The sequence below is a fragment of the Typopeltis vanoorti genome, chromosome 9, assembly GCF_054136105.1.
Source record: "Typopeltis vanoorti isolate ZY-2024b chromosome 9, IOZ_Tvanoo_1.0, whole genome shotgun sequence".
NCBI lineage: Eukaryota > Metazoa > Arthropoda > Arachnida > Uropygi > Thelyphonidae > Typopeltis > Typopeltis vanoorti.
In genome coordinates this window covers 130,124,631-130,196,719 of record NC_143557.1, presented here as the reverse complement: position 1 = coordinate 130,196,719, position 72,089 = coordinate 130,124,631, and the positions used below count along the sequence as shown (strand labels likewise).

Genomic DNA, 72,089 nt, shown 5'->3' with positions numbered 1-72,089 from the left:
CGTCTGTTCGTTGATACTCTCTGTACCCAGTTCCGAAATGCATCTTCTAAAAACGCCACCACAACTGTTAATTGGGAGAGCAGAACATAAGTTTTCATACCGGCGCAGCATTGCAACGCCAAGCATCTGGTGGTGTGGTGTAAATCTCGTAGCCATTGGATTCTAAAGAAGGATAAACGCATCCTCTAGAGCAGTGTTTCTGAAACTTCAGATATCTTCTTAAATCTTCAGATCTAATAACTTCAGATGACTTCTTAAATTTTCATTATTACCGAGTACCACCTAATTAATTAATTAAAAAATAAATTCATTAATTGATTAAAAATCAATTTCCATAACTGCCTTCGCCAGTTGTGGAAATGGTTCTGAGTACACCAGAATTGTTCTAAATCCAATTTTTCAAATTCCATCTGAATACGTGCACTGGCTCGCATTTCAATAAGATCGTCTTTTACTAAATTACAATTACTGTCGTTTATTACAATTGTATGAAAATGTGTTACAATTTCAGGTAAAATTGAGATTTTTTCGTTTTCGATAACAGTTTCGTCAAGCAAGAGAAAATTTGGATACTCGACGTATCCAAATTTTTAGTTTTTTAATAAAACCAAATATTTTTTTACTAGATGTTATTATGTTCTTACCATACAAAATGAATATATATTTAATTGATATATATTTAATTATATTTAATTCGTTTAAGTGAGCGAAAATATCTGATAAATAGGCCAATCGAACGACTGCATCTCTGCTTCAAAAGTCTTGAACTAAATTACAATTCTGCTTAGTAAGAAACTGAATTTCAAAAATTTCAAAAACCCTTCTAAGTAAACGTCCCTTGGAGAGCCATCTTATATCAGTGTAAAAAAGAAGCACACTATGGTTAGCACCGATTTCTTCGCAAAAAAGCACCAAAGATGCGATGATTAAGTGCCTTCCTCGAATATAATTGACTATATTTACCGCTGTAGCTAAATATTTTAAGTTCTCTGGCAAAGTTTTTGATGCAAGTGCATGGCGGTGCAACATGCAATGTGTTATTGTAACTTGTGTACTTCTTTTTTGATATAGGCAAAAAAAAACGGAATTTTTGCCTAACATCGCAGTTGCACCATTAAAAACATCAATTCCTTTTACCGTCAGTTCCAGTTGATCACAAAATAAATATTCTTCCAAAATTTTCTCTTTCTTTATGTATTGCACAAATACTGATAACTCACTGCAATTATCAACGTCAGTTGACTCGTCCAATTGAATATACACTTTCAGAGGACTGGTTTTAATATCTTGTACTACTTGCAGTAAAATATCCTGACTGATGTCTTGAATCCGTGATCGAATCACATCGTTTGATAGTGAAATCTGCTGAATTTTCTAATGTGCTTCAGAACCTAATACATTGAAAATTCGCAATTTCCAATGCGCATGGTTTCGCCAATTCTTCAGCTATTGTATGAGGCTTTTTTTCTTTACGTACAGATATGCCACCTGATAGAAACTTCTAGCAAATGTTTCTGAACTACCGCAGAAGCAAATTTTGTAATTGTATCGCTGCTATCGAATCGTGCCTTCTTAGACTTCGATATGTTCAGTGTATGTCCTGCAGCTTTACCACCATGCCGATTGTTCAAATGTTCTAACCACTTTGAAGGTTTAAGATTAAAGTTTGAAAATATTTTGCAACATAAAATGCATTGTGGTCTTTGAGTACCGTTCTCTGTTGCACAAGTAAATCCGTAAGCAGCATAATCGTCTTCCATTTTGATATGGCAAGGATTACTACAAATAATAAATTAATATTTACATATTATTTAACTACGCATTGGCCATGGTTTCTTAAGAAAATTATAAAATAACGTGTAAACAAAAATTAATTTTCGTTCTAACTAAACTTTTCAAAATTCGAGCGAAAAAATTTAATCAGTTGGTCTTTACTTACTGATTACTGCCACTAAAACAAAAAAATAGCCCTTGTTTGTCACTTGATCCACTTTGTTGACCTTTGTACACAACGATGAAAATGGCGAGTATATGCGCAGCAAGTATCTGTGCGTTCAGCTTGGGCGCATGCGTGACCATTTGTGAACAGCAGTACATTCGGGGATATTTTTTGAGTATGGTGGTTTTAAATTTCACGATGCTAGCAGAATGCTGCCTTCGAAATGTGCAATGCAAACGGTGAAGTTTGTTGGAAGTCTGCGGGTGTTTTTCATAGTTCTAGGATCCCTAGTGATGGCGGCTCTTAATGCTGCGACCTATAATAACATTCTAGATTGTAATGCGCTTCCAAATTTATAGCATCAGCTCGTTTATGGCCATTTCCTATATCAACAAAGCAAATTCTTTCACAAAGGAGTTATATGAGTATGCAGGATTGTTAGAGGAAATGATCTGACTGACCTGCAGAGCCCTGATCTAATCTCAATGAAACATTATGGGAGATGAATTGGAACGCCTATTTGAAGCCAGGTCGAATCGTCCGACATCAGTGACTGATCTTACTCATGCTTCTATGTAAGAATAGAAGGAAATTACTCTAACAACGTACCAAAATCTTCTAATCGAAACTCCAGACGATTGAAGGTTGTTATAACAGCAAAGGGCAAACCAATTCCATATTGATTTGTTTCATATTAGAATGAGAGATGGGATGAGTGGGCATCCGTATATTTTTGATCAGATAGTGTATATTGCAAAATAACATCCAAGAGTGACCAGTTTTTTATTGATTAGGATATATTTAAAAATACTACTTCCTTCAAATATATGGGAACACTGATTATCCGTGACAGTAAATTTAGTACAGTACACAACAAAATCTACATGGAATACATCTTATCATTCTCTACATGATTTATATTCTTCAAAATTTTCTTTCAAGTATAAATAACATAAATCCTCCGTAGCTCAGTCGGTATAGCCTTTGGTCGGAAAGACCTGGGTTCGATTCCCGTCGGTGACCTCAGGAACCTTTATCTGGTCTCTTTCGACTAAAGGTGAGTTAGCCGGTATCATACGGACGTAGGGGGTTTTTTCTCCAGGAAACTCGAGAAAAAAACACTTACCTCTTTTATCGTCCCCCAGAACAGACAAACCGGTCCCGTGAATACACATGGATTACAGTCAGAAACATAGCCCTCAGTTAGTGGATGCAGCAAGGAGTGATGACCCGGCTGCAATAATTAAACGTAAGTCCCATCATTAGGATGGGATTCAACCCATCCTAGGATGGATATTTAGAATAGTATTGCTTAAATAAAGTAGAAATATACACGACAATCATTAAACCAATAGGATTAATGATTGTCTTGTTTATATGAAGCAGAAACCTGGAGCACAATAAACCAAAATCAAAGAGCTTTGCAGATTGACGAAACTAAAACTGTTATAAAAGTTTTTGCATTTTAATCAATACGAGATGACAACACGACAGGTGAATAGAGAAGACATAATCAAGAACTATACTAACTCTATAAATACCCAGTACTAACTGAGGAAATCAGAGTTTGCTGATTGCGATGTCTTGGATATGTGGAAAGAAAAAGTGTGGAGAGAATGACTAAACAAGCATGCAAGATGATGCGCCACAGAAACCGACCTAGAGGAAGACCAAAGAGAATCGCCAGTGGATACCATCTGAAATGACAGAATCCTTGATTGGACCGGAAGTATTTGAAAAAAAAAAGGGTAGTGGAAGATAGTACTTGCAAAGAATTTCAGAGGATAAATAATCTGAAAGAAGAAGAATTAGTCCCCTGATAAACAGTTCAACATATAAAAGTGAAATTCAAATAAATGGATCTCTCTCTCAACCACACACACACACACACACACACACACACACACACACCAGATACACTTCATATATGCAAGTAGTCGGTTCGAGGTTTTTAGATTTGATATTTAACACACGTGGAATCAAAAATGTCCATGTAACAATCGTATTTCCCAAGTTCACATAAATTTATCTATCGAAACGATAATATTTTTCCCCCCTATGAGATTCATTGATGTTCTGAGAACGTCCTGACAAAATAAGGAGAGGTAAACATTCTTAGATTCAGAATGCATCAGATGTGTGTAATATGACGATTCTGATAATTAATATAAGCGTATTTATGGCAATTTATTAAATATTAACCACATGACTCTAGATATGTGGTTAACACACGCATTATTTAAAACTGATGTGAATCATTCCGTACTTGATTATTATGAACGAAGGAATTTATTAGATGAAGAAGGGTAATCCGTTGTTTCGGGAGTTATTTACAAAATCTACTCCCAGAAAGAGTAAACAAAGACAAACGTAGAAAATGATTGAAAAATAAAACAAATGCGTTTCTAGATTTAACCTTTATTCTTTATATGATCTTGTTATACACATTTTAGGACCCTAAAATTAAGAAAACTTAGTTGTAAATTTATACTGATTACTAATCAAAAAAGAAAAAAAATGGGAGAAATCTTTTCACACACCACAAATATGGACAGCATATTTAATATGAAAAATTGTAGACTAATAAGAAAAACTAAATGCTTTGAAGAAAACTAAATATATAATTGGAAATTCACAAATTACTTACAGCTGAATAAGCGCATCGAATGTCTATACTTCTGAAATTATATCAAATGTTTCGAAAACGGAATTATCTGTAAAAGAACTGTTTAATACACTTCAGACGATCCGAAACTAAAACAGGAATCACATATAGTCGTAGCTTACTTCCGGAATGTAGTCAATTTCAAAACCATCCGTGTTGTTTTCATAGATGAATTATGTGATCAACAATGAATATGAAATCAGACGAATATAAACGAAAACAAATTAGTCAATACATTTATGTGAAATTAAACCGGTCTGGATAAGTGATAAGTTATTTGTTGTGCTGAAAATTGTGCACAATAGAAATAGAAGCACAATTCATGCTGCCCGAGAATTGGGAACAACACTATTCGTCCAGTTTTCTTGCAGCTAAAACAAATAATTAATCACACCAATATGACCACAGAATTAAAATACATTTCAATATGATACTGAAGTGCAATGCAATGTAATTGTATGCCACTCTTTTGTATATAAATAAAATAAAATAAATTATAGTAATAATCACTATAATAAAATTTGTAATTATTTGAAGTAATTAAAAAATCAAGAAATTTCTCCTAATATGTTATAAAATACAAATTACTAGAAAAATTTAAAGACACCATTAAATATCTGACAATTTTACTATATAATTGGACATTTAAATAAAAAACTGTTGGGTTATAGCATATTTATAATTATTGATGTTTGGTTTTTTGGTTCGCAAAATTGTTGAATAGAATAGAATAAACAATTGGGAAAAAAAAAAAAACTTCTAAGTTAGTTAGTTGCTTCTGCAGATCGCCCGTATCGAAATCCAGGAATACTTATAATATTTTCACAGTTGGTAAGTTTGTCAGTTTCACACTATAGATGGCGTTTTCTTGTTGGTAATTCACCATTTCTATTTTGCGAGCAAACTGTTCAGAGGATGTACCTCATTCCTCAGACAGTAAGGCTAAGGAATTAGAATTTATAGACATTCTCGTATTCCCTCGCTGAAGACAGGCCCTTTCACTGTTCTAGAATACGCAACACTCACCGCATGCTAAAATACATCGGGTATGGACACCATGAAATAAAGCACAAGGTTTGTGATATTTACAACCACAGTGGAAACAAATGTGCATATTTTTTTCTCTCGAGATCAGAAAAACTAGTATAATAGCATTCTTATATTTTTACTAAGCAGGTTACATACCTTTAATTTTATCTACCGACCATTTCAAGATCTGGGATTTTATCATTACCCAATGGAAATATTCTTATGGAAAGCAATGTATCACATTTTTTTATTTTTGAAATTGAATTTTATTATTAACACCGACCTAGAACAAATGAAAATATAATACAATAGATAACAGGAATAAAGAACAGAAAATGGGAAAATATTAGAAAGAACAGTATAATGTGTGTAACCAATGCCATACTCGTATGGTTAGTATAAAAACACAAATGTAGGCGATGCAGTTACTAAAAATTAAATGACAGTACCTATGGAGGGTACACGTACCCTCCATAGATAAAGTCATTTACCCTCCATAGGTACAGCATATAATTGAGACACAATATATAACATTTATCCTACTTTTATATAATATGCATTTAAAATGAAAGTCAACATTATATAGTCTCATGAGACATTGCCTTCCAATCTTTTTCTAAAAGAGTTTTACTTGAAGTTACGGACCTTATTTCATAGGCAAATTTATTGCAGCCGCTTGTTGCAAAGTACTACAAAGATCTGTGCAAAATTTCTTAGTTTGCCTTGGGAACCACCAGCAAGTTTTTCACACATGGTAATTCATAGTCTACAATGTACATGATATTTTATAATGTTATTTCGTACAAGTGGTATACAATTATATAGATAAAGTTTCGGTGATAGTAAAACGTTAAGAATGGCAAACAGGTCAGTAGTTGCATATGCGAAGAAATTATTAATGGTTATTGTTCTGATTATTCTATTTGATATTCAAATAAAGGGAAACAGATTTTTGAAGTAATCTCCACCCCCAATAGGAAATACCATATTGCAGTGAAGAATTTACCCATGAAAAAATATAAGCATTTCAAAAAAGCTGAATTGACAAATTTTTGAAAATAATATATTTTATTAATTAGGAACCTCAATTTGTTTGTTAAAAATGTGATATGAGGGATCCAATTCAGGTTACTGTCAATTCAGAGGTCGAAATACTTCACTGATTTTTTTTTTTACTAAACTACGGTTACAATTTTTATGTACCAATATAATTCGTTTCATGCTGTTATTAATTTTAAGTAATTGTTGCTAAATTTCTGATTTAGTTTCAACATATCATATTTAATCCAGTTTTCTAAATCTGAATAGTCAATGGAATAGTTTCCAAACCTAGTTTTTCTAAATTTTCTAAATGTATATTCATTCCTTGTCATCATCGAACGATATAATTTTGACTAAACGTTCGTGCTCAGATCACTTACATATATTAAAATAGAATGGGTACTACCACTTAACCCTGGGATAATCCGTATGTATGTGATTATTTTTGCTACTGAAGATGTCATAGCTGATATATTGCTTCTTTTAAGTAAGATTTTAACCAATCATTTGTAACGCCTCTGGTGCCTTATATAGACATGTTCAAAATCAATCACGCTGTACACAATTTCTAAATGCTTTAGAAATTTGAAGAAAATCAGCTGTCGTATACATTCTTTTATTTATCCACTGTAATTTTTACCTATCTCCAATAGTTCATTTTTCCATATTTAGCCCAATCTGAACCGTACTGATTAGGCACGTAAAAAGAAATGAAATTCACATGTTAATTTCCATTAACATCTCCAATTAAGAAGATGATAATAATGATAAATTTGGCCAAAAACAAACTTTGTTCTCAAGTGTTTTTGAGGCAACAAGAGATGCAGATAATGTTTCTACACAATCGTTTGTTCCAAGGACAAAGGAGGAAAATGAATAGTTTAATATTATTCTTGTTTCTGTATTCGTTTAATTCAGTAACAATATAATAGACCGTCAAACCTTTGACTGGCAGAGATTTGGGCCTTATCCAAAGCCCTAGGAATCCATTGGATATAGTTGTAAAATGAGAGATGTCCTAAGAGCGTCATCTTCTTCAGTGGAGGCTCAACTTTTCTGATGTTTTACAAATGCTCTTAGTATTTCTCCTAGTGCTCCTATGAATATAGAACCACTTATGACCTTTTTGCTCCAAATTTGTTGATCTTCAAACGTTAGATTTGCATATTTTGGTCAATCCTTCACGTGCTTTTCTTCTAGTCTACTGTCACCTGCTCAATACACCACAGATGTTGTTGCTGTTGAACTACAGTGATGTGTGACATAATGTTTTATACAACTCCCTGAAATTGATAGAGTCCTAATATCTATCCATCCTAATACCTTTTAAAAACACCATATTATCTAAATAAGCTGCAGTATACTGATCTGCAACTAAATCATACCTTTGTTTATGCTGAAAAATCTTCTATTTCTCTGCTCAGAAGGCATGTGCTGTCACTACGCAACAGAGCTGATAAAAGATCTGATAGCTACTGCTCATGAACAAGCTATCAGATCTTTCTGTCGTGTTTGCATCCAATTGAAGTTAATTGTTACTTTTCAATATCCTTCAAATACTGACAATGGGATGCTTATTTTCCCTCTCTTCTGCTGATTTTTCTTTATTTATTCTTATGCTGATTTTTTTTACAATTCAGTACATCACTACTTTTTTTTAATGAGAGTCTTCTCTGTGTTTCACACTTGTAATCAGTCAGTGCTTGCTCTTACTATTCTACTGCTGCTTGACGTGTAAAACTCTTACAGACAAAAACTCTTTCATATGCGAGTCGCTTTAGTCTTTTCTCCGATTCTCGACCTTGATCTGACGTGAAAGTTATACTGCTTAGCATCACTATAGTATTCTTGAAAGGGACAGATACGAAGGTGCTGGGGTCATGGTGTGGTGGGCATTATGCTTAATGGACGAACCGAGCTACAACTACCGGAAAAAGAGATTGGACTGGTGAACTGTATTAACATGAAGCTATCCGCCGTCATGTGCGATTGTTCCGTGGTGCTCTAGATGAAGAATTCATTTTCATGGATGACAATGCCACACTACATCGTACACGAACAGCCGAGATAGTTCTGGACAACAAGGATGTTAATCGAATTGCGTGGCCAGCACGTTAACCAGATCCCGATATCATAGAACACGTTTAGGAAGCAACAACGAGCCGCGTTGCTGTTCAAATATTTCCTTCAGAAAGCAAACAAAGCCTTATCCTTGTTGTGAAGGGGAGTGGGACAGTTTGCCTCAAGAACTCCTGAATCAATTTGTTCTAAGCATGATCGGAGGTTGTGTGAACTGCATCGCAGTTCAGGGTCAACATATCCCATACGGAAATGTTTTTCTGCATAGTTCTCTGTGAGCACTGTACATTAATTCCTTAACTACGTCCTCAGGAAATGTGTAACTTTTGCCTAAAACGTGTTGCAATTTAATTCATACAAAATTTATATAATTTTGAATTATATAATAATAAAATATTAATTATTATATAAAAAATTATATAATTATGAATTATATTATTAGACTATTAATAGTTTTATAATAGACACCTTTGATTTATTTATTTAATGCAATTATTAATTGTTGGTATCATTTGTAGATAACTTGGATTATATGTACAATTAATATGTTATAATTATTAACTTTCTGATTCAATTATTATACAATTCTGAGGGTATTTATTTTATGTTTTAAATATACGCAGATATAATAGTAATAGTAAGTATAATATGTTAGCAGAATATTTGTTATTTTGTATATATATACATGTTTCCAAGCAAATACATATAAACAACTAAAATTACACATGACTCGGGACGGGTGCTGAAACAAAACCAGGAAAACATTATCATCTATAATCTTCCTTAGATAAGCTCTGTAGAATATTTGAGAAAGAAAGCAGAAATTACACCCAAAGAAACAATTAAATCACAACGAATGTACTGTTCGGTAGCTTGTATACTGAATTTTTGTAGAGAAGTGAAATATCTGTATTAAATACAGAATCTACAAAAAATGGTGAAAAAAAACATAAAATACAAAATCACATCCAGGCCAATTCGAATTAGAGATGTCAAAGGTCACATCAAAACTGGAGAAAAAGATATCCTTGATGTATGGAGTAAGTACTAAGAAAAAGTGTTAAACGAAAGAATCAGTGACAGCACAGTAGTAAAAAACACTCAACAGGCATGCTATTAAGAATACATATCCACACTTGAAGCAGAAAAAACCTCCAAAAGTCTGAAATGTGGAGAGGCAGCAGGAGTAGATGATATTCGACCAGAAATGATCAAGAACGGAGGTATAAACGTCTTACAGTGGCTGCACTGCATAGGTCAGAAGGCCTGGATAGAGGGACGAATTCAAGATGATTGGAGTAGAGCTCTCATAGTACCCATATATAAAAAAGGGAAATAAAATTGAATGTGAGAATTCTAGAGGTATTTCTCTACTGAGTTTTCCTAGTAAGATTTATTCAAGTATACTTGAGAAACGGTTGAGAAGGATTGTGGAAGGGAAGCTTGGTGAAGAACAAGGTGGATTCAGACCAAACAGAGGCTGTCAGAATCAGATTTCCACTTTAAGACAAGAATTTGAGAAATCATGGGAACATAACAAAGATCTGTATTTAAGTTTTGTAGATCTGGAAAATGCATATGACAAAGTGCCAAGACAGAAGCTACTCAAAACGCTAGAGTTGTATGGTGTCAGTGTGGCATTATATCAAGTAATACTTATTTTTTATTTGAGTTGTAAGTCAGCAGTTAGAATTGAAGGGAGTACAGGAAGATGCTTTAATATTAAATCTGGTGTCAGACAAGGATGCACATTATCACATCTGTTATTCATTATCTATATTGATCACGTTATGAAGGAAAGTGTATTAAACCTGATATCAAAATTGAAGATGTTAATGTTAGCTCTTTGCTTTATGCAGATGATGTTATACTTCTAAATAAATCCGCTACAAGTTTGCAAGATTCCCTGACTAAATTGAATAACTGTTGTAATAGATGTGGTATGAAGGTCAGCAATAACAAGAGAAAGACAGTGAAAATAGGCAGAATCATTGAAAATGTCAACTGTGTTGTGAATGGAGAACCTGTGGAACAAGTAAAACATTTCAGCTACTTAGGCGCAATTTTTATTAAGATGGTAAATTAAGTATGGAAATATACAGCAGAATTTGCAAAACTGGTGTGATAGAAAGTCAGCTGAATACATTTATATGGAATAAAAGAGAAATTAGTCAGAACACTAAATTAGCTGTATACAAGACAGTGTTCAAACCAGTTTTAAATTATGAATCTGAGAGCTGGGTCAGAAGTAAAACACTTGACCAAAGACTAGAGACCGCAGATATAAGAGTCCTGAGAAAGATTAGAGGCGTAAATAGATGCCATCAATGGTAATATCATATTAAAATGTGATTAGGAAAGAATTTGACATAGTTATCATTCAGCAATGTGTTGTTAGCAGAACTAATCTCAGATGGTATGGACACTTAAACAGAATGGGAGAGGAAAAATTAGGAAAACAAGTTTTCTGTGCCAGGTTAGCAGGAAAAAGATCCAGAGGAAGATCAAGATACATGTGGATTGATACAGTAAAAAGTGCCTTAGAAGATGGAAATATAAGACAGAAATAGATAGATAGAAATAATAGATCTGATAATGTTGGTGTCTGGACAGGTAAGAGAATGATTTGAAGGAAAATTCTAGATAGGAAGTTAGTAGTGATGTCAATTTTTCATGTAGTAGTATATATCTTGTACACCGCTTGAGGGTACATATTAGGAATTTGATGGTGATGAAGAATTAAGTACTTTGCATTTTCTGTGAATTTTATTACTGTACAGAAAAACATCTGTCATTGTATATATAGGTAAATATTCTTCATGATAATAATAAAATATATTATTATTATTATCATTATCCGTGTGGAAATTATAAGGTATAATAAATGTTAAAAAATAAAGTATTGTTAAAACTTAAAATGCTTCGAGATGCAAGTTGAGACATTACTCTACAACCGGGATTAACACGAAGAAAAAATTTAAATACATTGTAAACAAAAATTGTAAATATCTATAATTTATTGTTATTATGCAATTAGAAAAACACACTGTAAAAAATTTACAAACAGTACTGTGGAAAAGTGAAATTAGTGCATTTGCATTCGTATTGTATGTTAGCAGAAAAGAAAATGATAATGTTAATTGTAAATAAAAAACTGTAAATTGAAATTCCTGAAAATATTTTTAAAATATTATTATTATTATTATTATTATTATTATTATTATTATTATTATTATTATTATTATTATAACATGAACTCTTGGATTCAGAGTCGGTGAGAGAGAGAGAGAGACATATATCATTAACAATGTATAACTACTTTTGTACATTATATAATTCTAGTTTATTAATATCTTAATTTTACGATGATAATTCTTTTCATAAAATGGGATGTAATTTTTAAAAAAAATAAAAGTTCTTTTTAAATATTTCAATAATCGAAATAATTTAATAAAATATTTAACAAACGCAAACACTTCTTTTCATTTCGCATATAATAAAGACTTTAATAGTTGATAGGACTATAAATTAAGGGACCACTTCGAGATCAAACATTTCAAAATTACAGAGAATCCAAAACAAATGTCTTAGGATGATCCTGGATGCACCGTGGTTCATCAGAAATTCACAAATTCACCGAGAAACCGGCACTCCATACATCTCCTCCCTTCTTCGTGATCTTGCAGAAAAATTCTTCGTGAAGTCAAGTTCACATTCAAACCCACTAATAGTGCAAGCTGTCAATTACAATGAGACTGATTCCTACAAACACAAAAGACCGAAGGCTATTCTTCTCTCAACCGATCATAGCTAACACTACTGCCCTCAGAGGGCGAGCTTAATTGCTCACAAATTTCCCATTCCCAAATAACTCTCATTACAGATAAAGGGGAATAAGAAAAGCACTTGGGCTTCACCCATCCTGTCAGTAACGTCAATGGTCAATGGTCAAATTAAGGGACTTCTAGGGTAACAAATGGCAATGCTGTAGCCAATGAAGTTTAAACTGAGGATGGCAGTGCTGTACCAATGAAGCTTAACTGAGGTTCGGCTGTTGCTATTACCCCCTGGGATGCAGATTTTCGAGATTTTGAGTTCGCTCTCTTAAGGTTTTTGCCTTAAGGGAGCAATTTGAGTCTTCGGGGAAGGTGTTCTCCGGTGAGGTGCTTTGTCGGTGAATGCTTTTCTTCGGAATTTGAGCGGTTCTGCTCGGTGGTGGTGGTGGTGGTGGTGGTGGTGGTGGGTGGAAGGCCATCATTGAGTGGAGCCAACGCTGAGATGGACGGTCTTTTGGCCACTATTGAGTGGTCTAGGGATCGTCTTAATTTTTAGAGATTGGCTTTACTTACGTATCGTCAATGAAGTTTTAACTGAGGCTCGGCTATTGCCGTTACCCAGCCATGACTAGAGCATTTTAGCTCAACAACACTCCATCCACACAGATTTTCTTCATTCAAATGACAGGATAAAGAGTCATGGACGCAGTCCATCGCCCAGTTCTTTTAAGAAATTAAGCAAATAGGAGTTGAACTTCCACAGGGTAACAGACGGCAATGCTGTCGCCAACGAAGTTTTAACTGAGGCTCGACTGTTGCTGTTACCCCGCCATGACTAGAGCTTATCGCTCAATAACAATCTATCTCTACGTTTTCTTCTACAAATAAACGGGAATATGAAAAGCATTCTTGCTTCACCCATCTAACCGAAAAAAGTCAAAATTAAAAATTAAGCAAATACGAGTATATATTTCGATTTTAAAGCTTGGTGCTTATGGTTATTTCTCAACCGTATGGAGAGTGTTTATAGGTCATTAATTGATGCCAGTTATTGTTTACTATATATATATATATATATATATTTCTTTTCTCAGTTGGGCTTTCCCAGATCACCAATCAATGACACTGTACTCAGACCGAAGCGCAGTGAGCCAACTGCAAGTTCTATCTGCAGTTGTTGACCCATTGTATTCACCGAACGTGATCGTAGGTAGCTACGATCACGTTCGGTGAATCGTAGAATGATACATTAGCAAAAACTGGCATTGCTCGGCATGCACGGGAATGTAAAAATTCAGGAATTCGATGCGATACAAATCTGCGCAAAAAAAAAAAAAAAAAACATTCAGAACTGAATTCAAAAACATTCAGAACCCAATGCATTGAAAAACATTCAGAACCCAATGTATCACTTGGAAAGAAGTCAACGTGCACGTTGACTTTTTTCCAAGTGGTGCATTTTGGCATATCTGGTCGGTTGAATGCTCCGCATAACCTCTCGCCACCAACGAGTTGCGAGTTAGAATTCTGTCCTGGGCATGGATATTTGTGAGCGGAAGATGAAAGTCAGCTTACAGTGTGTAAGACCACAGCCCGTTTTGTTGGATCCCGAAGTGACTTGCAAAGTTCCATGTCTTGCTCCCAAGCGAAGTTTCTGAATTATGCAGAAAATAAATTAAACCATAAAAATATGGAAAAACATCCTTAGCATGTTAATTTATTGATGTATTGCAGGTTTACGACTTTTATGACAGGAATCACTTTTTTTTTCGGTTTTCTTTTTTTTTTCATAAATTTCATCTCTAATGCTATTAATCTTCTTTATTGTACAGATCTCACTTCCCTAACTTTGCACCAGGTAACTCTTAAACACAAGAATTTTCAGATATCTGAAAATTTTAATTTTCGTGTCTTCACATAAACTCTTGCATTCCAGGTAAGTAAAACACACAAAGTGTTCGAAAATTTCGTTATCTATTTAATACTTGTTCCAGTATTTCATATGAATTATTAATTGTTATACTAGACATAGTTTAATTTCAAATGAGATAGACCGACACCGCGGAATTTGATAACTTAAACAAGTTGTTAAATAACTTATTCCGAAATAATTCAACTATAGGTGGTGCTTCTTTATAATTACGACTAATATTAGAATAGTTTAAGATGCATCTTGAGTGAAAATATAAACATATTAATGTTATTTTTATATAGCATTATTTACAATTCACATAAAAATTCATAAATTGCAGTATAACTTTCCTAATAATCAGGATGAACATATTAAGCATAGAGGACAATAATTGTTTGGACACCATAAAATTAATTCAAGTTTATTATTATTAATACTGCTCTACAATTAAACTTCATCTTCCCCCCGTGTGGTGCCGGCATAAGAATAGCTTCATTGCAGCCCATGCATGTCGTACGAGGCGACTAAAATGGGTATCCAGGGAGGGTAATGGATGGCAATACTGTAGCCAATGAAGTAATGAAGTTCTAACTGAGGCTCGGCTATTGTTGTTACCCTCCTGCCATGATCAGAGCTTTATATAGCTCAATAACACCCTTTCCTTATATTGTCCTCTACAGATAACGGGGAATATGAAAAGCATTCTTGCTTCACCTATCTAGCCAAAAAAAAAACTTCATCTTACCAGACTCCAAGCCTTCGTACATAAGTTCAACATTCTTCCTAAAGAGCAGTTTGGGATCCGTCAATGTCAATTCCATAGAACCACACAACAGATACATAGACTAGTCGAATACGTATCAATTGGCATCAATGCACTGGGGCTATTTTCTTTGACATAGCCTGTGCATTTGATAAATTTTGGCATTTCGGATTACTGCATAAACTGATCTCAACTGGAGTATCATTGGAAATGGTTCACCTAATTAAATCATACCTTTTTGACAGGCACATGCAAATCAATATCAACAGTGCAGTTTCGGAACAGAAATATATCTTGGCTGGAGTCCCACAAGGATCCTTACTAGCATCGATTCTCTTTTCCATATACAGTACATGTGTGATATCCCGCAAAATCTATTGACATCTATTATAGCCTTTATGCTGATGATACAGCAATATTAGCCAGATCTCTGCAGCCACATCTTGCAATCAAAAATCTACAAGAAAACCTACTACTGATTGAAAAATGGTTTTCCCAAATGGAGAATGCAGTTAAGTTCCCAGAAAAGCGTAGCCATGCTATTCTCCAGAAGACCGGTGCTTCCTAAAGGAGGACATCTTCCTATTTAAAACAAAAATCCAAATTCAAATACCTTTGTGTACTACTGGACAGAAGGCTAACTTTCAACTGCCATATCAAGCCTCTCTGTGTACAGGCATCAAAAGTCATTGCTCAACTCTATCCTCTAATCAACAGGAACAATAAACCGAACACCAAAATCAAAGTACTTATCTTACTTATCTACAAACTTAACTACTTATCTACAAACTGACGGTTCGTCCTATACTCACTTCCGCTTCTCCGGCTTGCAGCTATACCGCTGATACTAATATTCTCAAATTACAACGTGTGCAAAATAAATGTCTACGAACGATCCTAGACGCTCCATGGTTCATAAGAAATGTGCAACTCCATCGGGACACAGATGTCCCCTATATTTACACTTTCGTGTAAACTATAGCAACAAAGTTCTTTTCAAAAGCATCTGTATACTCCAACAAATTGGTTCAACTAGCTACAAATTACGAAGCAACTTCAAAACATGAAAGACCAAAAGCCATCTTAAACTACAATTCTGATGTTTAATATACAAGCCCGCTCAGGGCGAGCAATTGACTCATAAAATTTTCCACTCACTGTTTACCTATCAGATAGCGGGAATATGAAAAGCATTTTGCTTAACCCTTTATGTCAGAAATGTTAATAGGTAAAAATTTCACTGGCTAACATCAAGGAGACAAATGATCACGCTAAGTTCACAGTTAAATGAAAAAGAAGTTTCTGTTAGTAATTATTTCAATAAGTACTTTCCTAAAGCATAGATAGATAATTAATCCTTGCCCGATATGCCTCTGATGCGCTAGACTAAACTATTACGTTGATTAATAAAATAATTAAATTTGCCTTATGTAATCTTTTACGTTTATTACGGTACAATCAGGGACTTGTTCAGTGAAAATTCTGTTTTTGTAGTGCTTATTCTTTCAGTTGTGAATGTGCTGCAGTGTTGCATTACTAAATACAAAACAGTCAGGTTTTCTGGATATATGTGTAATATTTATGTAATATAAATATTTATATTAATATGAAATATTAATATAAATATGTAATGCAATAATACTAAGAGAGATTCATAAATTTTCGAAAGGATTATAAAATAACATTTTTCTAGCCAGAGTCAGGAATAACTTAACATACAGGAGGACGGATAAAACTAATCTAACATAAGGACTGTTTCCATTCAAGAATGTTATCACAAGACTCACGTGATCACTTGATTGTTTCCGGTTCACCTCTTGGTTTGCTGTATGCTGTTCTCTTATAGATGTACCCATTTGGTTTGTGTAAGTGGTCAGCTTGATCAGTGGAAAGTGACTTTCTTTCCAATCTACGTTTCAATCCCACGGTGACATAAATGCCGTGATTTGGGAGATGAATTTCGTCGCACGGTGGGAGAGTGTGAGACCACCAGCGCTACTTACTCGATGTGTCAAGTAACCGAAAATGTTCCAATGAAGAGTCTCTACAGTGGGATGGGATTGCCGTTATAATAATCTAAACGCTTGCATTCATTCGTTGATAGGATTTTCATAAAAATACACCAAAATAACCTTAATAATCCCTGCCGTTTTCGCCAAAAAAAAAAAAAAAACAGGAGTAGGAACTACTTTACAACATCCTGCATATTCAAAAGATTCAGTTTCTTGTTTGCTTTTATTCCATTCATCTATCTACACAAGAGAAAATCGCTTTATATCGAGATTGATTACAGCCACTCTCCACTCTTTGAACTCACTGACTCTAAGACGAGGTGGAAAGAGAGTTCGGTGCTTTTGTTTAATCTTTAATTAAGCTTTGCATATCACTAGGATTTGATTACAACAACACTGCAGCTGATGAGATGCAATTTGTTTTTCCTCACAGATTAATTCAGCAAGAATTCCAACCATCAATCCAAAAATCCAATGCAATATAATTAATGGTATAGTATACTTCTTTGGAACTAAAGCATCAGTGAATTTATCTGTTTATAAGAATGGGATCCTTTATAATACTCTGTAATTAAATCATTCCTGAAAGGTGTAATTTTGTATTATTGTTTGTAGAAATAATTTGAATAACAGAAATAGGCATTTCCATTGAGTACGTTCGACGTACTGAACAAACCCATGTCAATTATCTCTCTATGTAAAGTAATAGAGGTTTAGATTTACGATTCATCCTATAATAAGAAGGCCATTTTTCTTGATGAGACTAGTTTAACTGCAAAATATATTATTTATTGTAAATTGGTTATTATGCTATGTTATTTTATTTTACAATATATACACTTATTATTATTATTGATATTAACCTGAAGCACATTCAGTTTCAGTTACAGTTTTATACTTCTGAGGGTATTAACAAAATTAACCCGCTTTTTAACATGATTTTTTTCTTTACTGATAACCTTTGTTAACTGGGTCTGCTATCTGAGTATTATAAGGAGGAGGAGGTGGAGGAAGATATTGCCCTCCAGGATACAGAGGATTCGCTACTCCATAGTCTGAAGAAGTCGTAGGATACTGTGAACACACAGGAGATGTAAGAGGAGCTTGTGGCCAAGTAATATTGGTGGTGTGCATTACTGGTGCCGGCTGAGATATTGGGGCAGTGCTCAGGATGATACCTTGGGTTCGCTGACGACGACAGCAACGGATTAATATAAAAATTAATACTGCGACGAAAACAATGCATCCTAAGACAATTCCTATAATAGATCCCGCAGTGAACTCGAAAACAACACCTATAAAAGAAAAGAAAAAAAAAATCATTACGAGTATAGCTAATGTTCTACAGCTACACACACACACACACACACACACACACACACACACACACACACGCGCGCATATTTTATATATACACAATTTACTAGCTGCCCACTAAAAAAGTCTTAAGTATATCACGCTCATTAAATCAAATGCATAAATAAGCATTTTTTTTATAAAAAAAATTGAACAAATACTTACTGTACTGACACCATATCCCATAATGATTTCTTGTGCAGATGCAGATACCGGAGTAACATGTCCCTCCATTCATGCAAGAAGGAGAGCAGTAATCAGCTGAAATAAAAATGAATAATATAAATAGATCACATACAGATGTGTTGATGTGCTGAGAGTATGTGAAGTATTGATGGTAAAAATCATACTTGCAAGTTAGAATGTAAAATATTAAAAGGCATATGTCCCTATTGCGCACGCACACATACACACACACACGCGCGCGCGCGCGCACTGAATGACTAAAATAAAACAAACTGTTACAACATTTAAAAAACAGATTTGTTTGAACTACCAGAGTCTCTCATTCTATAAAAACTTTACGGAAGTCAACAAAAAAAGACTATGCACGTCTCTTTACCTGTCACCTATTTCCTGTTGAATTGGACATTTAGTCCAATTTACAAGAGACGCATCTAAGCCTACGAGAAAATTAAATATATTATGATTGTTATCCTGTATGTATTATGACATACAGGATAAGTTTTTTAACGGCAATGCAAATCAATGCATTTGTTAAGTGTGGTAGCGCTGATTTTAATAGAAAGATTGTATGGAACAATCAGCATTTTTACATATGTTTCATTTTCACAACATCCAATACGCAGAGTTACTTAACATTGACCACAAATATTACTTAAAATAAAGGTGTAGATTTATCAACTAAAGTGTCATCCCAGTGTCATTCATATCGTCCTTGACTGGCGTCGTAACTCTGTCCATAGATGCTTTGTAAAGTTTAGAAATAGATCACTTAGGTGGTGTGACTTTTGTCCTCATATCATGTTCACAAATTCCTTGTCGTATCGTCGGCTACGTTTAGCTGTTGGTATTCACCTTGGTGGGTTCTCTGAATCTGACTCTACGTCAATTGTTCTGATACAAAATCTCAACATGCGGTTTGGAACTTATTTTTCCAGCAGTCTAATGACTTCTGGAAAATGGGTGTCTTTCTAGCAGTCATTAGACTCAGACATTTCCTGATTCAATGAATGTGTTTCCAAGGACTCAACAGTTTTAACGTTTACTTTCATGAAGAAATCTATCAGAACTCGAACATTGCTTGAGATGATATTTGGAATTGTAGGTCCTTACATAGAAACACAAGGTATAATTTTAAGAACGTAACGGTCTAGCCTTGACTTCCAGGGCTGGGCATCGTCTGAACTCCTAATTGAGAGAGAGAGAGAGAGAGAGGGAGGTCCATTCTTTGATAACACTTTACTGGAAATCAGTTAACATGACATCCCTCTACAGCTAACTAAAGATCCTTTTTTTTGTTCATACCTTCCTGTTACCAAAAGACATATACAGGATGATCAAAGTTATAGTATTCCAGTTTAAGGCCTTGTAAAGAGCCATCCAGTCATCCAAATGCTGCGAAACTTCGTAGGGATGCAAAGTGCGTCATGCAGAAACCACATTTGAGAAACAAAAATGAAGTTCGAAAATTAAATACCAGGAGGCACTGTATGGCGTACGGAATGAAGATGTAATAATTATTTTTTGTGTGTAAGAAGGGGAAAAGCGTCACAAGCATAAATAACACATTTTTTTATTCACTTTCATTAAGCATTCATGGGCTGTTCAATGTTCAGTGTTCTGCCTTTCCCGATATGCCACAAATTGCATTCTATGCAGAGTGTGTGGAACGGCTGAACGCAGCTGGTCAGGACTGATGTTGCGTACATTCTGCGTTGTGCTGTTTTTCAGCTCTGGCGAGTTACCAGGATGTTCCCGATAAACCCTGTCTTCCATAAATCCCCAGAGCGAGAAGTCACAGAGGATCAGATCAGGTGATGGCAGTGGAAAACGCATGGCTGATCACTTTGGCTTCGGTGAAATGTTCTCGAAGAACCTTCTGTACGGATCGACTGATGTGTGAAGGGGTCCCATCATGCCTGATAATGACGGAAACCATTCACAGGCGCTGCTTTATCACAACAGAATTGTTGATAATATCCTGACCCCTCTCGGCAGTAACTGAGCAGGTCACAAATTCCATTCGCAGCAACAGCATTGCAATTGTTTTGTAGTTCAACTTCACCAGCCTAGCACGTTGGGGCAAAGTTAGTGCCATCACTGTGGAAGATATTATCAACTGGAATGAATGGAAAAATCCCGTGTCCGTCTTTTTAAGCCCTCCTGACATCTGCCGAGTTGTGTCCTATACAAATTCCAGAATATACGAAATTCCAGGAGGTGTTTACAACGCCTCCTGGTGGTGAATTTTGCAACTACTTATTTATTCTCAGATTATTATTTATTCTCTTAATATTTCATTTCCTGTGTAAATATGCAATGAAACTATTTTTATAATACCCTCTGCTGTACATGGTTTAGAGGAGACGTGATTAGTTCTGTTTTTATTTAAAATAAATTTATTATTAGTAACGAAAATTTGTTATATGTAACTCTTCGTCGATTTCGTTTTCCTTCTGAGAATAGAATGAGCAATTTTACTTCTTTCTGTAGATATGCGAAAGTGAATTCATCCAAAAAAAATGGATGTGTACTTACCAAGTGTCTGTACACTGAAGAAAATGACAGAAAGAAGAAACCTGAACATTGTTAGATGTATGGATGTTTGATTAAGCATCTTGAGCCTCCTGGTGATCTCTGAAGAAGAACTAGAAAAAAATTAAAAAGAAATGTAATCACACCGTCAAACAACTGAACCTTTATATCATAACATTTAACTTTTTGGAACATTAAGTAATATTTCGTTTCTGCAAAGTCAAATCAAATGGTCTCATTTATTAGGATTTACTTAATAGACTTCTGTTTATACAATTGACCTTCTCAGTTAGCGAGTAAAAATCAATACTAGATTGTATTAGGAACATCGCGTAGTGGCCATTATCTGCTGTGTTATGGTGCAAAAATCTCTCCTTTTTCCTGTCTAGATATGCACTAATTTCTGAAGAATGGAACCCAATATATTTTTTTATTTTATTTTTACTCGTAAATCAAAATAGAAACGTTTAGCGTATTAATGAATGTTGAATATAAGCTGATTAATGATCGTGTATTTTCAGGTTTTGATCAATACTGAAACATTTCCTGTGAAAGATTACAATATTTTACACGTTTCTAAAAATGATATCGCTGTTAATGTAGTCAGATTTATTTTGTTGTTCAGAACTTAATTTTACTCGTTGATTAAAGGTGAGTTTTGTTCTTCCTTTGTAAAAACGTTATGGTTAGTTGACGTTGTCAGGTATGAATTAAAATAAAATATTCTTAATGAGTATTTTCATCATTTAATGTATTTAATATTACATTATTCCCCATTAATATTCAATGAGAAATATGTTCAGTGGAACTGTTACCACTTGATATATTCATTGGAAAGTACATATTGCAATATTATAATTCTAATAGAGAAAATATATATTTGATTTGCTATCGTTTTGAGCTACTGGAGAGTTTTATTGTTTGAGATTAGTAAACTCGTGAAAGACAGAAACGAATTTTTCAGTCGAAGAAGGAGTAAAGATAAAACCATTCTGTAGTGTGATCCATCTGAAGACATAGCCACAATAAAATAAAATTTGTTAAGTGAAAACATGCAATGATCAGAAAGTATCCCTGTTTATGACCGTGTGGAGCGCCGCTCAATGATTAAAATTCTACGAAACTTCGCAGGAATACATGGTATGTCATGCGAAAGAGATATCTAAGAAAAATAAAGGTTGTTCCAAAATCTACCTCCAGGAGGCGTTATGTGATGTACTAAATGTAGATGTAGTAATTTTTCTGTGTGTACAAGAAGGAGAAAAGCCACACAAGCATAAATAACACCTTTTTATTCACTTCCATTATGCAACCACAGGCCATACTGTTCAACGTGCTGCCCTTCCCGGTATGCTACAAACTGCATCCTTTGCACACCTTGTTCAATGCAGAGCACATTTCGTCGGGACTGATGTTGCCCACATGCTGCGTTATGCTGTCTTTCAGCGCTGGACAGTTATCAGGATGATCCCGATAAACCCTGTTTTTAAGAAAACCTCAGTTCCAGAAGTCACAGGGGATCAGATCAGATGAATGAGGCGGCCATGAAATGGTAAATGCACGGATGATCACTTCGGCTTCGGTGAAATGTTCTCGAAGAACCTCCTCTATGGATCAATCGATGTGTGCAGGAGCCCCATCTTACACGAAAATGACTGAATCCATGCACACGCGCTGCCTGTAGGTGGCACAAAAAAACTGTTTATAATATCGCGTTACCAGTTAGTCACTGAGCAGGACCCGACTGGGGAATGTCATCAAAAACGAATGGCCCAATGTTAAACTAAGCTGTATACCATAACTGGGGGTGATCGCAAAGGAATTTGTTGAACTGCATGTTGGTTTTGTGTGGCCCATACTCAGGGCCGGTTTTAGACTCCTGCGTGCTAGAGATAACTGGCCGCCCTTGAGGGTAAGGCAACACTTTTTTTTTTTCAAACATGTACAGCAGTGAATAGAACATATGCAAGAATGGTGATAGCCACGTTGACAGAAAATATTTGTACAGAACATCACCATTCTTGTGCACATGTTCTATTCACTGCTGTACATGTTCGAAAAAAAAAAGTGTTGCCTTACCCTAAATGCAGATCACGAATAAATTTACCACATAAACCAGAATATTACTATTAGGATGTTTTTATGGCCGTATAATGAAGCCTAATTGACAAAGGAAAATTCATGAAATATTTTATATACTGTAGGCTATTTAATTTAATTTTATAAAAATATAAAAAGTACAATGCATGTATAAATTATATCAACCAGATGCAAAATGTACAACTTCCCAAACAGATGCAATCATTACATCAGAACATTCTACTTTTTGTTTTTTTATTTGCCAATTCATCAATAACATTTGATAATTCTAATTTCCAGACAAATCTTTTTCTATTGCGAGCAATCCTAAATCACTAAACCTGTCTTGGGTCATTGGTGTTCTTAAATATGTTTTTATAAGTTTGAGTTTCGAAAATCTCCTTTCACCTGATGCTACACTAACGGGTAATGTGAGGAAAATTCTCAAAGCTAAAAATAGATTTGGAAATGATGACATCAAGTTATTTTTTGCAATATACAGGGTGTTCGGGATAAATTTGACATATTTATAATTAATTATATTTTTCCGTAAGTTACATGTATTAACACACACTTCTCTTCATTTAAAAGTTTGGACCCTTCTTCATTCATATACAAGATGTCAGAAAGGATGGATAGCTGGAACCCACCTGAATCATGGAAGAGAATAACTTGTATCATGATGATTCGTGCCCGCCATCAAAATAAGGATATTACGACTGCTGCCCAATGCTCCCTGAATACAGTAAAAACAATCAGGCATGAACTAGAGACTTGCAATGGTGACTACGAGAATGTAGCAAGAAGAAAGATCCCTAGCAGACGATCTGATTGCGTTCGTACAGCAGAGTTCCTCGCAAATCTGCAGGAACAGGTGTTGAAGAACCCTGGCATTGGAATTCGGGCTTTGTTCGTGGAGTTGCTAACTGTAGTCAAGCCCTGGATAACAAGGGTAGCCAATGGTAGGCCGTATGTATGGCAGCAGGATTCGGCCCCTTGCCACACCTCTGGGAAAAGTCAAAAATGGTTGTCTGAAAATTTCTACGACTTCACCAGTCCAAATGTTTGGCCTCCAAACTCCCCAGACCTTAACCCCATGGATTATTTTGTATGGGGCGCAGTTGAAAAAGACACCAATCGCACTTCCAGTAATACAAAAGCCCAGTTAATGGATAAAATTAAAACAGTTTTTGCGGCCCTTCCCAGGGAGACTGTAGCATCAGCTTGTTCGAGGTTCCGAAGCAGAATTGAAGCTGTGATCGATGCTAATGGTGGTTATTTTGAGTAAATCTTGTTGATAGTATTGTAATTAACTCTGCCTGTAATGTTTTTTTGTCAAATCATTAAATTTAATAGATACAAAGAAGATTTTCTTTTTCCTTACGAAACTGTCAAATTTATCCCGAACACCCTGTATGTCAAATGTTTTAATGGGTCAGTTTCTATAATGCCACTTCCACCACTAAAAGTTCTGTACGTTATCAGCTCATTGAAGAGCTCAAAACCATCAATAACTTTAATATATTCACCATCTTTATTAATTTGAAGGAAAACATCTAAATCAACACAAAACAAGATTTTTTAATTTTTTCTTCGGTCATTTCTCTGAATTCACAAAGAAATTTAAATACATTATTACATTCATTCAGAATTTTAAATCTTTCCTTAATGGAATTTAATGCAGTATCAATAATTACTAGATAGAATTATATTCTGAACAAATCTTTTGAATTTTTTATTTCTTCATCAAGTTCATCTGGACTTTCATAATCTAAGTGGCGAACGTTAGTTCTGTACCTTACAACTGGAAATTCGGATACTACGTTTACTTCTTTAGCTGAAACGTCTGTGTCTTTAATAAGTATTAAATGCTTCATCGCATCTAGCTCCCTTAAACATTTAACGAGCTCACCCAAAACATTAAGAGATTAATTTATATTAGAAACCCAAAGAAGATATTTCGAAGTTAGCACCGATATAAGTTTTAACAGTGTTACGTTCCTATTTCATCACCAGTATTTTAAACTTAACTATAGGCTATATCGAATTTATTCCATCGGCCGCACTAGATATTTGGCTGCCTGCGTGTACGCACGTCCTGCCCACCTATTAGAACCGGCCCTGCCCATACTCATCGATTGTTGGTATTCACAGCTCCGTTCAGGTGAAACTTAGCTTCATTCTCACAAAATCAACCACTGTCACGCAGCGACCAGCTGCACTCGTGCAAGGAATGTTGAAGCGAATGTCAGTGGACTTTCAAAGTCCTTCAGCCGCAACTTCTGTGTCAGGGTCATCTTGAATGTGCTGAAATATAGAATGTTTCCAGACGGTTCTGTGAAGTACATCCATGGTTGATACATCACGTGCACTATAGGAATCAACGCTGTTATTCATGGCCTGCTCCACAACTTTATTCACGTGTTGTGAACTGATTGGTTAGCGCCCTCTGCTAGGTCATCTCCCAATGATCCCATTTCCCAACCCAAAACGACTAATCATTCGTCACAGAACACACGGTGATAGTGGACCTCGTCCATCTTTGTTTAGGCGACGAAATTAGTGGAGCAGCAACACTATTGCAACTGTGTAGGTAGTAGAGATTTACGAGCAAAGCAGGTTGGAGCAAGGTTTGTGCCATCACTGTGGATGGTAATATCAACTGGAATCAAACGAAAATCCCGTGTCCATCTTTTTAAACTCTCCTGACACCTGCCAATTTGTGTGATATACAAATTCCAGCAATTAAAGTTTACAACGCTTGCTAGTGGTGAATTTTAGAACTACTTTTTTGTTCTCGGATATTGCTTTCACATGACACACATTATAGTCCTGTAAACGTGGGCAGCATTTGGATCACTGGAGGATTTGGATCACAGCATTTGGATCAATGCCTTAAACAGGGATATTTTAATTTTGATCACCCGGTGCTTCTAACAACAAGTGTACCTTTAGACTGCCGAAATTTTCCTCACACTGGTGTAACTAGTTAATTTTCGCTTAGAATCTGGTATCAGCACTCTTATCTTCCCCATATTCTCCTGGTAACTGTTTATTAAGACGCACAATTAACTGGAGAATGAGAGTTATTAAATATTTCGGTTAATCGAGCTTCATAACCACTTGAGTGGCACCAGGAAATCTCGTAAATTGTTGATAGAATAAATGACACATAAATGAATGATGGGCTAAACGTTACGAATTTTGTACGATTTCATCTTAGAATTTGAGTGCTTTTGTCCATTCTGCAAATGTCGTTAGTGGTTTAAGAGTTTTTAAAATAGAAGGCATAACTAGCTTGCAAAGGATATAATTACAGTAGGAATCTGATACTAAAGTCACAGCTTTTGTGACTATAATAGCCTGAAATCTTTGGCTGTCTTGCTTTCTGTTGACTATTTGTCTTATTTCTTTTTGATGTCAAGTGTTGATCAGATTAACATCTTGTTTCTCTGACTAATTGCGCCATCCATTTAAATAATGGCCAGAACATTCATTTTACAATCTTATCCTTGCCTATTCTATTCAAATGACGATGCTATCTTAGATTAGCTCTGCTCACCCATTCCTTAATGCTAATAATATGAAGTTCTTTCCTAACAGAAACTCATAAATAAATAAATAATCTAAAATGGGAAATTCATTGAACATTTAAAAGTAGCATGTAATGCCACTCTTGAAAGGTTAAAACTGCATGCAATACAGTAAAAAAATAGGCTTATATCTCTACAATCCACATTTTCTAAGGTCCTTGAGATTTCCATTAAAAATCGCTGTCTGAACACTATATCTGAACAACTGTCTGAACATTCTATCGTTTTATTCCCACAATCAGTAAGGTTTTACATCCAACATTTTTAAAGAAGTTTATTTTCATGCAATTAATACAAAGCTGGATAAAGTGCGATATGATAATAATATAGATTAATAATACAAAATTAAAAAAAAATTGTCAGTATAGAATTGCTGAGATGCTTATGCTGCTCTTCGATAAATTCTTCATTCATCACATACTAGGTGGAGATTATTACAATAACTTGCTGTCCCCGAGTAATAGTGACCTCAAGTTATTACAATAACTTGAGGTCACTATTATTGACACTTTACCTATACTGCAATTTAATATACGTCAGGAACAAAGTTATTATTTATTTATTTTTATAATTTTTTCATATAGAAACTTCCGGAAAATACAGACTACCATACAGAATGGTGGGGTATTTGGCATTAGCTGAAGTTCCTCTGTATGAGTGACATCCGGTACTTTTTAAACAAGATCTACTTCAACGATAAATATCCATCGGCCATCGGCCATCGACTTCTTTAAAATTATGTATCGTTTTTTTTTTATTATTTTTACTTAAAAAATATTTTTTTTTATTCATAAACGCGTCATCACGTCAGATCTAGGTTAGATTTCTTTAATAAGCTAGCTAACAACAAAGCTTTTATGCTATTGTTTAAAATAAAAAAAAATCTATATCTTGTATTAGTTTTAACTGGAAACAAATATAATGCTACGGAATAATTGGTGTTTTTTTTTCTTTATCAACATATGTCTATCTCTTTTAAGTAGAGCGTAATTTGCTGTATGTCTAATACCAAACTTTACTGGTAAAAATTAAACGACTAATTTCATTAATCGTTTAATTTTTATTTCTTTTTCTTTGCTTTATTCTTAGATGTTGTATCAATATTTCCCTGTTTTTTGGTGCTAGTGTATAGATAAAAATAGCTATACACTATTATTATTATTATTATTATTATTATTATTATTATTATTATTATTATTATTATTATTATTATTATTATTATTATTATTATTATTATTAACCAACTGGTGTCATCCTCAGATAAGCTTACATTTAAGCTTCGAGGATGAAAGGGAAAAAAATTAATTATCATCCAAGATGTATCATATGTAACCAAATGCATGTAATGTACGTATCACAAGAAAACCAATGTATGTATTCTATGTAAACCAATGTACGTAATGTAAATAACACATGTAAACAAATGTAAGTAATGTATCATATGTAAACAAATGAATGTAATGTATATAATAATTGTAACAAATGTATGTAATCTATATAATAACTGTAACAAATGTATGCAATGTAAAAAAAAAAATATTTTAAAAGTAAATCATGAGTTTACACCGTATGTTTGTGAAAAAAGGACGCATAATATTCAGATTGCATATGTGTAAATATACTGTTGAATAAGCACACCTTTTCAAACTTGAAAAAAAATACTGTTGAATAAGCACACCTTTTCAAACTTGAAAAAAAAATAGTAAACCACAACATGTAATATTATACAACTTCTGTAACTCTGAACAATATAATTTAAATTATTATTATGATTGTTATATAAAAAAAAAAACTGTTATCATCATTACTATTTAAATCTCATTATATGTAGCACAAAGTGCTGAACCTTGTAAAATAATATACTGAATAGATGATCATTGTAATATTTGAAAGAACAATAAAAAAAATAAATAAAAAATTATTATTATTATTATTATTATTAACAACACATCAAATAACAAGACCACAGTCAACAAACTACATAACATATAAGTACAACGGCAAAGCCACCCGAAACATATGTAAATATTTGAAAGAACAATAAAAAAAATAAATAAAAAATTATTATTATTATTATTATTATTAACAACACATCAAATAACAAGACCACAGTCAACAAACTACATAACATATAAGTACAACGGCAAAGCCACCCGAAACTTCTACGTACCTGACATGATAAACAAACTGCCGTTCGACAACAGAAACCTAGGAACATACAGAGAGCTGAAACAGGCACTATATAAATATTATAGCGAGAATGAAAATTAGAGCAATTCCTGTTTCTCTCTCCCCCACCACACATGCACACACACACACACACATAAACCTATGACAACCCCCCCTGTCAAAAACTATCACTACAAGAACACAAAGAAACAAACACACCCTATCTAAATCCAACCCTATTTGCACAAAAAAAAAGAAAAAAAGGAAAAAAAAAGTTAAATTGTAAAAGCAGTCGAAGTCTTCCAAGCACGTACCAACAAACAGTAAAATCAACACCTGCCTTGTTGTGACCAGCATAGGAACACAACCATGAAACCACCACCCTCTGTCATCTATTATCTTCCTCAGATAAGCTCTGCTAAGCTTCGAGGAAGAAAATTACTAACTTGCAAGTATCTGTTATACACACTTATAATGCGTTATAAATAGTGTATATATATAATTACTACAGCAACTATGTATGCAATTCATCTGAGACATAAAAAAAATAATAATAAATAAATAAATAAATAAAATAAATAAATTATTATTATTATTATTATTATTATTATTATTATTATTATTATTATTATTATTATTATTATTATTATTATTATTATTATTATGTATATTCTAAATTCAAAAATTCTGTATAATCCTTATTGTAAATATTATTATTGTATGAAATTTATACTGAGACATAATAAAATGTTTAAAAAATATTATTATTATTATTATTATTAAAACAATAATAGACGAAGAAATAGTCAATCACGAAATAAGAAAAACAAACTGGGAACACCTGACATCAGATTCAGCAGATATCTTATACAACAACATTAAACTCACACTGGAGGAAATATATAAGAAAGCTACAAAGAAAACCCAAATTCGTTCAAAAACAACACAAAATCCTTGAATAACACAAAACTTAATCCTAGAAATACACAGAGAGGACGATTTATGGAAAGAATTAAAGCGATATCCAAATAACACAGCTTTAAAAACTGAATATAAGATAACAAGGAACCGCCTTACAACACAAATAATGCAAAAAGAAACTACTACAAAGACAAACTAACCTCTGCACAAAACAACATGAAACAAACCTGGCATCTGATCAATGAGATGATAGATTTTATTCCCAACACCTCCGCCTCCGAAACCATAAAACACAGCTTCACGAAAGACGCAAAACCTATCCAACAACTAGCAAATGAATTTAACCAATACTTTGCAGACTCCATCCAAGAACTACACAAAAATATTCACCCAATCACAAAACGAGACCCTCCACTTGGACCACAATCAAAACAGGCATTATGGTTCCCAACCATAAAAGAAGCAGAACTTCTCTTTGCAATAAATCAAATCAAACCAAACAAAGGCCCAGGAATAGATGGTATCAGACCTAAAGATATAAAGCAACATGCAGCTAGTTTAAGTCCTATCCTACTAAAACTAATAAATAAAATATTTAAAACAGGACAGATACCAAGTATGCTAAAGACAGCCATAATCACACCCATATACAAACATGGAAAAAGAAATTTAAGCAGCAATTACAGACCCATAGCAACATTACCAATTATCAATCAAATTATGGAGTGGATCATACTGAAGAAACTCACAGCATACACTGAGATCTTTCATATTATCCCCAAAACACAATATGGTTTTCAGAAAAATAAGGGAACAACATTTCTCTTGGAAGACTTTACAGACGTAATTAATACCGCCTTAGGCAAAAACAAAATTGCCATGGTAGTCTTTATTGATCTAACTAAAGCATTCGATACACTTACACATCAAACCTTGTTAGAAAAGTTGAGGCATGTAAGAATAGACGGGCCTCTTCACAGGTGGTTTACAAACTACCTCCAAAATAGAAAGCATATCACACGTATCGGGTCAAACCGAAGCAGAGAGCTTCCAGTAACCTGTGGAGTACCACAGGGAGCTGTATTCTCCCGAACTCTATTCAACATTTACACGTACGATATTAATCAGCTACCACTCCAAGGTAAGATATTCCAATACGCAGACGATACAGCAATAATATCCATCCATAATAACGCAAGCATATCCTAAACAAATATGCAACATGACATAAATGTGATCATAGACTGGCAACCGAAAATCTCCATATACCTAAACTCAGAAAAGACAAAATTAATGATATTCAGAAATCCACTGACTCGACCAGTTGATAACAAATATATAACCATCCAACATCCACTTTCCAACATACAAAACACACAGAACAGCAAAACCACTACAATCACTCAGGTTGAAACAATACGATACCTTGGAGTTTACTTCGATGCAGATATGAACTGGAATAGCCACATAAACCATCTACACAACAAACGCCGAACAATAAGTGGCAAACTCTACAGGTTAAAATACATAGTTCCCATACGCCTAAAAACACTAATATACAAAGCATTATGCCAAAATATACTAAGATACACTATAACAACGTATACTTTCTGCGCACCCTACAAATTAAATAGATTAATTTCGCTACAGTACAAAATGACAAAACTGATCTTTTGGGAACAAAGAGAAAATCACGACCTTATAAACATTGCAATGTCAGAACACAATATACTGACAGCAAAACATTTATGTCACTATACAGCCATGCTAAAACATTATTTCCATGCCAACTACAGGACAGTTAGAAATACATACCGTATAACAACACCTCAGACTACTGATTATATCACATATAAATACAATAATCACTACGTAAAGGCCACGCGAAACTTCTACATCCCAGACATGATAAACAAGTTACCTTTTGAATACAGAAACCTTACAAACTACAATAGCCTGAAAAGAGCTCTAAGGACATACTACGAAGAAGAAAGACGCACCCAAAATACCATACAAACCTAATGAAACACAATATATTCACTCAGGCTTCCAGTTCTGCGACGCATGAATACATTCCAAGTTATTGTGTGTGCATGCGTGCGTGCGTGTGTGTATGTGTGAGTGCGCGCGCGCGCGCGAATTTCTCAATCACAGGTTTCGCAGCTTCCCAACACAGCAAAAAAAAAAAAAAAAGCAATTCATAATAACCAACTGGTGTCAACCTCAGATAAGCTTACATATAAGCTTCGAGGATGAAAGCAAAGAAATTAGTTCTCATCCAAGATGTATCACATGTAACCAAATGCATGTAATGTACGTATCCCATGAAAACCAATGTATGTAATGTAAGTAACACATGTAAACAAATGTAAGTAATGTATCATATGTAATCAAATGTATGTAATGTATATAATAACTGTAACAAATATATGCAATGTAATAAAAAAAATTCTTTTAAATGTAAATCATGAGTTTACACTGTATGCTTGTGAGAATTAGGAAATATAATATTTAGATTGCATATGTGTAAATACTGTTGTATAATCACACCTTTTCAAACTTGAAAAAAAAAATAGTAAACTACAACATGTAATATAATACTTCTTATGTAACTCTGAACAATATAATTGTAAATTATTATTATGATTGTTGTTAAAAAAAAAACTATTATCAGCATTACTATTTAAATCTCATTATGTGTAGCACAAAGTGCTGAACCTTGTAAAATAATATACTGAATAGATGCTCATTGTACATATGTAAATATTTGAAAGCACAATAAAAAAAATAAAATATAAAAAAAGTATTATTATTATTATTATTATTATTATTATTATTATTATTAACAGAGACCTCCAAGGCGTCAGAGACTCAACTCATCGAGGGAGGCCACATACTTCACACACACACCAGCTATCATACGTATCCTTGAATTCATGCTTACACTCACAACATCCAATGGCAATCCATTCCAATCACGCACTACCTTCTGAGAGAAACATCTGACCCTCCTCTCTTCTTGGCGGCCTTCATTCTCAGATTCCAAGGATGCTCTCTCATTCTTTCCCCAGCCTCCATAAATTGAAAAATTCCATCAATTGAAATCATGTATGACCCTTTCAGAAGTTTGTCAGTTTCAATCATATCACCCCTCTTTCTCTTGTTTGCTAGTGTCTGCAGCCTACACATTCTCAGTCTGTCTTCATAATCATTATTCCACAATCTGCTGATATCAAACTCTTCTTTTTACTCTCTCCAGTATATCAAAATCATAATGGAAACCAGGAGACCAGACCTGCGCACAATGCTCCAAGTGAGGTCTTATCAAGGTCTTGTAAAGAGGCAAAATAACATCCTTATCTTTACATGTGAACGTTCGTTTCAGTATTGCAATTATCTTTGGAGTTGTATTTGCAACCTTTGCCAGATGGCCCTAAACTTCAACTTCCTATCTATTAAAACTTTAAGATTCCTAGCCTCATCAGTTTCTTCTAGCCTAATCCCACCCATATAATACGACATTGGATATTTAATAATATTGAAGTGAATGACTTTACATTTACTCACATTGAACTGACACCCATTTTCCCATGCCCACAATTCCAGCCCATTCAAATCATTTGGCAAGTATTTCATATCAGCAGCATTCCTCATTACCCTACCTATCTTTGCATCATCAGCAAATAGCTGTATGTCGCTTGTGAAATCCTTCCCAATATCATTAACGTACAGATTGAATAACAGTGGACCAAACACTGATCCTTGTGGTACATCACTAGTCACCTTAAACCTTCAAGACTCAGATCACCCCGTATACCACTTTTTGATATACGTTAGTTAGCCATCCTCTTATCCATGCTAATATTGTATAACACAAACCCATTTTCTGCAATTTATGCAATCTACCATGCTGCATTCTGTCAAAATCCTTAGGAAAATCCAAAAGTATCATGGTGTATCCATTCCCCTTGCCTAGTTCAATGGTAACATTGTCATAGAATGTGAGCAAGTTACTAAAACATGACCTTCCCTTAGTAAACCCATGTTGTTCATTGCAAAGTAGAGATTCACTGTCAACCTATTTCTGAATGCGAGCCCTAACGAATTTTACCAAAATCTTCACTACCACTCCTGAGATACTAATTGGTCGATAGTTGGATACATCGGTGTTTGCACCACCCTTGTGCAACGGATTTACCATATATTCCTTCCATTCATGCGGAATGTTCCCTGTTCTGAGACTCATATTAAACATCCTGGTCAAAGGAATGGCCAGTTCAGCTGAACACTCTTTTAGCACACGTGCTGATATTCCATCAGTCCCTATTGCTGAATTCTTATTCAGTTTGTGCAACAGTTCTAATTCCTCGTCCTCACACACCTGCGTTTCTTTATCCAGTGAAGAGTTAATAGTGAGCTCAATATCGAATACACCAGTTTGATAGCTTTTAACAAAATGGGCACTCATTAACTGAACAACCTCTTCTGCATCTGTAACCCTCACGCCATCTGGATTTATAAGAGTTAGTCTTTCATATTCATTCTTTCTTTCACTTTCGGCATATCGGTAGAATTCTTGTGGATTGTCCTTAGCACGCAGAGCCAGTTTCTTTTCATACTGAGACGTTGTTTTCCGTACAACAGTTGTGACTATTCTAGCCTTCATAAAACGTTCGTAACGGACGTCATCCTTATGCAAACGGTATTCCTTCCACATCGTCCTTTTCTTACAAATGTCTTGCTTAATAAGATTACACATCCATTTGACTCCTACTCTATTTATTCTTCGAACTCTTGGGACACATTCTGATATGGCATCATTTAAGTATTATTCAAATACTTCCCATGCACTATTATGATAGTAAATAAATAAATAATAAAAAATATAAAAAATAATAAATAGCAAAAAAGCGACATAGATCACACATTCAAACAACTAACCCAAGATTTAAAGAGAATACTTTATGACTGCCATTCTAGATAAGGATAATCTGATTAACTGAAATCTCCGATACGATGTTGGAGATAAATATACTTCAACAGAAGTAGATGGTAAAAAAAAAAAATGGAACGCGTTACATATATTCTTAGGGATATTTTTCCAGTCTAGTGTTAATGATTGTTTTCGAACAGTAAGGCCGATACCTGACTGCACTGTTAAACCTATAAAGTAATTATTCTTAAGAGACACATTTCTTAAGTGTTATCAGTTTCTTGTTGTGCTATTTTAAGTTATATAAAGTTGTCAAATCCTATATCAATAGGATGCTGCCCCTCCAAGGTTGTAAGAACCACTTCTAATATTTGTGGAATATCCATGCAAAGATGTTTTCTATTATTTTTAAATTGAATTATTTCAAGACTATTTATGAAGTAGCAAAACGAAGTGGATTGCTGTCATCCATCTCATTATCAAAGAAGGTAAGATACCGATTTTTGTATACGTAGGCTGTTCAATAAGTAATAAGACTATATTTATACAGAAAACAGATTACCTTTAATCGTCATCATTTACAGTGTCTTTTTCGAAGTAACTACCGTGAGACGCGATGCATTTGTCCCAAAATTGCGTCCACTCTTTAAACACATGTGAGAGTCCGTTATTTGAGAGTTCTTTCAAAACCGCCTCCGCAGATTTTACACATGCTTTCTTGCGTTCGAAATGGCAGCCTATTAGTGGTTTCTTGAGCTGAGGAAACAGCCAGAAATCGCACGGTGCGAGATCAGGACTGTATGGAGGGTGGGGTAGGATATCTGTGTTGTTCTTCTGCAAAATGTCCACTACACAACCAGCAATATGTGGCCTTGCATTATCGTGGTGCAATAAGAAGCCATTCTTCAGCAATGGACGCTTCCTTTTGACGTGCTTGATGATAATTGCTGCTGCTGTGTTGATCGTTGTCTCTGTGATGGACGTTGAACGTCTTCCCTCACGTTCAAGATCTTCTGCATTTTGCATTCCTTCCTTAAAAGTTTTATGCCAGCGAAAAACACTTGCCCTCGACGTTGTTTCATCGTGGAAAGCTTCGCGTATCATGTTAAAAGTGTCCGATGCCGATTTTTGCAAACGCACACAAAATTTAATCGCATAACGCTGTTCCAAGGACGCTTCCATTTCGAAGACTGGTCGCACCTCGCAGGCTCGCCAATGAGCACTTGCGTTTAGTCACGTGACACTCTGGAACATCAGCCCGTATACACCATCTATTAACCTCTTTTGTTAATACATACAGCAACGTTTCTTTATTCCACAGAAAGTAATATTGTGATGGGTGGTTTCGCCACTGTAAAATTAGTCTTATTGCTTATTGAACAGCCCACGTAGATTACTCAAGAAATGTTGAATCGAAAAAAATCCTCTTTATGCAGACACAGTGTATATTTTTATAGTTTTGTTTTGTAATGAAATGGACATTTCCTTTCCTGCTATTAAAAAAAGTCTTTCAAGTAGATCTTGAATCAGCATCATTTATTACATAGAATCTCATTCTCAGATTCAAAAATAGTATGGAGACCCTAATTTATGAAAATGATTTCGAAAAGGATTACTTTAATTTCTCCATTTTTTTTTAATCCGTAAATAATAATAGGACAAAATATACACTTGCAATACTTAAATTTGAAAATATGTAGTACGCTTAACTGCAGTCAAAAAGGACATTTGCACCAAACATTTATGTTTATAGGAATTTATAGTTAATTTTAAAAAAGAAAATAACATCCTTGTTTATTGTATTTATAATATCTATATAATATCTATAGTTAATTCGCAAACTTTGTACTCATTCATTTCTTTATTTTTTGCATACAAAATTAAAAGTGGTGTATCTCCGTATTCTAATTAACTTACACGAATCTCATTGTAAATGATCTTATAATGTATTATTCTCAAAAATCGTCGTTTTCGGCTATTCGGATTATTATTTACATTTCAAACAAAAAATAAAATCCTTCATTGTCATTACTTTCTTTTAAACCAAAATTCAAATATCATAAAACAATTTCAGCACGTGCGTTTTATTAAATAACGTCATTATAAATGCTAGGATTAACATTATATAAATAGCAATTTCAACGTAACATCGCTTTTATGCTGAAACTATTGAATACGATTAAAATTGAATAATTGTTATTTTACATTTAAAGCATCATCAATTTTTTTTAATAAAAGTTCTACTTACATTAACTTCTAAATGTAGACAACGCTAATAAATACAGAGAGAGAAGTGAACTTCCTACTAAATGTGTTAACTACGCCCCATTCACTAACCGATCAACGTGCAAGACTACAGATACAAGCTGCAGTACCCGGAAAGGAAGTGATTGCAAAATGATAGAAACACATTCTGTAATCACCTATCTTGTTTTATCTCAGGTGAACAGCCGACGCGTCTGAGGAATTCACAAACAATTTACGTCACATTTAATACTGAAACAGATAGATGAACGCAATTAACGGATGCCACCAAACACAGATGATATGCGAATATCTTCCAGGATTTTTTCTGCCTTTCTGGTGAAAGAAAGAGACGGTATGGAGTGAGCTCTTCTTAGTATAATGAAAGGTAATTTTGATGGTTCAGAAAGGAGCAGAGGAGAAAAAGAATCGTGCTAGGAGGTCGCTTTTATTTCTGAGTAATGTCACCATGGGATGCACAGGTTGTGAAAAAACGGGATTTGAAACTGCGATTTTTTACGGAAATGTTTTACAGATTTTTTACGTCATGTTCTCTAATCGCTTACGCAGTTGATTAGAGAACATGATGGCATGAGTAACCTTTGAGTAGGAGGAAATTACTTCCGCACTTGGCCAATTCAAATTGAAATTTAGTTTATCGATAGTTCTTTAGTTATTAAGCGTTACATAGTAAACTGAAATAATGCCTGAGTGAACTTTCATTATGCTTCTATACTCTTGAACATCAGGATCTACGCGTTCTAACAAATGCTAAATGCTATATTCAAACAACAATATAATTAATTGACAATTGACAATTGACATTTATGTCTTTAGGGGTGAAGCAAGATGCTTTTCATATTCCCTGCTATCTGTTGTGGGTACAGTGAAGGTAAAATTTACGAGCCAGAATGCTCGCCCTGATTGGGCATGGAGATTATGCATTACTAAAGGAGGCCAATATAGCTTTTGGTCTTCTATATTTGAATATGTCCGTTGGATCGTATGCTGTAGCTTGTTGAACCAAATCGTTGGGATGTGTAGACGTCTTTAGGAAAAACTTGGTGGCTAAGGATCGTAGAAAAGAGAAAATATAGGGAATATTTGTGTCTCTGTGGAGTAGATTGTTTCTAACATACCACGGGGCGTTCAGATTCATTCTCAGGCACTTGTTCTGCACTCGCTGCATTTTGATGATGTTAGCATTAGAGGTGTGGCTCCAGGCCGGAGAAGCATAGGTGATTATAGGACGATTTATCATCTGGTATATTTGCAATTTGATTCTGTTGCTGAGCTTGCTATTTCTATTAATTAGCGGATAGATCTGTGCTATGGATTTAGACGCCTTTGTGCACGCAGACTTGGTGTGTTGATTGAAAGATAGCTTTTTGTCGAGAATTACACCCAGGTAATTTGTTTCTGACTGCCAGGGAATTTTAGTATTGAATAGTAACAAATCTCCTACAGGAGACATTGGCCTTTTTGAGAAAAGAACGGCTGAGCTTTTCTGGGGGTTGACTTCCAATCTCCACTTAGAGAACCAACCCTCCAGCTTTAGAATGTTTTCTTGAAGCTTTCTGGTAATGAAAAGGGATCTGAGAGATCTGGTTAGTATTGCCGTATCGTCCGCATATAGGGCCAAAATGGAAGTCATCGGATTGTGCGGGATGTCTGACATGTATACAGAGAACTGCAACGGAGCCAGTAGAGATCCCTGCGGCACTCCAGCAAAGATGTGGAGCTGGGAGGATGTAGAACCGTTGATTTGTACTTGCATTGATCAATTTTGAAGATATGAGTGGATTAAATGAACCATTTTAGGTGAGATGCCGGCTGAGATAAGCTTGTGCAGGAGTCCAAAATGCCAGATTTTGTCAAATGCTTTGGATAAGTCTAGGAAAACAGCGCCTGTGCACTGGCGCCAGTTGTAGCTGGTTGTGATGTATTCAACAATTCTGTGGATTTGCTGGGTAGTACTATGGTGTTGCCTAAAACCAAATTGTTCTTTTGGAAGGATGTTTAGGTCATTTATTGAGGTCTGAAGTCGTGAGAGGATGACCTTCTCTGCAACCTTACCCAGATTTGAGATGCGACTGATTGGACGATAATTTTGGGGTAGGTGTGAGTCTTTGCCTAGCTTATGTATGGGAATTACGTCGGCCAGTTTCCAGGTGGAAGGAAAATAGTGAAATCTTAAAATTGCATTTATTATACTGGTCAGGTACACTACTGCCCTCCGGGGAAGAAGTTTAATCACACGATTAGTAATGCCGTCTGGTCCAGGAGCTTTTTTGTTCTTTAAATTTTTAATAATGTCATATATCTCAGCAGGTGATGTTGTTGCAATATGGTCAGTGCTGGTGATGAGTGAGTGTCTGACCATGCTGTGAATCTTATGTATGTGGTCAAAGTCAAGGTTTCCATACGAAAGCCTGCATTGCTCTTCCAAGCTGTGCGCTATAACCTCTGCTTTGTCCACATCTGTGTGAGCAAGGCCCTGATCAGTTAATATTGGGGGAATTGATCTGCCTTTGTTTTTGGTATTTTTCAGTAGTCCCCAGATGGAGTGATCACTAGGTGAAATGGAGGATAACTTTTCATCCCATAGATATTCGCTATGAGCTTTCAGTGCATCTCTTACTGCCCCATTTAATCTGTTTAGATTTGTTTTATCTTCTGGTGCACACGTGTTATGGAATCTTTTTCGAGCTCTGTTTGTGTCTCTGATTAAGTTCATGATGTCTTCAGGCAAACGATCTGGCTTGCGGGCAGATTTGTAGGAGGAAGCTACCTTTATAACAGAATTAATTTGTTGTGTGAGATTTGTAACTGCAGTTTCTACTTCTTCTTTTGTGCGTATGTGAGGAACAGGTCCAATATAATCCTTGAGTGCTGCTGACAGTCTTTCCCATACAATGTAGAAGTGAGAAGGAGGACACAGGAATTCATGATTTCCCAGCTGTAGTAGAATTGGATTTTGATCGGATGATAGTTCATCCATAGATATGATACTGTACTGAAGTTTAATATCCTGCAGGATAGCTATATCCAGGATGTCAGCAGTGCCGAACGTACTGAGATGAGTTGGTTCGGTGGGGCCTGCCACAACAGCGTTGCTTGATCCTAAGTAATTGAAAAGGATGCAACCATTCTTGTTTGTGGTTGAACAATTCCACGCAGGATGCTTGGAATTCAGATCCCCGGCAATAATGGTGGGCCCTCTGATGCCTAAGATGGCATTTAGATCAGAGTGAAGTAGAGATTTTTGGGGAGGGTTGTAAGCTGAGTAGATTGTCAGTTTGCCAGTGGAGCTGGTGGCTACTTCCACTCCTGTGATCTCAAGGTTAGTGGTTGAAGGAATGCTCACAGAGTGGTGCTTAATGTAGTTTTTAATGAAGATCCTTATAGTCCTTATGATGAGGACTGGCTTAAAGGGACGAAGCAAGAATGCTTTTCATCTTCCCCGTTATCTGTAGAGGACAGTGTAGGAATAAGGTGTTATTGAGCTATTAAAGCTCTGATCATGGCAGGAGGGTAACAGCAATAGCCGAGCCTTAGTTATAGAACTTCATTGGCTACAGCATTGCCATCCATTACCCTCCACAGGTATTGGATTGGATGAATCCTTCTTCCCTCCTTAATGAAGATAGTTCTTATAAGATAAGATAAGAACTGGGCGATGGACTGAGTCCTTGACTCTGTATCCCATCATCTGAATGAAGAAAATCTGTGTGGACAGGGTGTTATTGAGCTAAAAAGCTCTAGTCATGACTGGGTAACGGCAATAGCCGAGCCTCAGTTAAAACTTCATTGGCTACAGCATTGCCATTTGTTACCCGGGAAGTCCTCACCCTTAATGAAGATCAATGAAAATGTAATAATTTATACTTATTTTATGATTAAACTAGATAGGTGTTTTTCACTTTTTCTTTTTTTTAATGTAAAACTTTTAGATTTCTCTAATAGTTTTTAAATATTCAGATAAAATATAATTTCATTTAATTTTTTTAAAGAAAAATAAATATATATTGCAGAGAAGTATTATGGAATCATAATAGAGAATCATACTAAAAGTTTGTATAGAAAAAGAAGCAGCTGCTTTTGTGTAGAAATTTACAACATATTTTAGACATTTTGCCTTTGAAATGCATCTGAGATATTTTTTTTTATATGGACCGAGTTCTTGACTATTTTTATACCTTCATCTGATTGAAGAAAATGTGTGGATGGAGTGTGATTTAGCTAAAAGCTCTGGTCATGGCCTGGGTAACGGCAATGGCCGAGCCTCAGTTAAAACTTCATTGGTTATAACTTTGTCATCCGCTACACTCTCAAATATATGAAATGTATTTTATTTGAATTCCCATCGTCTAAATAATGAAAACGGGTAATGATTTACTTCTGATGTGTTCAATGAATTGTGGAAAAGTAAATTGTAAACGAGAATAGAAAAAAAAACAATTGTTATTAATATAGTTCAGTTTATAATTAAACCTGTGTGCATTGTTAAGTGCTCACTCACAGAATGAAATTCATAAAGGACCGTGTATACAGTTTCATGACCGTGAGGAAAGGTTATTGGAAGAGTTCCACTTGTGCGAGAACACCTTTAATATTTGAACAAACTGCTATAATTTAAAGGAATTAGCGACATATTCATTCACAGGCATTGCAGAATATTTCTTTGAAATGTAGTTGTTACCATAGTGATGAATTAGTGAAAAAGACAACTAATGACTTCTGCAGGATACTTTGGCTGTTTTTACAAATTAATTTGTAATGTGGTTAATAACACACTTTATTTAATTCCTTACACTCAGTAAGAGTGATTTTTTATTTACAAGCTGATAGAAGAATAACAATGCACATATAAACAAAGAAAACTCAAAATAACGTACAGTTAATCATTTAATTTTAAAGTTTAAAACTTGCACCTTTCAAAAGAATGATTTCTGCCATTTATTCCAATACTTCCATTCTCTCTCTCTCTCTCTCTCTCTCTCTCTCTCTCTCTCTCTCTCTCTCTCTCTCTTTGTCTCTCTCTCTCTGTCTCTCTCTCTCTGTCTCTCTCTGTCTCTCTCTCTGTCACACACACACACACACACACACACACACACACACACACACACACACACACACACACACACACACACACACACACACACACACACACACACACACACACACACACACAAATTCAATAAATTAGCTATCAAGGAAACAATGTAAATATTTATTATTAGTCGAGAATTCACTTTAATTACGTTTCTAAAGGTCTTCTCAGTGTTACACTGTCCTTTTTATAACATCAAAAAAAGTTTCTTTTTCATTGATATGCTTTTTTAACTGGATCTACTGCATGCTCACTATATGACGGAGGAGGAGGAGGATATTGTCCTCCAGGATGCTGAGGATTCATTGCTCTATAGCCTGACGTCGTAGGATACTGTGTACTAACAGCAGATGGAAAATGTGCTTGTGGTAGATTAACGTTGGTGTGATATATTACTGGGGGTGGCTGAGATATTGGGACCTTACTTGCGATGATACCTTGGGATTTGTGTTGTTGATAACGAAGGCAGCAACTGATGAGTGTAAAAATGAATACGATTATAGCAGCAAATCCTATAATGATACCTATAATTGGCCCCACGGTCCACTCGAAATGCCCTTAAAAGAAAAACAAATCATCATATCTAAAGTTCTCTAACTTCACACACACACACACATATATAATACAGAATAGAGAAAGAACAAAATTCCAATAGACTACATCGGGGGGGGGGGGGGAGTGAGTCACCTTATGACGTAAGTAGCTATTCATTTTAACAAAACAGATAACAAGGAATAACCTATAAAGGTAAAAAAAAGAACCCTTTTAATTTTTTTAAAAAGTTGATTTGTCTTTTTTTTTAATCCCTTAAAACATTCTTTAATATAACCCACAAAAAGTGCACACTAAAATTCGCTATTGCTTAACTTGGGAAATTTAAGACAAGCACGCAAGAAAATATATACACTATAAGTTTTTAAAAGAATAAATAAATACTTACTAAATTGGCATGCGAACCCATAATAATTCAATTTGCAGATGCAGGTATTAACTATACATTCTCCTCCATTTATGCACTCAGGGAAGCAGTAATCAGCTGTTAAAAAAATAAATCGGATGAGTGTGGTTCGAACCGATTTCCTAGTATGTTATTACCATGTGGTGGGTTAATTGAGGTGGCATACATATATATATATATATATATATATATATATATATATGTATGCCACCTCAATTAACAGAGAGAAATCTAAACTCTGATATACAATTTTCTCTAAGAAGCCATCATATTCAAATTAACGTGTCCTTACTGCTTTTTAAAAATTTACTGTAAAATGACATTGCACTCTGTATTACGCACGACATCTTAAGGACTATTTGAGATGACCTTCAGTTTGTATGCGGTAGTCCTTCAATCGAAACGAAACTTAGTATTCGACTCTGAAGCTGTAGTTTCTAGACATTTGGAGCTAAACCGATCTTGATAAGTAATTGATTAGAGAGAAGCAAAGGACTGGTGGTGGCAAATTCAGCGGGGAAGGCCATGGAAATTCCTATAGAAAAATACCTAATGCAGAAAGAGTGCGTGTACCTGAAAGATTCTAGTAAGAGTCATTTACTACTTAGAAAGAGTCTTACTATTTTATTTGACACGTCGACGGAGTCCAAGGACACATTCTGGAGGTCATTCTACTCCGCCACACCGTCTTTTTTACTCAATCCACCATCTACACACAACGCTATCTACTGCCTTCAACCAACAACAACAGTATATTTTTTCTGTAAATTGCGTGTTCTTATGGCCAACTTACGTGTATGAAGGATAAAAAACGCGAGATTCTTAGGAAAAAACTACTACATCGGTATAAGATTGGCTAACTTACTTTCAATTAAAAAAAACCTTGGTGCAAGAATAAAACCTTAGGTAAAAGAAAATTCGGAAGAGAAAAAACCATCCAACGTAACAGCCAGTGAATGACCATACCAGAAGTTGGCAATCGAGGAATAGATCAGCTTGGAAAGAAGACCAGGGATATCACGTTTGTCGGAGTGTATGGATCTGATCTGTTAGACCACCTTGGATGAAATACGCAAGCCACTCCACGAAAGAATATCGATATTGATTGTCAGTCGGTTATGAACAAAATTAAGTGGAAAATGAGCAAGATCTTTCTTCTGCGCAATAAGATTGCGTTTCGACATTCACTGTATTATCATCATCATCCTACTTGAGAATAATGAGTAGATTTGTTTTCAAGGCATTGGTTATAACGGATTTTGAAACTTGACTCAGTTGATCAATGCAAGATTTATCGAATGAAGAGGAATAGAATGTAATAGAATCCTCATTGGCCGAGTGGTCAACGTATCCTCTCTCCAACCAAAAATACTGCGGGTTCGAATTCCGCAGTAGGCTTTTTTTGTGTGATTGTATTTAGGTGGGAGTTGAATGTCATCAAATAGTGTAACACCAACGCCCTGTTGTGTGGCTCGAAAAAAAAATTAAACATTTGGTCTCTAGAGAAGGATTTTCGGTGTACTGTTTTCGCTCTCCTGATCCAAGCATCTTCCTTGAAGTAATGTAACAACTGAAACAATCTTCTGGAGTGGGGCCTTTTATTCTCTAATCCACTGCAAACCTCACCCTTATCTAAGCTTTGGCTCTCTAAAAATGTGCTTCAGCAGTCCATGATGAAAATGAAACATAGTTTTAAAATTAGCTGAAATCAAAAGCCCAAGTTCTCATTCATCTTACATTAAATTCAGAGATATCTCTTGCATTTCCGCAACCTGTACATAGCATGCCTCCTCTTATCATTCTCCAGACAGTGATCAGAGAACTCCTGATCAATCTTGATACCTAGAAGTTTCCTGATCAATCTTGATACCTAGAAGTTTCCTGATCTGAATGATGCGTTCTTCCAGTTGATCTCAAAATGCGTGCGCCAGAATTAACACCCACCCTGTATTGCCTACATAAGCTGTTATGTTCATCTGGCATCTATCCACCAGCATAGAAGCAAGTCTTTATCCAGCCTGTACCAAAACAGTGAAAAAGAATTCTGCCATAAAACTATCTTCGCATTTCTCTCACCTCAGTACTGTCTCGAGTGATGAAGAAGGTTATTAACAACCAGCGTCTTAACTACATGGAGATCCATCAATTAATTAGTCATCAGTAATTAAAACTGTACTTGACATACTTTCTTCTGGAAGGATGTCCGAAAGGAAGAATGCTTTGCTTTATAGGATACTGACACAAATGATGTGAAGTTAACAGCCTCTATATACAAGTATCCTAATCGTGAAGATACTACAGTGCAAACTGTTAACTTACAATTTTGTAATGGATTAAACAAGAATATGATATTTTCAAAGTATAATTTAGTTTGTAACCAAGTGAAAAACTTTCGACAATATTACACCAATAGCAATCTAACCTCTTAAAATTTCATTGTTATTTTTTGTTCATTACTCTCCTCTTGTTCAACTGGCACAGGTGTTGATGAAATGGATACGATAAAGATTTTTTTTTTCATTGAATTTTATTCTTGTTTATGTTTTGGGGGATATTTTTTTACATTTTTTGTCATTTTTTAAATCTTTGTAGTTTTTGTGGGAATTATTTTGAACCACCGTGTTACTATTGCTTACGATATTATTATTTATGGTTGTTGTAAGGCTGAAAACTTGCAAAGAATAAATGACACGTAAACGTTACTCTCACACAGGATGTACTTAAAGTTCAACTATAGCCACGTGAGAGTTCACCTTTTAAGAAAGAATTCCGTAACTGGTCATGAAACCTTCGCGTATCAATTGGTTCAGTTCCGTGTACTACTAGCGGCGGGCCTTCTAATAGTTGCTTTATGCTCTCCCTGGAGTGGAGGAAGTGTTAGCTATTTAGTTAACTCATAGTGTTATATTTTGTACCTCCAGCAAGGAGGTACAAAATATTTTTGTACCTCCTTGCTGGATACATTGCATCCGTTAAGGAAAGAGGTGGGACAGAAACAGGCATCTTACTCTGAAGACAAAACATTACAATAATCACGTCACACATCGAAAAAGCAGAATAGACGATGTTTCACCTAGCGGTGAAAGCCATCTATCACCTAAAGGTGTAGATGGCATTTCCTCTCACTAAGGTAGATAACCTCAATACCTGCCTCTCCAGGATCTCATTTACGGAAACAGTCTACTCCAAGGGAGAGCTTCCATTCGTATCATTATCCATAAATAGCCTAGAAAATTTAATAGAGATAACAGACGCAATTTTATTTAAATATGTTAAATACCATAACTGTTGCAGATTGTTGCGTACCACTGTCACTGATTTCGTTTCTTTTTTTATGAAATATTTAAGAATAAATATGACTTCTTTTAAGTTCTGTATTGAACTAAATTTAGCACTACGCATACTTACCAAGAGTCTCTTCACTGAAGAAAATAACCAAAAGAAGGGACCTGAACATAGTCGGATATTTGCTTATTTGATTGATCATCTCGAGCTCTGTTTTCTATTAACAGAATCTAGAAAAACAAAATAAGAACGAATGTGTTCATCTAGAAGCATCTAGAATGTCAAATGAAATGAAATACCAATTCATACATTGTTCCACACATTCATATGACAGTATTTAATGGTAGTTTGCATCGAGAACGCTTAACCCCCCCCCTCTCACAAATGACAAATTAAATTGCTAATTTAAAAACAAATACAAAGCACCATTATGAAATGAATTAGTCATAAGGATACTGTTAATGGAAACTGTGTAGTTGGGATGCTGTTATTACCATTCTAGATTTTTCTCTGGTGATTCTGGAGTTAATCTCGTACAGATAAAACTGGTTTTGTCTCTTGAAACTAGAACTTTTAACTTGGAAGAAAATTACATAATATATATAATACAGAAAGTACAATAATATGTTGGAATTTGACTGTTTCGTTAAGTATGATTTTGTTCTGAAGAAAATGATTTATTCTGCTTTGTTTCCTGTGTCGGGTATCAACTAAAAAAAATGTATTAATTAAATAAAAAAATAATTATAAAGTTCCTACACAAAATATGGATCCAGCCATATTTTATAGCCTAATATAGAAAGAAACTTAAGAAAAGTTTCAAAAATTTACAGTTGAGATTACGACGATATAGCCTCGGCATCACATTGGCTTGGTATTCACTATTTAAAAGGCATAACTTCCCAGAAGTCTGTGCGTTCATCTTTTATTAGTACTTAAGTTTCTTCTCAAGTGTATTTCTATATTTGTCTATGAAAAATGGCTGGATCTATAATACAATTCATTTTAATTTCTCACTTTTGCCAAAATAAAGCTTTTTGGCACCATAGCTTAGTAATTTAAAAATTTTTAAATTATCATCATCATCATGCCCTTCACATTTTTAAGGCTATTACGGTATGTTTCCGTAATAGGCTTAAAAAGACCTGATCTTCTTTTATCTGATAGTTTGTAATGAAGAACTGCTTTGACTCGTATTCTGTTTGCATTATTTGAAGGTACTGTCAGTGTATTTTATATATCTTTATTTATCTAGTTCTGGTTTAATTATTTAAATATTTATTTTATGATTTTAGATATGTTTCTCATACATTTTATTTCCGTGCTTTGTTGTATCTGTATTGATCTCCTTTTGTAACGAGGCAAATAGTGAATTGCTTCTTTACAAAACTCTTATACGACCTCATCTGGATTATTATGATTTCCTGGTTTCCCAGGTAATGCATACACAGCGGACATTGTGAGAAGGAGAGTCAATGCAAATGATACTGTGGAATGTAGATTATGAGATGAGATTGAGACTTTGGAGTGTAGACGCTAGCAGATAAAGAGGGGTGATATAACAGATCTACAACTGTCGAAAAGGTCATATAGGATACTAGTAGATGGAAATTTTTTTTATTTTGTAGAGGGTGTTGAGAATACCAGAATGTCATCCATCTGAGTTAAGAATAAATGCAGATAATAAACGTTTAGGGATAGATTTTTTTCTCTCATTTGGTGATGCTTTACTGGCATTGCTTGCCTTTGGGTATTGCGAGAGCAGATAATAGCGTGAACGAATTCAAGAGGTGGGAGTGATGTTTCCTCCCTCGATGAGTCCCTGAATCTTTGCAGGATTCTCTTAATTATTATTAGCATGGAAGCAACAACGCACACATCGACGAGGAACTTTTCTTACCATCATATAAACATCAGAATTATTCGAAACACATTAGCTCATATGAAGGGTTTTATTGACGTTATTGATATATTGGTCATAAAGGAAGTATCCGTTACTAATTATGAAGCAATTACCAAATTCCAGGTTTTCAGCAATATGGATACTGTCAACAAACAAAAACAGACGGTGCAATACTAATATTTACCGGTCAAAAATTAATAGCAAAAGAAACGGTCTATTTCGAAGCAAACTTTCAGTATGCTGAAGACGTTTGCATCGAAATAATTAATACTGTCAATCAACAGCACACTTGATATTAAATGCTGTTTATAGGCCACCATGATGAAATTCTTTCAAGATTTCTTTTCAACAATTATGTTTAACTGAATACCAAAAGATGATCGGTGATATAAGCACAAATATTGCAAATACAAATACCCCTGCACTACTGACATCTTTTCCATTCAGTTTTACCTTCCGTGGCAGGTCTGTAAACGGTCTTTTGAGTTATTGGTGTTTAATTATGAACTCTTATGTGTCCACATATATAACTTATTTAGCAATCGTCCATCGCTTTCAATTTGACCTCTAACCGGTCATTATGGATAAAATACGCCTCCTGGTATCGTATCCATCATATATTTCAATGTAATATCAATGGCATTGCAATTTTAATAGGCACTTCGCATCCATGATAACCTTGGCGTCTATAGGCTTGGCTGGAAGCGTGGTTAAACTGCACGCCATTCATCCTACACTCTTCCATGATTCCCTCATACCATACGTTTAATCTTAACTATAATTTTTACACGTCAAAACAATATTTAGTGCAGCAGATTAAGTTAATGTTTTAGTGAATTATTCTGGAAGATGATTATTTTTATATTAGCTTATGTTCAATAAAGAATTTGACTGTAGGCTCTAAACATTTATAAGTATTAGGTGAGAAGTGCACTTTAGAAAATGGCAGCTCTCGCGAAAGTGATCTGTTAAGCCAAACTTTTGGATTGCATACTTGTAAAAGTAATCATTATAGGTGTATGTATATATATATATATGTCATATGTACCGCAACAACCTAATAAGAATTCTCGACGTACTAAGTACCTTTTTTTAATTGCCTAGCAGTGTTAATATTTAGTACCGTTACTTGAACAATGATGGGATCACACCAAATTTGCTATTAAAGTTGCAATCACAGATCTAACATAACTGTTGAGATTTTCATTGATATGAAATGTGAAGTTTGCTGACTTGAAGGATAGTTCAGTTGATGTACTATGGTAAAGATAAGGTTTCACGGGATATAACCCCATCGGTAGTGAAAGCTGCAGTCTTATTAAAAGTTAAAGATTTCGTAGAAGGTGAATTATGTATCATGATAATGTGGGCGTTGAACAAACAGTAGGAAGGAACTTAATGTATTGAAAATAAGGAAATAAACGAACAGAATATGAATATTTAGGTCAGGTTTGAGGAAGAAAACTACTGCCAGAGTATATGGAATGTTCATCACAGATAATCTGTATTTTTATCTGTGTAAACGTCGCGAATGAAATCTAGACCTAAGTGATTCAAAAGATAATGCTGTGAAAAACAAATACCATAAAAGTGTCTAAATATATTGAACTTTAACGTGGTCGTAACCTTGCGCCTTACTAAGGTACAAAAAAAAAAATAAATAAATAAATAACGATCGTAAAAAATATCGTTAACATGTTCATTGCCAAACACGCGATATCGCGCGATGCGAGTTCTCACCAAACGGCCGATCATGCGTTATCGCGTGGACGTCGCTAACTAAATAAAAAAATAGAAAAAAAATTGGCCACCACACGAAATTCCAATTTTCAGCTTGGCAATGAAAGTGTTAAGCAGGCGGAGAAGCAGGATGCCTAGGAGAAGATTTCTCCTAGCCATCCGAACTCGAACAATAAAAGATACAAAGGAACAGGTAGTGCGACTCAGTTTTAATGTAGTGCTTTGTAACGATAGAAGAAACACGACTTGGTCACCTCCATTAACACAGACGATGACAAAATATAGGTCATCTACATCAACGTGCTACGTTAATCTCAGATAAGAATAAGCGACTGTTCTACTGCTGTTGAATGACCGGAAACTCAACTTTATCTCATAGAATCGGGATCATGTGAGATAGCCAAGCATTCGTCCAGTGTTTTATGCTACCTGACTTTTTTAATTTCACATACACTTAGATTACTCATGATATATTAAGTTTCCCAATTCACTTATCCTTTAGATCAATATGGAAATAGTAATAATCCCAAGATGATAAATGTGATGTATCAGAATACGCTTAGACTGCCTGCTACCAGTGGGTCAAGTAATCATCAATTACCAGAGCAGCAACTCCTCCTCCCAGGAGCTGCACGATTTAACTCATCATCCTAAGAAGTCTTTGTTCAGAACTTCAATATGAGTTCTGCTACAGATGTTATGCCGACAATACTGCTTAAATCATCTTAGGAAGATAATTACAATATGACATATGAGTCTTTTTGATTAGGATATTTCTTCTGTCAACGTTCAGCGTAAGTTGTAATTTCCATTTCGTTCACCTCCAGTATTTCATTCATTACAGCTGAAGAAATTAGTAAACAGCAATCTACAAAAGACATTTTGAACAACTTTGCACTGGCCAGCTTCCTATTGTATATACATATTGATAGTACGTTTACACAAACATTTACTGAGGATCCAAAGGCCTGAGGATGGGCTGTCATTCCTTGATTCATTTCTTGGCCAGATAGCACTGTCCTTAATTCCATGGAAAGAGATATAGAGATGGTCAGAAAGGCAGAAGATATGAGGACCAAGATGAAGACACTAAATAAAGAGTTTGGATTCAGATAAGTTTCGTTCATATAAGATCAACAGTGGAAGTGTGTGTGTGAGAGAGAGAAGAGGATGAGAGATCAAAAGTGACATCTGGTGGAAGAAGTAGCTGGGAAAATGGAAATGCAAAGATAGCAGAGGAAATTAGAAGGTGAAGTATCATGGAATCTCCTGTGTGGAGATTCCATGATATGAGGAGTGATTGATGAGAGCGTGACGAAGTCCTTCTTCCTACTTTGAATGAAGCTATTTGGATGAAGAAATGGAATAGACTAAAAGATTCTGATTAAACAAAGAAAGAAATGAAAGAAAGAGAGATAGAGAGAAATTAGGATTTTACTCATCTGCTTCATAGAATAAATACACTAATTTCCTTAGAATTTGACGAGCATTTTAAACTGCGAACTTCTCGTTTTGAACATCAAGTAAGAAAAGTAAATATCCTTCTATCCTTTAGTTAGGTGACGTAGTTGATAGAATACGAAGTATCACTTAGCCAATAAAGAAAAAGTTGCATCTTAATTACAGATAAACAGGTGACGTGACAAATGCTTTTTATTCTCATCATCATCAAATTCCTGATGGGAACCCTCATGAGTATGCAAGGACACTATGAGAGCACTACATGGCGAGTTACACTATAATTTGCTTTCTTTGTGTTCTTGCAAATTATTTTGTAAATTTTCAGGTGACACAGTACTGTCAGGTGACAAAACTAACTACAACATTCACCTAAATCTTGGTGATCTTTTTTTCTACTCTTTCGTTTTCCATTCTGTTTAAGTCAGTATATCATTTGAGATATGTCATGTCAAGAGTATGTCAACAATGGCACACAGGGATTAGATTGCTTTTATGATTATTTTACAAAAGTATTTTCTTCTAATATGCTTCTTTTGTAGACGAAATTTAATCAGAATCCTGTGAAAAGGAGATATATATCCTCTATTAAACATAAACTCAAAAAGATTTTGAACAATTAATGATCCGCTTCCAGATTCCATGTTATTTGCTGGTCTCTCACATAAGAGCAGTCAATTGTAATGTCCTAAATTCATGACATTTGCTTTTTTCCAAAGAAAACATCATTCATGGACTTTTGTCACTTTGTTGGTAATGGTCTGTGTGCTGTTTTTAATGATGACCAGTGCATAGACTACCTTTACTAGGATCCAATTTGAAGAGCAACATGTTCTTTCAGAATAAAAACAACACCTCTAAATTTCACCTTTCAAGATACCTCCAGTCGTTAAAGAATAATAACATGTTATCATTATTAGGATAAATAAAGGAAAGGGCAATGCCATACAAGACAAGAAAGAATGCTGGAGGAACCATACTTTAATTCTCCGAAGTTTTTCTAACTGCATTCCCCTATTTTTCAAACCTAACGGTAATTCCCTGGGATAATAATTAAAAAAAAACAAAAAAAAACGTGAGGATTCCAGAAACATCTACCCAGGTCTTACCATGATTCACAAGCCAGGAATTCCTTCAAGACCTGTCGTTCATTGCACTGGTACCACAGCGCACTAGCTTTCCAGGTTGCACTATTCATGGGTGTCTTTTCAAGTGAAGATCAACGTGGAGTTTAAAAACAAGATCAGTAAACTTCGTCTTGATCAAGACGGACGAAGAAAAACTTGATGGAGATTCTCATTTTACCAACATACCTAGAAGAAACTACAGCTTTATTCGAATAGGTACCCCATCAACATCGCCCATATGTTTGATTCTTCATTCATCCATTCTGATCATTTTACTTGTCAAGACAATTTTTAACAAATAAACGAGAGACAATTGCTAATTTTATCCAATGAGATTGAGTATTTTATCTACAGAGTCATCAGTAGTTAGAAATCTTTTTCCTCAAAGTTAATCTCCTTTTCATTCCTTATGTCAAAGATTTATCGGAATATATATATCTAAGATACTTAAACTTCTTAATATTCAAGTAGATTTTCGACCTGTTCACAAAATTTCTTTGTTTCATTTCTCAGCAGAAAACAAAAGTTTCTTTATTTTTTTTCTAGTTGTTTACGAGATTCCATGTTTTCGTAATTTATTTCTCATATTTCAGGAAATACGAACGATTTAAAACTGTTAATATCCTGGAATTAAAGTCCGGCACAAAAGTAGATTTCTTAGAGAAATATTATCGAATGAATGTCACGAAGCCATTATGTCGGGGCATTATCCCCGACATAAATAAAAAAAAAAAAGTTAATTATTATTAACTTTTTTTATATTTAATTATATTACATTTTAATTTTCATTACAATGAACAAACCTTCGATGCCTTACTGAATTACTGATGTGGCACTGTGCATTTTCAGTTTTGTGTGTATGTGTGCACGAGTGCGCGCAAACTAAATTCCTAGTTTATAAACACAAATAGAAGATAACGTACAAATGCCAGACTTGACACAATAATTCTATATGTTATGAAATAATTTGAGAGATAAATTCAACTGAACAATTAGAAAGAAAATGATAATAGCGAAGTGAACGCTTAGCAACGATGTACAAAGTTTACTTTAGAATAGCGTGAATAAGACTGATTGTCAAAGTGCACTCTTAGCTTCTAAAATATTTTACAATAGTTCTTATGAGACAGCATTGCCAACCAACTCCTTCCATTGTTTTCTTGTATACTTTAAAGCTTTATAAAATTATCATTACCCACTGATAACAGATGTCTCTTTGAAATATCTATAGAATGCAGTTACTTCAACGTGTGCTCTTGGTAGAACCAGTTCAAGTACTTGAGAAACCGGTTCTGGAATTTTTTTCAATGGTAGTAGATTTTATTTTCAAGGTCGGGACAAGAGTATGGCGGTGCCCTAATCCAGTATTATTTTCTGTTAAATAAAAATAGCGTTGTATAGTCATTTGTCTGAAATGCAGAATTAAAAAAAAATAATAAATAAATAAATCTCTAAGTTAAACCAACAAACGAGACAGAAAGAAAGGGGAAAAAAATAAAAATAAATATAAATAAATAAATAAATAAACCCTCTAAGTTAAACCAACAAACGAGACAGAAAAAAAAAAGGGGGGGGGGGGGTTTCCACGGCAATGGATCAAGTTACTCGCAAACCGACTATAAAAGATATAAAAGACAAAAAGAACAGAGGCCAGTAATAATCTTTTACAATGCTCCCGGACAAAAATAATAGCAAATACTAATTAATGCCATTGCATTCTTATAGTCCTTATAAGGACTGGCTTAAAGGGGCGAAGCAAGAATGCTTTTCATCTTCCCCGTTATCTGTAGAGGACAGTGTAGGGATAAGGTGTTATTGAGCTATTAAAGCTCTGATCATGGCAGGAGGGTAACAGCAATAGCCGAGCCTCAGTTAGAACTTCATTGGCTACAGCATTGCCATCCATTACCCTCCAAGGGTATTGGATTGAATGAATCAATCACCGCATCTCACGGTCGATTAACCATTGAATTGACCATTGCATTCTATTAACTGATAATTCATATTTTTAATTTTTATATATTAAAAATAAAATGGTGTATAAATATTTTCTAAGTCTGCTGCTTGAAACAAAGTTTGAAAATTTTTATTCACTTTCTGAACATATATTTTATATTTAAATCATCTTCAAGGTATATTATTAAAGAAAAGGCATTTTATCCATTTTAATTACAACATAACTTTCAAACAACGATGAAACCGTACAAATCTAATTTTCACTTAAAAGAAAATGCAAATATGTGAAAGCTACTTCCGGCACTTATTGTCGCGAACGGCTGATTCTAATCATTATTAGACAATTTTAAATAACATTATCTGAAACGAAATTTTAGTGTTGCCTTTTAAATTATCGAATGAGACTTAAAAATTACCGAAAATAGTTGAATATGATCTAGAATTTCTTCATAAAATTCTACTTACCTGAAAAAGTAAACTTGCACCTAAATGTTATCTACGTATCATGCACTTACTAACTTACTAATCATTGCACACAATGTAAGCACAGCTGAAATGCTAGAAAAGGAAGGAATAAAAAATCACGTGATGTAATCACACCTTTCTCTCACACACACACAAACAACAATAAAGGTTGCACACCGTTTGTGCAACCTTTCTTACTCCAATGAGTATAGTTCGCCCACCGTTTCCAGGTCCCTGCTTCGCCTCTTTCCAAGAATAGTCGATTCATGCTGAAGGGGAGAAAAAAATGAAGGACGTCCGAATTGGTCGCCAACACGCGAAATCACGTGCTTTATAGCTAAAATTTTCCAACTGTTATACAAGCAACATAGTTAACTACAATAATCATTAAAGAGAAGTTAATTTTCCGACTGGTAATAATAAACAACTCATCCCACTATACGGACTGATTACCCTATTATCGGAATGGATTCTCCTTTTTCTGAGATGCGCAGAAGTGGCGAGGGACCTCAAATCGGTGGGCGAACTAAGGTTGCACAAACGGTGTGCAACCTTTATTTTATTTACGTGGAGAATTTTTTATCCTAGTTGTCTGCGTTTCTCTGAAATTAGCAATCCTGGATTTGTATCCTGCTTGCTATACATTTCGCAAAGTAGTTGTGTATGATTCCATGAAAACCAGAAAATCATACAGGCACACTTAGTAACATAAACAAGACATTTTTTATTTGAACAAAAAAGGGTCATTTAAGACAAACAATGCCTTCAGGTTGTTCTACTGTACTTATATCTGTAGTGAAGTATTCGAGGAAGTGTCTTGCTTGGTCGTGATCTCCAGGATGATCGTTATACCGCAGGGGACAACCAACCACACATACTTTGTGTGTGCGCGTGCGCGTACGTGTGTGTGTGTGTGTGTGCCCGCGTCCGTTTTCCTCCCAATTATTACCGTCGACAGGGTGTAGCATAGAGGCAGGCTGCGTCACGGCGCGGCTTAATAAGGGCTCTCGTTCAGTAATATTGCGGTAGGCTCCGTCGCTACGCTAACTATTCCTGCTAGCGTAGCAAGTGCAGAAAGAAGTTTTTCCAAAGAAGTTTTTTTTGGCGGACATAGCATATAATTTAAATTTAGAAGAGCTTATAAACAGTTTAATTGTGCGATATCCCAGAAAGGCAAACATTTAATTAATAATAATATGTAATCGTTTTGCATTAATGCTTCTGTTGTAATAAAAACAAAATAGCAATTGGAGATATTCTTATATTTTTGTCTTATAATCGATCAGGGGCGATATGTAATTGTTTGCTTCAGGGCGCGATCTAATCTGGCGACGGTCCAGCTCGCAATAGTCACCCTACAAGGTGACTATTGCGAGCTGGCTTCGAAGTACTTCGAAGCTTCGAAGTACTGATTAACATTTATATTTATATTTATATTTCTGTATTAATATCAACATTTATATTTATGTTTATATATATATGTACGTATTCCGCTCTTTACATCCATATTTATATTTATACTAGGGGGGCTCCCCCCCCAACGCCTACGGCGCCCAACCCTCCCCCCCCCGAGTTCCGGACTGGTAGGCTGGTTCTCCTTGAATTCTGATGACTCGAATTTTGAAGACTCAAAATGGAAGGATCCCCCCCCCCCCCTGACGCACAATCCCCTGAGTTCCGGACTGGTAGGCCTGTTCTTCTTGAATTCTGATGACTCGAATTTTGAAGACTTGACACTGAGGGTAGCGCTGAGTTTCAAAACGTTTCAAATAACTTGACAAAAAACGTGACACAAAAACGTTACAAAAAAAAGGCTTATCATTTTATATTATAGAGTAGATATATTTACAGTAGATGCCGCTTATTGTGATCACTTTGGGACAGTCTTTTTTCGATACCAATAGTAGGTGATAACATTAAGCAAGGTCTTAATTAAAAAACTGCATAATTTATTTCAGTTTATTGTTATGAACATTATTTAATTTAATTTATTGTTGTAAACAACTTTTTAATAAACAACAACAAAATTTATTTTAAAAACGTATCTAATGTTGTCTGTCGTGTCTTTGAATACAGTAGTGTATGAATAAATAGCTGATATTCATAACGCCTTGCGACGTTTGTCGCTCCATGTTGCACACTGCGACGAAGTATTCGTACAGATTTTTTGCATCTGGGCATTAGTTGGTGGAGATCCTAAATTTGTTCTTCTATACTTGTATTAGGTCCACTTTCTTTTATTAGTTTAAAGTTCTCATCGGAAGCAACTTGACATATTTCCGACACTGTCGTCCGCGCGGTTAGCCTAGTGGCTTTCCGCTTCGCAAGCATATGCCTGGGAAAGGAGTGTCCTAGGTTCGATTCCTGTTGTCGACGTGAGAAGCTTAAGGATCTCTCTCTCTCTCTCTCTCTCTCTCTCAGCCATAGCCAAGTTAGCCGGTCTTGGGCGTGGACAGCGGAGGGTAGGGTTTTTCCGCCAGTTTATCTGGGGTTTTTCATCCCGCAAGCAGGCAAACCGGTCCCGTGAACTCACACGGATTACAGTCAGGAATACTGACCCAGCCATAGGCCTGATTCGTCAGCTATGCCGGTTCCTAGCCGGGATAAAATTTGGGGGGGGGGGGGGCCGAGATGGTGCCGTACCTCCCCATAAAGGGGATTCACGCCCGTTGTATCATCATACGAATCATTATTATTATTATTATTATTATTATTATTATTCGGACACCGTCATTGTAGCCGTCACATCCAACCAATTTTCAAATTCTTTTTTTGTGATATATCGTGTGGGGTTTTATCAAAAATTTCATTTGTAAGATATTCAAATTCTTCGGGAGAAAGAGTTTCAGAATTTGTCTTAAAAATCTACCTTTCTGGAAGCAGTTATGAATAGTCTTCTCTGAGACTTATTTCCATGACATTGCTACCAAATGCAATGCATCAATATATATATATATATATATATATATATATATATATATATTTTTTTTTTTTTTTTTTTTGCACTTGCACTTGCATCAGATTGACCTTTTATATTATCAAGTTCAATTATGATTCCCACACAAACTTCCCTGCGATAATAAGCTTTAAAAGCTTATATGATGCGTTGGTCACATGGTTAAATTAACGATGTAGTGATCGAAGGCAAGAAAATTACTTTGATGTTCTTTTGAACATCAGTTATTCTTTGATGTTCAAAATGTTCAAAACGATATTCTCTTGAACAACAAAATTTGAACGATAAATTGTTTGCGTGTGCGGTGCAGTTATCTACTACCAAGACAATTTTTCGCTTTAATTTTAAGATCCCATTTAACTAACCAATTGTTGAAAAGGTCATTAGCCATCCAAGCATTTACACTAGAACAGTAGTCAACAAGCAAACTTTTCACACCTTTGAAACACCGAAGATTTTTACTTTTTCCAATCACTAGGACCACACGTTTCTTACCTTTCATATTAGCACACAACAAAGAACTGTCACTAGCTCTTTTGAAGATTTAAATCCTTTAGTACTTTCATTTTTAAACAAATAATTATGCTCAAGCATCACACGAAAATAGTTCTGTCTCGTCTGCATTGTAAATATCCTCGGGAGAATATTCAGCAATAATGTTTGGCCACTCGGTCTTAATTCACGCATCAGCTGTTAAAAAATCAGCACTTTTTTCTTCCCCATGAATACGCTTGTACACAGTATTCTCTCGCTTTTTCAACCTGTTAAACCATCCATCAGTTGCGGTGAAATTTGTTTTGCTCATTGTTTTTGCAAGTTCTTCTTCTTTTTGACGCATCAAAGGCCCATTAATCCAAGCATTCTTTTCACGAACATTACTAAATCAAATTTTTAAAGCTGATTCAACCTTGAGTATCCTTACCAGATCGGGCTCTCTTCCGATCCATGTTCTCATTAGTAAGAGCTGAAGTTTCAATTTGATCTGTTTTTTAAAATCTTACACAAGAGTGTTGTGAAATTTTTAAACGTACAACCGCAATACGATGATTCATTTTGAGCAACTTTTCATAGCAGTCCAAAATCCTTTGTTTTTCTTGAAAAGATGAATCTTTACATTTTTACTTGCTTCTACCATAATGTTAAGGTGCTGCATTAATGAGCACTTAAAGTCAAATTCACTTACTAAAAGAGAGAGCAACAAAATAAACTAGAAAAATCACAGACTATTTATATCCCCCTTCTCTTGAATTTGCTTGGAAGATTTAAGATTTACGGAAGGTTAAGATTAAAAAAGATTAAGATTATCCACCTGCACATATTTACACTATATTAATATAGTGTCAATATATATTGTAAATATAATAATGTAAATATATAATATGTACACTATAGTTTAATTAATTCTGAGTAATACGTTTCGATAAGTCTCTGTTTTGACACCGGCCACTTGTCTCCGAAGTGATGACGTGTTGTATGAGAGGCATCCGGATGGAATCTACTAGCTGACAGTCTTAAAGTATGTGTCAACAGTCTGTTGAAGGTGTAGACTACAAACGCATGAGGGCGATCCCAAATTTTGAAATCTATGTAAGTAGTGTCTTAGTTCTCCATGTCCCGTTAGTAGCGTGGTTAAACCTGTAGAAATGCGTTTTTTCAGCCGCATTCTTTTTCTGATGTTTGACACGAATTCTTTTGCTGTTTATCCACTTTTTGATGTTTTCCATCCCTCCCACAAGTCTAGGCTACTTTCTTCTGCAAGTGTTTTTACAGCATATTTTGGGAACTTGTTTCCAGCCGCTTCTTTAGCCAGCTGATCCGCTCTCTTGTTTCCTACTACCCCAGTATGTGCTTTCACCCGACAGAATTTGAATACCCACCCCTCTTCAGTAAGATTTCAAACTAGATTTCTTGTCTGTTCTATTAATGCTATACTGTTGTTCTGGTTTTCTATGCCGTCTGTAGTGCTACTGTCACTGTAAATTGTCGCTATCTTTTGATGAGAGGTGTTGGGTTCTAATTCCTGGCTGAACTATAGCAAGTTGTTGTGCTTGGTTGTTGGAACAGAGGGGATTCAATCTAGAGCAGCGTTCTTGTATAATGAATGTCTGTTATATGCAATGAAAGAACAGCTGACGTTCCCTTCGGTTTTGCTTCCGTCAGTGAGCATATATGGAAATCATCATTTTCGAAGCTTTCCTTCTCTTTAATATATCTTCTCCTTGATGGGTGAGGGTCACCTATTGTAGAAAAGCGAACTTTCGTAGCAATTTGGATCAATGTTTGCATTTCCGTTATATCTCCCCAAAGTGACCTCACATATAAGAGAGAATTCTTGCATTTTCAGGCAGATCGGTGTTAGACCAGCAATAACACAAGCTGCCTCGGAAGATATTGTCCTGCAAAAAAGTTAAACAGAGTTCAAAACCTTGTAGCCATACGAATAATTGAAGGATACAATGTTTTGAACTCTGTTTAACTTTTTTCGGCTTTACTTAGATTTTAGTTCCTGTTTCAAGGCAGATGCAGCATACGATATCAGTGGTAGTATACTTCCAATATATATTGTTTTCAGCCCACTTTGGCCTAAACCCCACCTAATTTTTTGCTAGAAAGTTTACAATTTATAATCTTTTTGGAAACATATGAGATATGCTTGTTGAAGGAAATTTTTTTATCTATTGTTACTCCTAAGTTAGATAGGGCTAAAAACGCCCTCGCCTACTCCCTATACGGAAACAAAAAGGCGTTAGCTGATTTTTTTTTTTTTTTTTTTTTACTCCTAGGTATTTTAGCTCACTGACTACCCCGAGAACTTCCCTGTTTAGGGACTGCTAGAGGTTGTTTTGATATTTTACGTGAGATCTGAAGCATTTTAGACAGTGCTATTGAAAGTAACTTTCTTCTCGCGTGCCCACTCTGCGATTTTAAAGAGTTACTCATAACTGTATGACGTCGCGTCCCCGAATCATTATCATCGCATCAACTGCGAACGCTATGAGTTTGTTTCAGTAGTGAAAGGAAGTCTTAATAGCGAGTCGTACTGGATATTCTAGAAACCTGGCTCACAGCAGGAACCTTGCTGACAGCCTCGTTTGATTTCTTTCGTTACAGTTGTGGTTAGTAATGTCATAGTTGCTCTTCTGTCTGTAAAATATTTTTTTTATAAAACAGAGAAAGTTTTTTGGACATTATAAATCTCTTAATTGATTGATTATGACTGGCCACCACGCAACATCGAAGACTCCTATACATCGAGTGAGATCAGTAGTACGTCTTTTTTTCTTTTTTTTGCTGTAGACTGTCTTCTGTGAACTACTTAACCTCCATAGTAGCTTTTACTGTGCTTGATTGAAGTGTAAATGCATATTGATTGCTGCTTGATTGGTTTCTTGAGCAGACATAGTTCTTTATTCGGTTTATCAGAAGTTTTTCAAGCACCTTACCAGCACATTTTATGAGACTGATTGGCCTGAATTTGTTAATTTCGTAGGATGTTTTTTTCCTGCTTTGATTATGGGTATGATTTTAAAGCGTTTCCATACTAAAGGAAATCGCCTCTTTTTAGGCATTCATTGGAAACTGTTGTCATGAATTCGAGGAATTCGACAAACTCTCTTAGGCGTATATCGCTGATAATTCCTTCTTCTCCAGGAGTTTTTCCTTGGTTCCATTGATCTTAATACTGACTCGATTTAATTAGTTACAAAAAAGTCGTCATTAGGAGTGTCTATGTCTATTTTCATTCTTTGTAAATTTTGTCGAGTTCATCTGTTGATTTATCATTATCGGGAATAAATTTTGCTACGTTTTTAGTGCAGGTGCCGTCTGATTTCTTGATAGTTGATAATATACATGTTGCCTTATTCTTACTTGCTGCTAATTTATATATTCAATTCCAAGGATTTGATACAGTTGAAACAGTACAGAATATTTTCCATGATTCTGTTTTCGCGTTTGTAATTTTGGACTGATAGCTGTATTTGGCTTTATAGCTACTATAAATCTTGGTTATTGTATGTTCTTTGATATAATCGTCTGAGTACGTTAACACGTTTTCTTAGGACTGTTAGTTCGTCCTTCCACCAAGCTACTGATTTTCTTCCATCGGTGTTTAGCTTCTTCGTGGTTCTGATTGTTTCGTCGCTTAGACAAGAACCTATACCGGCTTGCACTGATGCCCAGATGGCTAGGTTCTTGTCTAAGCTGGGCTATTCTTCGCTGTTCCCATTAAAGTGATGTTCTGAGATTATTCTTGAAAATTCTATTTTTAATGCTTTTAAAAATATCTCTAAATTGGATTTTATTGGTGAAGTACTTGATGTTAATGCGATGGTTTGTGTTGTGTATTCCGTTTAAATTTTGGTACTGATAATGAAACTTAACATGCGATAATCAGAATAGATTTCCTCTTCTTCGCGTCTCCATTCAGAAACCGGAGTAAAATAGTTGTTTGCTATTGTCGGATCAATGAAGCTACTTCCTTTGGTATTTTCAAATGATGGAGTGTTACAGTTGTCGTTTAGTATGTGAAGGGAATTTGATGCTAAGAATTCTTACAAATTTTTACCTGTGTTGTTTTTGCTGTCGTTAAACCATAATACCGAATGGGCGTTGCTATCTATTCCAAGAATTAGTCCGTAGTTGATGGTAAAATCCACGATTTTGACCATTTTTTCTAAGTCGTGTTTTATGTCATCGTGATAGTTTAGATACATACTTGCAGCAAACGTTTTATTATTTCTGAACGTAATTTCGATAAGTACCGAGTCCTCGTTGTTGTGCTGAGAAATTAATATTACCTCGACTAAAGGGTTGACCACGAGTATTACAGCTCTCTTTCTTTCAGATCCTTCGGAAAATATTTTATAATTAGTTGGAAAGCAGCATATTTTGCTCTTGATGTTGTAGAGTTCTTGTATTAATGCTAGTCCTATTTGTTTTCTATTTATGAGTTCTGTTAAGTTATTTACAGCCTTAAAGAGTTGAAAATTTATTTGAAGGCATGCCAGGAAAGTAGTGATGTTCCTGATGGCTTTATTATTGCTTTCGGTAATCTATGTTTTGAATTTTGAGCTATCTGTAGTAGTTGTATGTCGGGCATTCTTTGCTTAGTGCCATGTTTGCAGTCAATTTTGGTTTTGCATGTTTGTTGTGATTTTGGCAATTAATGCAGTTCATCTCAGAGTTATTTCGTGGGCACTCGCTGAACTTGTTCTTTAGAGCAGAATGAACCCAGGGAAAAACCCAGGTGTCTTTCCGACAAAAGGGATTCATCTATATTGACTGAGCTACGGAGACTCACTTTAGTTTAAATGCATTAATCATTGAATATTTAAGAAACTCTAGTCAAAAACTGAGATTGATTTCAGTTAAATGGTGAAACTATTTGTGTTATACGCAATAAAGTATTTTTAGTTTGCAGTAAAAGTAGGGTTGTAGTAAAATAACCCTACTTTTTTTTTACTATGTGGAACTCAGATTTTTCATGCTATCAACTTTGAAAAGCAAAAACTACGTTTTTACTTTTCAAATTACAACTTACAAGAGATACATTAACTGAAACTTTATCAGAATAAGTAGTCGTTCGTGTCTCTCGTAAATTGTAGAAAATTAGTTTGAAAGACAAGTTTTTATTCAGAGTCTCCATTCAGAAAACTAAAACTTGCTGAAATGTCTAAAACTAAATGCGTTTACAAAAATAACTGTTTGTTAAATTTTAATTCTACATTCCGAAACCCAAGTAAAAATTGTTACATAGAAATGTTTACATTAAACGAAAAGACCATTCCATCATGTACAAACCTACTATTCAGATATATATCCTTTTTTTTTTTGAAAAAAAATGCACGATTTTCTTCACTTATCAAATTACACATTAAATCAACACATTCAAAAAAACCTGAATGAAGAGTTAAAACAAAATCAGTTAAGTTGAAATTTGAGATAATCAACACATAGATACTGTTTCTTGTTACAACATGGATTGAAACAGTAAAAAAGGGCCAAACAGTAAAACGAAACAGAGAAATATAAGAAATGATAATATGGCCTTCTTGAGAGATAACATATGCATTATCTAATAAAACAAAATGCTAATTTGCAAACAAAGACTGCATTAAAGGAAATATTACTTACTTTTTCCTGAGTATTACTCGATGTATTCCGGTAAGAACATATACTCATGCCAATAATCCTTGTTAAGAATAAAGAAACGAACAATTTATATGAATAGCTTGGAATAATGCTTTCTCCTCGCGGAGAGTTTCCTTGTTGAAAACCTGTAGACAAACCTACGTCAGTTGTTAAAACCTGATCCAAGAGGCGAGAGAGAGAGTGACGTAACGCAAGGGGTTGGGTAAATTGCAGTGTACACAGCAATTTACCCAACCCGAAGCGAGTGAAGTGACGTAGTTTTCATACTTTGTTTACGTATGTGAAGTGACGCTGTTTATTACTCTAGGGGTCACTTTCAGACATCTCCGATCAGCTCAGTTCAGACGTAGGTACCACGCTGCCCGTCTCTTAGTCCATGGTTCCCAAACTGTGTTCCGCGGAACACCAGTGTTCAGCGGAAGGTGAATAAGTGTTCCGCTAGAAGTTCTCCTGGAATTTGTCATTTTTGTTTTCTAAGCATTTTTCATGAATAAATATTTTATAGTGGAAACATTCTGAGGAGAATAATATTCGTGAATATGTCGAAAATCTCGGACCCAGAATGACTAATAACATCTGTGTAGCAAATCTTAGTGACCAATCCGTGTATTTTTAAACGTGGAAGTATTCATGAATTATCCTTAATTTTTACACATCGAAACCTTTCGACATTTGGGAAAGGGAATGCCGCTGTTTATGACCGGTCATAAAAATTGCCTGCAAGTGGATTATAACAATGGGCGGTGTATCCTCTGTACTCAAAACTGAAGGAAATGACATCTGTGTAGCAAAAGTCAGTGACCAAGCAGCATATTTTTAAATATAGAAATATGAATTATTTAATTTTCATGAATTATCGTTAATTTTCACACATCGAAATCTTTCAACAATCGGGAAAGAGAATACCGCTGTTTATGACCGATCATAAAAATTGCCTGCAAGCCGATTACAACAATGGGCTGCGTATCCTCTGTTCTCAAAACTGAAAGAAATAACATCTGTGTTGCAAATATTAGTGAGCAATCAGCAAGGAAGTATAAAGAAAATTTTTCCACTAAAATTGAAGATCAAGGTAGTCTGTATCCGATTCTCAAATCTAGTAATACTCAATACTTTCTTCGCAAGTTCGTATTGTAGGGTGAAAGTTTCGAAACCGTAGTGCCGTGATTTTTTAAAAGTAATAGGCCTACAGATTTAAATTTTAATATGAATAAGAGACAAGGGACTTTGTTTAATGTTATTAAGAAATCTCTTATTGAAGGTGTTTGTGACGCAACAGATAGTGAGTCATCTACCACCAGCCTACAAAGCGATCTCCCGGATGTACAAAAATAGGGGAAAACTACCAGCACACAGGAGAAAAAGTCTGCATTCACTCGTAAGTACTTATAATAATGTTATAAATTTTTGGTGATCAGAATGGGATATGTCAATGAAAATCAGCACAAATTAATTTAATGATGTTTATGTTTAATTGATGTTTAATTAATTAATTATTAACTAATAATAAAAAATCAGCTAAATCAATTAAAATGTTATTTCTAATTGCGATCTTCTTCTTACTACTCAGCCACTGTAGTACTGATGGAGGTTTTTTTTTTTGTGAATCTTTAGGACAACTAAATTTATGTAGAAAAGATGCGTTTCTCTACACTAGAGTTCAAATAAAAATAATAAACATGAGTGTTGTTTCCCTACTTTTGTGGAGGGTGGAAGAATCATTTTTTTCACAGTCTCGTGCGATTATGCCTGTGTTTCTCGGTAGTGTTGGTGTGTTTTTGACACTTTTATTGCTTCTTGGTTTTCGTTTGGAGAGTATTTTAATATTTCCTTTTACTCTGTTTGACTGTCAGAGTTTTCGTGTTCGTGTTGTATGAATCAGAATCAATTCCCTGAATGAAAGAGGGGTGATGGTTGGTTGTTGGTCGCGGTTTAATTTATTTTAAATGTACCGTTGTTTGTTTTCTGTGTTTCTTGCTTCCTGTGGATGATTTGAACTTGTTTTTGTATTTCTCACTATGTCATTCCTTGCTTAAGTTCAATAAGCGATGCTGCAATAGAAAAATCACTAAGTCCTGAAGCACGTACACTCCAGCGCATCTGAATATCAATAAAATAAATAAAACTTATAACTTAATTACAGTCTTACAGATATTCAATGCTACATATAGAAAATTCTTTAAATCCTCAAGAAATCAATAATATTTCTGAAATAACTAAACCATCTTCTGCAATAAATAAAAAACCAAGAATGATATTTGTTTATCCTAAATGCAGTCTAACTGAGCATTAAAATAAGTAAACAAAAATGTGTGCAGAAAAAAATGTAACCAACCCTCCCTTCAAAAAAATACGAGAACAACACACCCCCACTTCAACCACAACATTAAGAAACAACACTAGCGCAACTTTTAACCCAACTATTCTCCCTACTACACAAAATATATTATGCTTATAGAATTCTACTTCACCATCCCGCAAAAATAGAAGCGCTCTCCAGGAAATCCCCCTTGGCTCCTCCCCACCAAAAAAAAAAAAAGGCCTGGTAGCCGTAGGGTACGTTTTCGTAGCCCACGAGACAGAAAATCGTTTAAAGTATCACCATATCTTTTAACCTCATACACTGGTTTCGTAGCATTAGTTTCTTTGTCCGTAATTCTAAATAAATAAATAAATAAAATAATGGCACACATCACAAGCTTTCTCAGCATTCAAGAAAGTCCTTTTCTACTGATGACGTCACTACTCCCTCGAAGAACTGTTAATCTTTAGAATTCGTAATCTTTGAATACTGTTGTTATGTTTGTGTGGATAGATGGTGCCTTCCTAAAATCCCTGATGCTATTTTGAAAACAGCTTCTCTCACATAACTCCATTACTTTCATAGAGACGTTCTGTTTCTTACGCCTTTTTTGTATATTTTCTTGGGCACTATTATTCTGCATTGGCTTCTTTTACTTTCCTCTAATTAATACACTGTAAAATCGTGCTTGGTCTCTAGCGAACAGCGCTGTCATTTGGAGATGTATTTCATCCCATTCATTAAAAGGAGTAAAATCAATCTTTCACTGCTGGAAGAACTTTCGTACTAAGTAGTATACAATAATCACGTATACGTCCTAAAGAGATTTCAAAATAATATGAAATAGATTTCAGCGTCGTAGTATTAATATAAGCAAAAAAATAAATAAATAATAAATAAATAAAATAAAAAATTACCGAATACCAACAAAAACCTTCCAAAAGAAAAACGAAGTATGAAGTTAGGGAGACATGATAATTAAAATGTTTCGTTTATGTTAATAACTTGATTCTTTTTTGTTTTTTTAAATAATATAAAATATGTTAGAAGATTAAAATACTAAAATATCATGGCAGCATTATCCCCATAAAAATCAACATTATTTGAGTTATATTCTTATGGTTTCTATGTGAAAAAAAAGAAGCAAAGAAATCTTGAACGAGTCAGAGTAAAAGCGAATTATGGACGAATTTTTTTTTTCACTATTGCGGCATTGCCTGGATTTAAAATAAAACTCATGTCAGTACAACTCCTATGATCATTTTTCAGAATGGTTTCAAGTTTATAAATAAGGAAAAAAATCAGCTAACGCCTTTTTGTTCCCGTATAGGGAGTAGGCAGGGCTTTTTTTTAGCCCTATCTAACTTTTGGAGACTGAGTAGGCAGTTCAATCTCCACTGTTAGCCAATCAGAGATAGCTAGCCCAAGACTATCACTAATAAATCGGCACGCAATGAAGAAAGCGGCTAATAAGTGCCGCCATCTGGTGGTACCTAACCCTAACACAATATTTTTAATGTCTGAAACTTGTGTGTGTTTCGACGACAGATTTTCTTGAGTTTATGGGACGAAAAACCCGCTAGCCTGTGCCAGAGATCGACTAACTCTGGAACCGGTCGAGAAAAGGCTTCAAAATGTTCCTCTTGTCGGCGACTAGATTCGAATGCCTTTCGTCGTGTGGTCAAGCGCTGTGGAGTGCAAACGCTAATTCTACTGAGCTACACAGGCTCTTTATAAATAAGAATTCCTTTTTTTTTTTTTTTTTGTATTCCACAGTTTAAGAGATTTTAAAAGTTAATAGATTAAAATTATAATCGGTGTATAATAAGTAAAATAAATTAATTTACCATTTATCGCGACTATTATATAAAACTCTCCTCACATATTTGAATTTTAATCTAAACGAATTAAGATCAAAATATTTTCGACTAATTTGGAATTATCTTAAATTTTGGGGGATAAAGACTTTGCTTCATATCGGCGATGTAAAACATTATTTAAATTAAGGGGATATTAAATCCTACATTGTTTTAAAACCGAATAAGAAAATAAAAGAATAAACGTATTGGAGACTACTAACTTAAGCTAAAGCACATAGTTCAAGTACGTAGTACAAACTAGGGCAACTCGTTGTAAAGGGGGAGAAAGTTCTGATCGCTATTCTTAGTATTTTCCATAATGTAAAACCCATCTCCTATATGGGAGGTCACTACCCACTATACTCTGGTCTAGCTACTCACTGATGAGATCTCAATAAAGACCGAAACCGGTCTGGGTAGTGACCTCCCACCATAATGTATAACATCATACATCTCCTAGGAGATGGGTTTTACATTATGGAAAATACTAAAAATAGCCATTAGAACTTTATACACCTTTGCAACGAGTTGCCCTAGTTTGTACTACGTACTTGAACTACTTGCTTTAGCTTACGTTAGTAGTCTCCGATACGTTTATAGTTATATTATATTCGGCATGAAACTCTTTGATTCCGATCTTTGAGTTTCTTATTCAGTCTTAAAACAATGTGGGATTTAATATCACCTTAGTTTAAATAATTCATACTTTACATTACTATAAGCAACTAAAGTCATATGCAGCAATAATTTGATTTCGTAATTACTCTGAAAATTATTACATGGACAGTGGATTAGGGTGTCAATGAAACCTTTCCACTTTTATCATGTATTTACTACAAATGTATTGCAATTTCGTATTGTTTTTATTCTTATCCGCAGTGGAAAGGTTTCACTAACACTTATTTGTCTGGAGTTCTATGGTAATCTCTGTACATTTGTGACAAATGCTTATTGTGGACAGGTTTTTCCATTGAGGATGAATAGGAGGAGGAGGAAGCAGCGGCTTAAACCCGCTCTTCCTTGTTTTGAGCCGGTTTAAGCCGATTGTCGTTAAGCTGATAAGCCGAAATTTGAAACGTTTCACGTCCAACAATGTGTTTGCCTTCATGAGACAACAATTTGTTGGACGTTTCAAAACAATGGAGAACCGGCTTACCAGCTTGGAAATCGGGGAGTTGGGCACCAGGGGGGACAGAGCCCCCTTAGTAATAATATAAAGTAATATTTAGTTTTCAGTCACGGAAAGGTTTCTTTTTTATCCGGGAAAAGGCAAAGCGTACAGGAAAACGTGTATGCATTGTACCGGCATACTCAACAATCCCATAGCCTTACTTGTTTGGCCGAAATTCCAAACTACCATTTTTCAAGGGACAAAAAACTATAATACAGCACTGGCCACAACAAGCAGGTAGCCAATTAGAGATTAATGCTACAAGATACACTTGCACTTCAGCTTCTGGTCTTTGTTGGATGAGTTGGGAGGGAACTGCAGATTTGCATTATTAATTTAATGATCTTTTGGCAATAATATTCCATGCAATAAGAATTACGTTCTTCCATATTCTGACCGTTTTACGTCAAGTGCTTTTCATTTCTGTGCATCAGAAAAGAGACATTGTATTATTACACTCTCGAAACCAGCATGATACTAATAACATTTATAGTTATTAGTATCATAATAACTATGAATCCGGAAAATTCATTCTCACAATTCGAATCTCTGCACATGTTTCCAGATGATATTCCTAATAATGGCAGGACCTTTTGGAGCCAATAGTATGACATGGAATGGAGGAGTAGTTCTTCATACTTCACAGCCACCTTTTTTATATAAAGACAGGCGAACTCTGCTCACTTCTTCTTGTTATTATTCCTCCCTCCTCTTTTACCTTGCGGTGTCCAGGATTTTCTACATTTAATCGCTACCGTCGAGGATAGATACATGTGTTCAAGGGCTGGTTTGCTTGTACTGGTGGAAGAAGAACTTAAGTTTCGGGTGGAAAAACCCCTATCTCTGTACGTGAGAGACCGGCTAACTCATCTTTAGTCGAAAGATTCCAGATAAAGGTTCCTCACGTCACTGACGGGAATCGAACCCAGGTCTCTCCGAGCAAAGGGTTTCGTCTATACCGACTAAGCTATGCAGGTTCCTCTGCTCACTTTCCCTATATAAAATGAATAACATCTTTGATAAAAGAACTTTTTTCTTAGACGATGATATTATTTTGAATATGAAACCTGTTTTAACTTCAGTACCGTTTTAGTGACATCGAATATTTCGAGTTCTGATACGCTTTATTGTATTTCTTGGTTTAAATTTATTATGTGGGTGTGTTTATATTGCAATAAAAGTTTTTTTAATAAAAAAATAAGACAGAAAGAGGCTATCTTTCAGTTCTTTTCATTAAAAAAAATCCTGCATGCCGCTCGTCAGCAGGAGGTTGCTAATCTTTTCCTATAGGATCATTATGTATAAATTGTAACTTTGGAGTAGAATTCATATTGTAAAGAAGTGAGTTCAATCAACTTGAGCTTTGAGTTCGGGCCACTTTTGCCATCATTTTATACGTTTTACTCTATTTTAGAATGGGAAATATTAAGCCAACGTATATCAACGTCGTTTTAAGTCCAAGTAACTTGACTTTTCTTAATCAGTAATTTTTCTCTTATAGGACAGTTTCGTCCAAAGAATCCTATGTCTGTTTCTGCGTGTGTTCTATGATCGACTATAGATTTAAAAATATGAAACAGCGTTTTAGGAAAGAAAAATCCTGTTATCTGAGCATGAGAATGGCTAACTCACTTTCAGAAAAAAAAGTCCTTATCCTAGTTTTGAATCCTAAACGGGATTTTGATTTTAACTCGTTTCGTAATCAGCAGAACGAGAGATCATACGAGGCATCACTACGGGTGTCGTACCACTAGAATTCAAAATTCTAAGCATAATAATGGATTCTGCATACGTGTACTCGTTACTGCGAGTAGAAATCAAGAATGGAACGCATGTAGTTATTTGAATAATTGAACACTTTAGTTGGTAAGTTGCATTGAGATGAACTTATCTACCAGATTGAAGATATCAGGAGAAGAGATTTAGTCTAAGTTTATAAGTTAACTCGGATCACGTATAAGAAACATAGCAAATGTTTGTTTCTTTTGGATGAACCAGATTTGTACATGAGGGAAAAATAAAAAACAAAATACAAAAACAATTGGTAAAATCATTTTGCACAATTATGGTATAAAACATGAGGAATACCCATCATCAGCGGAATATAGAAGTGGGATTTTATGTAACTTTGGACAGAATTAGTTATAATCATTACAGCAAAGCTGCTTAAAATTTATACTCCGTGTCCAAAAAACAACTGCGGGATTTTCAATGAAATTTATTTTATGACATTTTAAATCACAAATATGTGTAGTATATGTTATCAAAGTACAATATCACAAGTTTGATTACCTGTTTTTTTTTTATTACCATGAAACTTCATTGTCATGTATAGCTTGTGATATTCACAAGCTGAACATGAAAATGAAGTTTCAATCTTTTAGGAACATGTACTTTCCAGCGTAGCCCGAACG

The 72,089-nt window shown here is 35.0% G+C and overlaps 1 protein-coding gene and 1 long non-coding RNA gene across 3 annotated transcripts; both read right to left on the bottom strand.

Annotated features, from left to right (window-relative positions):
* Positions 1-18,734: 18,734 nt before the first annotated feature.
* On the bottom strand, positions 18,735-37,364 carry LOC150103545 (uncharacterized). Its single transcript, XR_016548810.1, has 3 exons — positions 37,234-37,364; positions 21,294-21,403; positions 18,735-18,833 (listed from the first exon to the last, which is right to left on the bottom strand). It is a non-coding gene; the product is annotated as an uncharacterized LOC150103545 (long non-coding RNA).
* A 4,622-nt stretch (positions 37,365-41,986) lies between these two features.
* On the bottom strand, positions 41,987-64,387 carry LOC150103544 (uncharacterized). Of its 2 annotated transcripts, none has more exons than XM_090398191.1 (4): positions 64,326-64,387; positions 46,709-46,815; positions 43,283-43,378; positions 41,987-42,899 (listed from the first exon to the last, which is right to left on the bottom strand). In XM_090398191.1, the coding sequence occupies exons 2-4, from the start codon at positions 46,785-46,787 to the stop codon at positions 42,556-42,558; spliced, it is 519 nt and encodes a 172-aa protein (XP_090254317.1). In that variant the 5' UTR covers positions 46,788-46,815; positions 64,326-64,387; the 3' UTR covers positions 41,987-42,555. The 2 variants fall into 2 exon arrangements, with proteins under 2 accessions (XP_090254317.1, XP_090254316.1); XM_090398190.1 differs by lacking the exon at positions 64,326-64,387 and adding an exon at positions 55,235-55,413.
* Positions 64,388-72,089: the final 7,702 nt, after the last annotated feature.

Coding starts and splice junctions, on each gene's coding strand:
- LOC150103544 (XM_090398191.1), bottom strand. CDS start 46,787: ATGATCAATCAAATAAGCAAATATCCGACTATGTTCAGGTCCCTTCTT. Junction 43,379..46,708: donor CTTCAGTGAAGAGACTCTTG/GTAAGTATGCGT, acceptor TTTTTTTAACAG/CTGATTACTGCTTCCCTGAG. Junction 42,900..43,282: donor TGGGTTCGCATGCCAATTTA/GTAAGTATTTAT, acceptor TTTTCTTTTAAG/GGCATTTCGAGTGGACCGTG.